General features: G+C 39.5%; 4 protein-coding genes and 1 non-coding gene across 5 annotated transcripts; 1 reads left to right on the plus strand and 4 right to left on the minus strand.

The window, feature by feature from the left end:
• Positions 1-31,388: 31,388 nt before the first annotated feature.
• LOC142519655 (uncharacterized) lies at positions 31,389-31,937 on the minus strand. Its single transcript, XM_075622691.1, has one exon. It carries the CDS (start codon positions 31,935-31,937, stop codon positions 31,389-31,391), a length of 549 nt encoding a protein of 182 aa, XP_075478806.1.
• Positions 31,938-32,440: 503 nt separating this feature from the next.
• Positions 32,441-33,853, minus strand: LOC142519657 (uncharacterized). The gene has a single exon (XM_075622692.1). The coding sequence runs from the start codon at positions 33,851-33,853 to the stop codon at positions 32,441-32,443; it is 1,413 nt and encodes a 470-aa protein (XP_075478807.1).
• Positions 33,854-36,981: 3,128 nt separating this feature from the next.
• LOC142517724 (vacuolar protein-sorting-associated protein 11 homolog) lies at positions 36,982-41,835 on the minus strand. Its single transcript, XM_075620119.1, has 5 exons — positions 41,418-41,835; positions 40,818-40,991; positions 40,406-40,732; positions 38,517-40,295; positions 36,982-37,602 (listed from the first exon to the last, which is right to left on the minus strand). The coding sequence occupies exons 1-5, from the start codon at positions 41,628-41,630 to the stop codon at positions 37,213-37,215; spliced, it is 2,883 nt and encodes a 960-aa protein (XP_075476234.1). The 5' UTR covers positions 41,631-41,835; the 3' UTR covers positions 36,982-37,212.
• Positions 41,836-44,162: 2,327 nt separating this feature from the next.
• Positions 44,163-47,524, minus strand: LOC142519658 (uncharacterized). The gene is made up of 2 exons (XM_075622693.1): positions 47,093-47,524; positions 44,163-44,243 (listed from the first exon to the last, which is right to left on the minus strand). Exons 1-2 carry the CDS (start codon positions 47,522-47,524, stop codon positions 44,163-44,165), a joined length of 513 nt encoding a protein of 170 aa, XP_075478808.1.
• Positions 47,525-53,893: 6,369 nt separating this feature from the next.
• On the plus strand, positions 53,894-53,999 carry LOC142519943 (small nucleolar RNA R71). The gene has a single exon (XR_012813828.1). It is a non-coding gene; the product is annotated as a small nucleolar RNA R71 (small nucleolar RNA).
• The last annotated feature ends 18,090 nt before the right edge of the window (positions 54,000-72,089 follow it).

Consider the following 72,089-nt stretch of genomic DNA (forward strand, 5'->3'; position numbering starts at 1 on the left):
CCTCTAAACACTTGCACTCTTTCATCAACACCCACCACACAAAAATCTTGAGGGAAAATCACTGTGGAGTTGAAGGGAATTTAGCAAGGTTCTCCATACGTTGACGTTCTTCGCATCTCAACTCGTTTTCTTGCGTATTAAACGCAAAGTCAAGCCTTAATCTCCTTTTTCTCATCTATCATATCATATTATATGTTTGATGCAAGTTTTCATTAAAAATTATGAACCCTTGTATTATTTTCGTTTTTGTGCCATGCTATGCTCAGAACCCGTGATTTCATGATGTAAAACTTTTGTTAAGGATGCATAAAGGGGCTTCCATGGTAGGAGAACTTAAAGGAATGTTTTTCCAAATGATTTAGGGTCCTTAGCTGCAAGGGTGAGGCTGGACGTGGTGCAGCAAGGAGGACCGATCAGCTAGGGAGCTTGTAGGGCTAGGGCGTGCAATTTTTCATGGGATAAAGGAAGGGAGCTAGTGCGGTATGCTTTCCAGGACAGGGTAGGGGTTCGTGAGGGTCCTAGCCTCGAGTCATGGTGGTTCAATAAAGGCTGGGGAGGCTATGAGATGAAGCGCGCACAGCTAGGACACCACCTAGCCGCGGCCGTGAGATACATGAGAAAACCATGCACGTCCTCGTGCATGGCTCGTGAGGGTTGGACTAGGAAGGTCTTAAGGGCTTGGTCTCGGTCCTAGGAGGGTCGGTCAGGCACTGGTCCACTCGCTTAGGGGCTAGGGCGAAGGGATGGATAGGTTAGGAAGCTAGGGTTTTTGAAAAAGTGGGGACAAAATTCAGTAGCTGGTTTAGGCTGGTCCAATGGCTTAATGGGCCTGATTTGGGTCATATATGGTTTATTAGGTGTCAATAAGCTTTGGTTCAAATTTGCTAAGCTTTGGTTAAGTTTCGAGTCAACACGAGTCAAAATCGGGATGTGCCTCTAAGTTTAAAAACGAATGGAGAAATTAGTCTAGGAGCTTAGAGGATAAATTGGAAGTTAGGGTTAGGGGCAAAACGATCATTTTACACCTGAAAAATGTTAGACGTCCTGGAAGTGACCTGAATGTTGTAATAAATGTTATAATGATTATTTCAAATGTTTATGAAATTTTATGATGAAACATTAATGCTAAATGATATGTTGCATGCTTGGTTTATAAGAAAAATGATTTATATGTGCATGAATTTTTATAAGTGATGGAAATATGAAAAGTTGAAGGAGGTGAATTGATTTTCAGTATGCTATACCCCTCCTATAGTTCAAGAGCTTTAGGCCGGATACTAGCTTGTGACTAATACAACGATATGTAAGGTCAATGCTCAGTTGATGGGTGAGAGGATCGCTGATGTCCCCGTCGTCCCGGTACCGTGGTAATACATAGATGAATCCATCGACTTTCAGCTAATAAGAAAGTCACAATTAAGGATTTGAATTCAATAAAAATGGAAAAATATACGTATTTGAAGAAAGGAAACATGATATGATATGATGAAAGAAAACTTTTTAAGTTTATGCTCACGAAAAGCTATTTTCTTAAAAGTATTTTCACTGTTGCATGTTGATGTATATGTATTACTTGCTATCATGATTAAGGATTGTTGAGTCATTAGACACACTAGGTGTGATCGATACAGGTGAGCATGATATTGATGGAGGTCATGATGGTTGAACTTGCTGGACTGAAGGTGCACATAACCCGATGACCATCGCTAGTTTCCGCAAATAAAACTATGTTTATGATTACTTAAAGATTTTTATGCCTTATATGCTTTTGAGAGGTTTTGAGAGGATTAAAGAGTTTATGATTTATTTTGGTAAATAGTAAGTTTAGGTTTGGTTGACGTTTTACGATTTCATGTTTTGAATGCTTACTTTTGGTATTTTCAAATAATAGGTTGGTTGGTATTTTAATTGCAAAAATATTTATTTATATATGCATAGTAATTTCGGCCGATTGCTAGGCAAAAAAAATTTCTAGTACATTTTAAAGTAAAACGAGTGGTAGAGGTTTCAGTTGGTATCAGAGCAACGTTCCTGCAAAAGATTGTGCCACCGCCAGTTCCGAAGAGCTCAGTCGTCAAGCCTCAAGTCTGTAAGTTTAATTGCTTTAAATAATATTTATGATGGTACCTGCATGTTTATATGATTTATACGTTTATGTTACATGTTTAAAAGCTTTATGAGGTTAAATGTTATTCATGCTTAAATTTGTCGAAAAGGATATAGTATATGATGTATGATTAGAAACTTAAATTTAAACGCATGTTGGTTACATTAGAAATTGGAAAACGTTCAGATATAGTGCCTTCTAGACGCGCACCTAGTACAAATATTCAAGTCGAGAATATTGATGATTGTCAAGGGAATGCACCCCCACCTCCTTATAGGGATGCTGTTACATGTGCTCTAAAGGGCATGTCATGTTTCTTTGAGTAATAGTTTCAGCAGGCTCCGAGGCCGCAGCTCGACGTTTATGATCAGTTCCGGAGGCTAGGTCCGAAGGAATTTTCTAGCACCGTCGACCCATTTGCTGCTGAGGGTTGGATTTGATCACTTGAGGTGCACTTTCGTTATCTAAATATGGGAGACGCTGACCGAGTTAGGAGTTCTACTTATATGCTTCGAGGTGATGCTTCTCTTTGGTGGGAAAGAGCTAAACATGGTGTCAATCTTGCTACACTCACGTGGGAGCAATTCAAGAACATTTTCTATGAGAATTATTTTATTGTCAACAGTCCGAGGACGCCTGAATAGTGAGTTCATGAGTCTCCGACAAGGGCACGACTGTGGATGAGTTTGTGAGTAAGTTTGATATGGGTTGTCACATCGTACCCCTTATTGCTAGGGATGCTACTGAGAAATTAAGGCACTTCATAGATGGCCTTTGACCTACCATATCCCGGGATGTGATGATGATGCAATCGGCGGAATATGCAGCTGCCACCACTTGTGCATTCCAAGCTGAGCAAGCCCTGAAAAATATTGACTATGAGATGCAGCACTAGAGGCAGCAACACCAGCAAAACTCACAACCCAATAAGAGGCGATTCACGAGACCTCCTTGAGCTCAAGGGCAACAAAAGCCCCAAGGATAAGGGAAGAAGTCGGGACAGCAAAAGCCACCACAGTCTGGAGCGCCAAAATCTTAGGAGAGGCCACTATGCAAAGGATGCAATCGCTTACACTATGGCAAGTGCATGTGGGGAACATATAGGTGCTTCATATGCAAGGAGGAAGGACATAAAGCTGCTGATTGCCCGAAGAAGAAAGGATTGACTGTGGGTAGAGCTTATGTGATGCACGCTGAGGAAGCTAAGGAAGAGCCATACACGACTCTAATCACCGGTAACCTAGTTGTTTAACATTTTTATATTATTTTTATTGCATGAAATGTTAAAATGGTTAGTGGATTTGATTGGGATAATGAAGAACTTAGAGGAAAATAGATGAATACTTTACCTTAGTTGGATTTAAGGGATGACATTGAAATTATAGAAATTGGGCATAAAATATAAGCCTTAATAATGTAAATGAATGGATTGACCAAAATAAGAATTTAAAGCTTGGAAATGGAAAAATCAAAAATTTTGGGGTATATATGGTATATTTAGAAAATTATAGGGTCCAAATTGCAAAAAAAGTGTAGGGGCTAACGTGTAAAATAAAAAATTTAAGGGGCTAAATTGCAGTTGGCCGAGATTTTAACGAGCAATCAGAATTTTTGAAGAGTCCAAGACTGAAATTAAGATAACCAAAAATCCTAGATTGAAATATGGAATTTTTGAAAAATTAGGGACTAAATTCAAATCCTAGGTAAATAGGGGTTGTTTTCGAAATTTCTGGATTCCTAAGTGTTAAAACAATGATTTTCGAAAGTTTAGGGCCCAAATTGATGGAATTCAAAATTTATGGGGTTAGGATGCTGATTTCCAAATTATAGGGACTAAATTGTAGAATTCGAAAACTTTTAGGCATGAAAATGTTAATTTTGAAAATTTAAGGAGTTAAAATGCAATTTTTTCGAGAAAAATTAGAGTCCAAGCATGTGATTTTTGAATTTTTTTGGAAAATAATGATAGAAATTCTTTAAATTACAACACAAATAGATTTGATGATGTATTCGTCGCAGGAAGGATATTCATTCTAGATGTAGCAACCTACGCATTGCTAGATTCAGGAGCTACACACTCATTCATATCCGAGACATTCGTCAAGCGACTAAAAATTACCCGATGATATGTGATGGATCGAGTTTTGACACCTGCAAGCGTGTTTCAAACACAATATTCTCAATGAGCTGCAATAGCTCGTGTTATAAGAATGTAAACACCGATGAATTAGATCGAGTTTTGTTTTAAAACAAGCAGAAAGTACTCGAAATAATCCTTCGTTAAGAAAGCTAACTAGTTTGAAAGCCTTTTGACTTGTGTAAAAACCGAATAACTGAAATAAGGGGGATTGGTTCTTGCATATATCAGTTCAGTTGTGGTGAGAACTGAACTGATAACATCTTCGAACTGATAAAATCAGTTTGAAAACAATAGTTAAACAGTTAAGTGCGCAATATATGTTTATGGATGTTCGGAGACTTCAACTGCTCCTACGTCATCCCTTCTACCACCTCGGGTAGGATCCACTAGAAGACTTTGATTTATACAATGCCTTGTACAAACCCACTCAACTTAGAACTTACACTACTGCCTAACTTTCCGACAGCCATTCTGAAACGTTTTGGCTTTAAGCTCTAAAGCAACGTCCACTATTGTCCTTTGATTGGACAAAACTTTTCCTCAATGCGCACAGCTGGATTCCATTTGAATAAGCTTGTCGTGTTCTCCAAACTGATTGATTCCTAACTGATGTTATGAACTGGTCAATTGAGCGTATCTTGAACTGGTTTGGTGAAATCAGTTGGCTCGTCAGCTGAACTGATTTCACTGCTTCAGTTGAACTGGTCAGCCGGGCTTTTTATCGGTTGAGCTCTTCATCAGCTGGCTGGGCTTCTGAAAGTCTTCTGCTGAACCACCTATCAGCTGGACACTCAGTTGAACTGGTCTTTGATATCAGTTGAACTGATTCAGTTTGGGCAATCAGTTGGCGCTTTCAGCTTTGCATCTCGATAGCTTCAGTTTTGGCTCGATGACTGATCAGTTCGAATCCTGATCAGTTTCAGATTCTGTGCACTTAGGTAAATTCATTAGAAACAAAATAACAAGTTTTTTTAACATCAAAATCAAGATTGCGAACATGAAATGTTCGAATAATCTCCCTCTTTTTGATGATGACAAAACTTGAGCAATTAACGTGAACTATAAATTTTAAAATTTAATATTGATTTTCCCCCTTTGTGAGAATAAAAACGTCTAAAAACATTTAAGAGAATCAAAAAAATTAGTTCGAGGGATAACATATTTAAAAATAGTTTTTAAAGAAAAGCTCCCCCTCAAGAACTGAGTTAAAAACTCCCCCTTAAAAATATAATCATTTACGCGATTTAAACAGAATTTTTAGCAACATTTAACATCCAAGCAGTTTAGGCAACACATTAACTGAAAATATCAGTTCAGTTACATTCAAACCAAGTAGATAATCATGATGTTTATGTAATCATGTAAGGTCCAAAATTAAGACGACGTAATCCAACTGCATGCGAATCTAGGAAATTATGAAAAATTGAGTAATTAATTGATTTTAGTTGCTAATTAATTATGTGACGTACTTGTTTATATGCTAAATGAGATTTATTTGTCATCATGCATAAAAAAATGTATTTTTAGGAATATTCAAGTGACGATCGAGGAACGGGGACCGAGGACTGAAGAAAACGTAAAATATTTTTATTAAATAATTATTTATAATTATGGTCGATGCTTTTTAGTATTTTTGAATATAAAGGGTTTTGAAGTGATTTTATACGCCGGGACGAAAATTTTATCGGTGTTGGTTTTTCAACTAAAATACGAACTTTTTGGCAACCCGGCTAATAAATTCACATATTTAATTAATCAAAACTTTGGTTAATATTATTAAATCCTAATTTAAATAATGGGCTTGAATTTTGGGGCTTATTAGGCCTAAAGCCTACTTAGTGGTTAGATTAGTATTTAAAGTGCAAAAAAATCACAAAACCCTACACTTTTTTCATTAAAGGATCGGCCACACACTTTTTAAAATCTGAAAACACTCCCCAACCCACCCTACACACACACGGCACTCATCATATCACTTTGAAGGGGAAATTCGAAAGGTTCAAGTGAAAGCTAGCCAAGGTGTCCCTCCGTTCTTCGTCGTCAACGGTTTTTCGTGCGGTTAAAACGCAAAGGCACGCCATACATCTCCTTTTCTCATCCATCATATCATAATATTGCTTAAATATTGTATGCATAAAGAACATGATTTATTTTTTTATATTTTCGGAATATTACATGCACATGGAGGAAAACTTAAGATTTTGATGCAAACTCATGTTTTTATCATGTAAAGGGGCTGCCATGGTCTTAGGTATGAACTAGTAGGGTTTATGCATGATTTAAGGTCCTAAAACACTCACTATACTCTCGGCAAGCACCAAAGAAACAAGAGCAAAAGCAGATTTCTGTCAAGGGGTTTAGGGGATCGGGTTCCATGGTTAAGGAGTTGGCTTGGCCTTGGCTTTGACCAGGGTTCGGCCAAGGGATGTCACGGGTCAGGGGGAGAGTCCTAGCCAAGCTAGGACTCATGGTCAGGGCTGGGGAAGAGTCCTAGCCACGCTAGGACTCTACCCGAGAGCACAGCCTCAGCTGTTGCTGCCTTCGCGCGGCTGCAGGGGCTCGATGCATGGGCACGGGCTGGGCAAGGGTGGTTCACTAGGGTCCTAAGGTGGTGCACAACACGTTGGTTCAGGGGCTGGGGCGTCGGCTTAGGGTCTAGGCACCAAAACATAGAGTCCAAGCTCATTGAAACTCTCGGCCAGCTTATGGGCAGTAGAGGGGACCTTCGTTTTTGGTTTTGGGGAGGGTTTCTTGTTGAAGTTAGAGTCCAGTAGGCTAAATTATTGTGTTGGGCAAGTTTTGGCTCGACATGGTTTGGGGGTAACTCGTGAAAATCAGAAGTTGGCTCGGGGTCGAAGTTTAGGTGTCAAAATAGGGTTTTAAGTAAAGAAAAATTGGAAAACGGCTCATGGGGGTCGAGTCGGGGTCCATAAGGGCTAAAATATTATAAAAAGACTAAATTTAGAATTTTATATTAAAGTTTGGGATTTTTCGGGATTAAAACACTGTTTAAACAATTAAGAAAAGATAATTGAAAAAGGTCTAACATTTAAGCCAAATAAAATTATGAAAAAAAAATTCACGTAAGCTTAAATAATTATTTGGGACATGTTAGAGTCATGAAATCAAGGAAAAAGTCGAAAACGTAAAATGTCGAGTCCAGGGGTAAAACAGTCTTTTTACACCGGGAAATTAGTAAAGGTCATAATAGTGCCCTAAATACTGTTTTCATGATATTATGATTATTTTTAAATGTATATGAATTGTTCATGATTAAATGATGATTTTTGAATGTCTAAATGATTTTTATGATTTAAGAAGACATTTAAAATACATGTTGCATGCTTGGTTTAAAAAACGTAATGATATTCATGATTTTTCTAAACTGATGTGAATGAAAAATGTTGAAGGATGTGAAATAATTGTGACTAATTCGTTAATGTTGGCGACGTCGTGAGGGTTATGGTCCCAGTGGGAGCCCGACGATCGTGTTTCCAACATTGTGAATATGTGGTAACGGTTTTGTGGTAACGGAAGAATGGGAATATCGTGAGGGGAAAAGGCCCCAGAGGGAGCCCATTTATGGGAAAAGGCCCCAGAGGGAGCCCCGACGATCGTATTTCTATTCGAATCATGATAGGCCAGGGCCCAGTTGACCGGTGAGAGTGTTGCTGGTGTCCCCCGCCGCCCAGTACTGTGGTTTTATGTAGATGGATCCATCGACCCTCATGAGCATGATCAGGAAAGTCACAATTAACGATCTGAATTCAACAAAAGAAAAGAGAAAAAGAAAAGGAAAATGTTCATGATCATGTTAAAGGTTTTATGTCATGTCATGTTGAGAAAAAAGGAAAAAGTTAAGGTTTATGATTGCATGTCATGAAAAAGTATTTTACGAAAATGTTTATGTTTAAAGTTTTATGCATCATGAAAATGTTTACGAAAATATTTATGTTTATTTATCTTCATGAAAACGATATTTTAAGTACAAATATTTTTCACCGTTAGATGTTGACTGTATTACGTATTACTCGTTATAAAGATTATGGTGTGTTGAGTCTTTAGACTTACTAGGTGTGATGGATGCAGGTGGTAATGAGGGAGGACTTGATGAGTGATTTGACTGGACTGAAGGCGCACATAACCCGAGGACCAGCGCTACATTTTCCGCATTATGCTTTATGATTTATGTTAAAGATTTTTAAGTTTATTTATTTATGCATTTGAGAGATTTTTGAGAGGTTTAGTATGTGCTATTCTTTTCAGATTATTGCTTTTTAGGTTTGGTAAAATATGCGACGATTTCATTTTATGACTAGTGCACTTGATTTTAAAAATGCTAGTGGGTGATGTTTTTATATGCAAAATATTTTATAAAAATATTTTCATGTGAGAAAGGTACATGGCCGAAAATTGAGTGTTAAAAAAAAAAATTTTCTAGTACTTTTAAAGCAATAAAAACGGCAGGACGTTTCAGTTGGTATAAGAGCAAAGGTCCTGTAAAGGGTTGTGCCACCATCAGCGCCGGGAAGATCGGTCGTCAAGCCTCAAGTTGTAAGTTTTACTTACTTTATGTGATTCTATATGATTAAACCCGCATGACGTTATGGATATTATGTTTATGATACATTTTTAATAGCTTTTTGAGTAGTATTTCCTTGCATGCTTAAAATGCTAATTAAGTCAGGATGTGTTACATGATTAGAGAACTTAGATTTAAATGCATGTTGGTTACGTTAGAATTTGGAAAACATTCAGATAAAATGCCTCCTAGATGCGTATCCGTTATCGAGAATCAGGCAGAGAACAGTGTTAATCGCCGAGGGAATAGTCAAAGAAATGCACCACCACCACCACCTCCTCCACCTGGGGATCCTGCTACTCGTGCATTAGAGGGCATGGCTCGCCTCTTCGAGCAGCAGTTACAGCAGCAGCAGTTACAGCAGCAGCAATTACAGTTGCAGTTACAGCAGATGCAGCAGCAGCCACCTAGGCCACCGCAGGATATTTATGAGCAGTTCCGGAGGCTAGGGCCGAAGGAATTTTCTGGCACCACCGATCCATTTGCTGCTGAGAGTTGGATCCGATCACTCGAGGTACATTTTCGCTATCTGAACATGGGCGACGCCGACCGTGTGAGGTGCACTACTTATCTGCTTAGGGACGACGCTTCTTTATGGTGGGAAGGAGCCGAGCATGGTGTTGACTTTGCTACACTCACTTGGGCACAGTTCAAGACGAAATTCTATGAGAAATACTTTACTGCTGACGTCAGAAGCCGGATAAAGAGGGAATTTATGACTCTCCGTCAGGGAGACATACTTGTTGCTGATTTTGTGAAGAAGTTCGATAGGGGTTGCCACTTTGTACCCTTTATTGCTGGAGACGCGGAAGAAAAACTTAGGCATTTCAAGGATGGCCTACGACCTACAATTCGGGATAAAGTTATGATGATGCGTCCGGAGAATTATGCTATGGCAGTTACTTATGCATATCAGGTTGAGCAGTCCTTAAAGGACATTGACTTTGAGATTCAGCGCAAGAGGCAGCACTATCAGAATAACAATCAACCCAACAAGAAGCCAAATACGGGTCCTCCTAGACCTCAAGGGCCTCAAAAGCCCCAAGGTCAAGTCAAGAAGCCAGCGCCACCAAAGCCACAGAATCCGGGAGCACCAAAGCCTGCTGAGAGGCAACCATGCAAGGAGTGCAACTGTCTACATCTTGGCAAATGCGAGTTGGGATCATATAAATGTTTCTACTGAAAGGAGGCCGGTCACAAAGCTATTGATTTCCCAAAGAGGAAAGCAGCTACTACGGCCCGAGCTTATGTTATGAATGCCGAGGAAGCTGAGGAAGAGGCAGACACTACACTCATCACGGGTAACCTAGTCATTTAACATTTTTATATTGCTTATTTCTGCATGAAATGTTAAATTGGTTATTAGAATTGAATTGTGATTAAGTTTCAACCTAAAATAAATTAGGTTGCATGTTCTATTTAGTTGGACTTAAGCGATGATTTTAGAAACCATAGAAAAATGATTCGAATTTTTGTGCCTTATTTTATGTGAAGGATGTTATGATTCAGAATAAAAAGTCTAAGGGCCAAAATTAAAGAAAACCTTAAAAGGGGGTTTCGAAATTATTGGGGGGCCAATATGCAATTTTCGAAAATTTAAGGGACTTAAGTGCAATAATTCGAAAATTATGGGTCAATAATGCAAACTTAAAAGATTGAGGGACTAAAGCGAAACTTCTCCAAGAAATGTTTAAGTTCAACACGAAATCTTCATTCAACTTTGGGAATTAATGATAGTAAATCCTTAAGTGTCAACATCAAAAGAGTTAAAAGACATTTTCATCGCAGGGAGGATCATCATTCTAGGCGTAGCTACCTATGCTTTGCTAGATTCAGGAGCTACACATTCATTCATATCAGAAACCTTCATCAAAAGACTGAATATTACTCCTCAAGATATGGGTTTGGGTTTCAAAGTTTCGATTCCATCCGGGGATCAGATGCTCACGTCTAAGATTGTTAAGAATCTGGAGCTTCGTTTATTCAGAGATGTTGTTCGGGCAGATCTTATTGTGCTTCCTATGCCCAAATTCGATATTATACTTGGGATGGACTGGCTATCAGCGAATGGAGCTTCGATTGATTTCCGTCAGCGATCAGTATCTATCAGGTCACCCAGTGGTAAATCTTTTGTTTTCGAGGCGGCAAGAAACCAGCAAATGCCGCACATTATCTCTTGTTTATATGCGAGGAAGATTATTAAGCATGGATGTCAGGCGTATTTAGCATGTGTCACTACTACACATGAATCCATCAGCCAGAAGTTAGAAGATGTTGATATTGTGAGGGATTTTCCTAGCGTCTTTCCCGAAGACGTTTCTGGCATTCCGCCCGATCGTGAGGTGGAGTTCTCTATTGACCTTATGCCGGGCACTGTTCCTATATCTAAAGCACCTTATCGTCTAGCACCCGCTGAAATGAAAGAATTGAAAGATCAAATTCAAGAATTGCTAGAAAAAGGTTTTATTCGCCCTAGTTACTCTCCATGTGGCGCACCGGTTTTGTTTGTGAAAAAGAAAGATGGTAGTATGCGTCTTTGCATCGATTATCGAGAGCTCAATAGGGTCACTATCAAAAATAAGTATCCACAGCCAAGAATTGAGGATTTATTTGACCAGTTGCAAGGAGCTTCGATATTTTTTAAAATTGATCTGCGATCTGGATACCATCAATTGAAAGTCAAGGAGTCTGACGTGCACAAGACAACATTTCGCACAAGATATGGGCACTATGAGCTTATGGTCATGCCATTCGGGTTGACCAATGCGCCAGCGATCTTCATGGATCTCATGAATCGCGTATTTCAGCCGTATCTGGATCAGTTTATTATTGTCTTCATTGATGACATATTGATCTATTCCAAGAGCAGAGAGGAGCATAGTCGCCATTTGAGGACAGCACTGCAAGTTTTACAAGACAGAAAGCTTTATGCAAAATTCAGCAAGTGCGAGTTTTGTCTTGACAGAGTGGCGTTCTTAGGCCACATCATTTCTAGTGATGGTGTGGAAGTTGATCCGAGTAAAGTTGAGGCAGTAAAAGAGTGGCCAGTACCGAAGAGTGTCACCGAGATTCGCAGTTTCTTGGGACTAGCTGGCTATTATCGCAAATTCATCAAGGGGTTCTCATCTATTGCAGTGCCTTTGACATCTTTGACGAAGAAAAATGCTAAGTTTATTTGGGGATCCGAGTGTCAAGACAGTTTTGACAAGTTGAAGCAAGCCTTGATATCCGCACCAGTGTTATCTATGCCATCGGGGCAAGGGGAGTATGTTCTTTATACCGACGCTTCTAAGCTTGGTTTGGGTGCAGTTCTGATGCAAAACGACCGAGTTATCGCCTATGCATCAAGACAGCTGAAAATAATGAAAAAAACAACCCTAGTCATGATCTTGAGCTTGCAGCAGTAGTCTTTGCACTAAAAATTTGGAGACACTACCTTTATGGGGAGAAGTGCAAGATATTCACCGATCATAAAAGTTTGAAATACTTCTTCACCCAAAAGGAGTTGAATATGAGACAGCGCAGATGGCTTGAATTGGTAAAGGACTATGATTGTGACATTAGCTACCATCCGGGGAAAGCTAATGTAGTGGCAGACGCATTGAGTAGAAAAGCAGCAGTTATCACTCATTTATCAATCCAAAGACCGTTGCAGTCCGAGATACAGCGGTTTGAGCTTGCCGTGTATGCTAGGGGCGAAGCCCCTAATCTTGCCACATTATCAGTGCAGTCGACTTTGAGAGACAGAATTCGGGATGGACAGTCTACTGATGAGCAGTTGCAAAAGTGGAGAGCAAGAGATGAAGCCAAGGGCCGGAATTTATATTCAGTGGTGGATGGTATAGTCCGTTATCGAGACCGTCTATCGGTTCCTAGTGACGATTCTTTGAGAGATCTTATTATGAAGGAAGCCCACGACACACTATATTCCATTCATCCGGGCAGTACGAAGATGTATAGAGATTTGCAGCTGTTGTATTGGTGTCCAGGCATGAAGAGAGACATCTTGAGACATGTATCCGAGTGTTTGACTTGTCAGCAAGTCAAAGCAGAGCATCAGAGACCACGGGAAAATTAAAACCACTCCCTATCCCCGAGTGGAAATGGGAAAATATCACCATGGACTTTGTTGTGGGATTGCCAAAGACAGTTAAAGGATTCAATGCCATTTGGGTGATAGTGGATCGTCTTACGAAATCAGCGCATTTTCTATCTATTAAGACGACATTCACCATGGTTCAGTATGCCGACTTGTATATTCGGGAGATAGTTCGGCTGCATGGGATTCCTGTATCCATCGTTTCTCACAGGGATCCGAGGTTCAGGTCGTCTTTTTGGAAAAGTCTGCATGCAGCAATGGGGACCAAGTTATTGTTCAGTACAGTGTTCCACCCTCAAACCGATGGTCAGTCAGAAAGGGTTATTCAGATTTTGGAAGATCTACTGCGAGCATGCGTCATTGATTTCCAAGGCAGTTGGGAACCAAAACTACCTCTAGTGAAGTTCACTTACAATAACAGCTATCAATCATCAATAGGAATGGCTCCTTTTGAGGCCCTCTATAGAAGAAAATGTAGATCTCCTATTCATTGGGATGAGGTTGGGGAAAGAACAGACATTGGTCCAGATGTGATTGAAGAAACAGCTGAGCTTGTAGTCAAGATTCGTGATAGAATGAAGACTGCGCAAAGCCGACAAATGAGTTATGCGAATAAAAGGCGAAGGGACTTGGAGTTTGCAGTAGGCGACCACGTGTTTGTGAAGATAGCACCCATGAAGGGTGTTATGCGTTTTGGCAAGAAGGGCAAGCTTAGTCCTAGATTTATTGGCCCGTTCGAGATTTTGGAGAGGATTGGGACACTAGCTTATAGAGTGGCATTGCCACCAGCGCTTGTAGGAGTTCACAATGTGTTCCACATTTCGATGCTGCGGAAGTACATGTCGAATCTGTCACATGTGCTTAATTATGAACCTCTTCAACTAACTCCAAATATGTCGTATGAAGAAAGACCTGTCCAGATTCTGGCTAGACAAGAAAGACGATTGCGTAACAAAGTCATTCCAATGATCAAGGTCAAGTGGCTGAATTACTCGGAAGAGGAAGCTACTTGGGAAACCGAGAGAGACTTGAAGAGTCGCTATCCGGATCTATTCGGTAAGTTCTAATTTCGAGGACGAAATTTTATTTAAGGGGGGGAGGAATTGTAAGGTCCAAAATTAAGACGACGTAATCCAACTGCATGCGAATCTAGGAAATTATGAAAAATTGAGTAATTAATTGATTTTAGTTGCTAATTAATTATGTGACATACTTGTTTATATGCTAAATGAGATTTATTTGTCATCATGCATAAAAAAATGTATTTTTAGGAATATTCAAGTGACGATCGAGGAACGGGGACCGAGGACTGAAGAAAACGTAAAATATTTTTATTAAATAATTATTTTTAAATATGGTCGATGCTTTTTAGTATTTTTGAATATAAAGGGTTTTGAAGTGATTTTATACGCCGGGACGAAAATTTTATCGGTGTTGGTTTTTCAACTAAAATACGAACTTTTTGGCAACCCGGCTAATAAATTCATATATTTAATTAATCAAAACGGCTCACGGGGGGGTCGAGTCGGGGTCCATAAGGGCTAAAATATTATAAAAAGACTAAATTTAAAATTTAAGAATTTTATATTAAAGTTTGGTATTTTTCGGGATTAAAACACTGTTTAAACAATTAAGAAAAGATAATTGAAAAAGTCTAACATTTAAGCCAAATAAAATTATGAAAAAAAAATTCACGTAAGCTTAAATAATTATTTGGGACATGTTAGAGTCATGAAATCAAGGAAAAAGTCAAAAACGTAAAATGTCGAGTCCAGGGGTAAAACGGTCTTTTTACACCGGGAAATTAGTAAAGGTCATAATAGTGCCCTAAATACTGTTTTCATGATATTATGATTATTTTTAAATGTATATGAATTGTTCATGATTAAATGATGATTTTTGAATGTCTAAATGATTTTTATGATTTAAGAAGACATTTAAAATACATGTTGCATGCTTGATTTAAAAAACGTAATGATATTCATGATTTTTCTAAACTGATGTGAATGAAAAATGTTGAAGGATGTGAAATAATTGTGACTAATTCGTTAATGTTGGCGACGTCGTGAGGGTTATGGTCCCAGTGGGAGCCCGACGATCGTGTTTCCAACATTGCGAATATGTGGTAACGGATATGTGGTAACGGTTTTGTGGTAACGGAAGAATGGGAATATCGTGAGGGGAAAAGGCCCCAGAGGGAGCCCATTTATGGGAAAAGGCCCCAGAGGGAGTCCCGACGATCGTATTTCTATTCGAATCATGATAGGCCAGGGCCCAGTTGACCGGTGAGAGTGTTGCTGGTGTCCTCCGCCGCCCAGTACTGTGGTTTTATGTAGATGGATCCATCGACCCTCATGAGCATGATCAGGAAAGTCACAATTAACGATCTGAATTCAACAAAAGAAAATAGAAAAAGAAAAGGAAAATGTTCATGATCATGTTAAAGGTTTTATGTCATGTCATGTTGAGGAAAAAGGAAAAAGTTAAGGTTTATGATTGCATGTCATGAAAAAGTATTTTACGAAAATGTTTATGTTTAAAAATTTATGCATCATGAAAATGTTTACGAAAATATTTATGTTTATTCATCTTCATGAAAACGATATTTTAAGTACAAATATTTTTCACCGTTAGATGTTGACTGTATTACGTATTACTCGTTATAAAGATTATGGTGTGTTGAGTCTTTAGACTTACTAGGTGTGATGGATGCAGGTGGTAATGAGGGAGGACTTGATGAGTGATTTGACTGTACTGAAGGCGCACATAACCCGAGGACCAGCGCTATATTTTCCGCATTATGCTTTATGATTTATGTTAAAGATTTTTAAGTTTATTTATTTATGCATTTGAGAGATTTTTGAGAGGTTTAGTATGAGAGGTCTTTAAAGCAATAAAAACGGCAGGACGTTTCAAATCAAATCAGCGTCCCTTGTATTATAAATTGAGCACACCAACTTGTTTAAGGGAAATTTCTACAACAATAGCAGATTTTAAACAAATAAAATATCAGTTTTTTTATACATAATAGAACTGAATATACCAATAACTGGTTGCCTTGAATGTTTTGAAATGTTGCAACGATCTTGAGTCTCTTTTTGCTAGAAGAGCAGCTAATTTGCCTTGTACTTGATCTCTGTGCTGGCTAACTGGTCGAGCAGACTCAAACTGGACTCAACTGATGCTGAACCGCATTGATTATCTATTTTTTTCTAATATGACAATGAAGCGGCGGTATACTACAGATGATTAAGATCCTAATCATCCAACATTTCAGCTTAGCTGGATTTCGTCTATTGATCAGCTGAACTGGTAGGCTGGCAACTGAAATCTTGTCCACCGCTCAGTTTAGCTGTTCTGCTGTCAGTTTAAACTCAAAACCCTGCAAGCTGCTAAAACAACAAGATTACGGAGTCTAGAGAAGTGGTTACAATGTTAGTTGCAGATCCAGCAATCTTCTCTCTTCCCACGGTAAACTCACATAAAAAATTTTAAGAGGATTTTGAAATCCATTTCAAATAACATTTTGAAATATCAGCTTTCAAATGTCCTTCTTAGAACAGCTAGCTCTGATACCAATTGATGAATCGGTTTTGACACCTGCAAAGGTGCATTCAAACACAATATTCTCAATGAGCTGCAATAGCTCATGTTCTAAGAATGTAAACACCGATGAATTAGATCAAGTTTGGTTTTAGCCAAGTATAAATACTCGAATAATCCTTTTTTAAGAAAGCTAACTAGTTTGAAAGCCTTTTAATTTGTGTAAACTGACTAACTGATATAACGGGATCAGTTCTTGCGTATATCAGTTAAGTTATGGTGAGAACTGAACTCATAACAGCTCAAACTGATCAAATCAATTTGAAAACAATAGTAAAACATTAAATATACAATATATGTTTATGGATGTTCGGAGACTTCAACTGCTCCTTCGTCACCCCTTCTACCACCTCGAGTAGAATCTATTAGAAGACTTTGATTTATACAATGTCTTGTACAAACTCACTCAGCTTAAGACATACACTACTGCTTAACTGAACTCCTAGCCTAAACTGAAGACAACACCTTCCAGCCAACACTTGTTTAACCTCTATGTGTCAATGACTACATACACAAGTTTATTGTCTTTGTGCAAGACTCACTCAGCTATTCAATAAGCTCTACTCTCTGTATATGTGAGTGATTGTGTGTGTGCATGTGTGAGAACTGATCTATGAATACAATACTTAAGTGTTCTACACACTGAGAGAATTGTGCTTCTAATCTAAGCTGATAACACTTTGAAGTGTTCCCTCAAATCTGGGCCGATTGCTTCTTGTAAGCTGATGTGCATTATGCATGCCCTTTTTATTTTGATTATCACACTTTTATATTTTTCCACACACACTTTTATATTGATGATCTTGGTCTGGTACTTATAGAGGACAATGAGACCGTACATCAAGATTCATAAAATATGTTTGTTGCAATTTGAATCCGTTCCTCGAAATATGTTTGTACTTTCCGACAGCCATCCAGGAACGTTTTGGCTTTAAGCTCTGCTGCAACGTCCATTATTGTCCTTTGATTGGACAAAATTTTTTCCTCAATGCACACAGCTGGATTCTATTTGAATAAGCTTGTCGTTTTCTGCAAACTGATTGATTCCTAACTGATGTTCTGAACTGCTCAGTTGAACTGATCTTGAACTGGTTGGGTGATATTAGTTGGCTTGTCAGCTGAACTAATTTCACCGCTTCAGTTGAACTGGTCAGCTGGGCTCTTCATCAGTTCAGCATTTCATCAGCTGGCCAGGCTTCTGAAGGTCTTCTGCTTAACCACCTATCAGCTGGACACTCAGTTGTAACTGGTCTTTGCTATATCAGTTGAACTGATTTAGTTTGGGCAATCAGTTGAAACTTCCAGTTTTGTGTCTTTGGCTCGATAAATGATCAGTTCGAATCCTGATCAGTTTCAGCTTCTGCGCACTTAGGTTCATTAGAAACAAAATAACAATTTTTGTTAACATCAAAATCAAGATTTAAAACATGAAATGTTCCAACAATATGGGATTGGGCTTCAAAGTTTCTATTCCTTTTGGTGAGCAAATGATCACTTTGAGCAGTATGAAGAATCATGAGCTTCTTTTGCAAAAAGATGTGGTTCGGGCAGATCTCATCGTACTCCTAGCGTCTGGATTTGACATCATTCTTGGCATGGATTGGCTATCATTGAATGGAGCTTCGATAGATTTTCGGTAGAGGTCAGTGTCTATTCGACCGTCAAGCGGGAAATTTTTTGTTTTTGAGGCAGCGGGGAACAAGCAATGGTCGCACATTATCTCTTGTATGTGTGCGAGAAAACTTATGAAGCGAGGCTGCCAAGGTTTATAGCGTGTGTTACGTCATCACCCATTCCCGACAGTCAGAAGCTAGAGGATGTTGACGTCGTCAGAGACATTCATAGTTTTTTTTCTGAGGACGTTTCTGGCATTCCACCATGACCGAGAGGTAGAGTTTTCTATCGAGTTGATGTCTGGCACTGTGCCAATTTCTAAGACACCTTATCGTCTAACACCCGTCGAAATGAAAGAGTTGAAGGATCAAATTCAAGAATTGCTGGACAAGTGTTTTATTTGCCCTAGTTGTTCTTCATGGGGCGCACCAGTGTTATTTGTGAAGAAAAAAGATGGTAGTATGCGACTTTATATCGACTATCGAGATCTGAATAGATTCACCATCAAGAATAAGTATCCATTGCCTAGAATCGAAGACTTATTTGATCAATTGCAAGGAGTATCGATTTTCTCGAAGATAGATCTTCAGTTCGGGATACCATCGGCTGAAAGTGAAAGAGTCTGATGTTCACAAGACGGCTTTTAGGACTCGATACGGGCACTATGAGTTTATGTTCATGCCATTTGGGTTGACCAATGGGCCAATGATGTTCATGGATCTCATTAATCGCGTATTTCAGCCATATCTGGATCAATTCATCATAGTCTTCATTGATTGCATTCTAATTTATTCGAAGAGCCGAGAGGAGCATAGTCAGCACTTGAGAACGACGCTACTATTATTGCAAGAATGAAAGTTATTCTCCATGTTAAGAAAGTACGAGTTTTGGCTCGAGAGAGTGATATTCTTAGGCCACATCATTTCTAGAGATGAGATTGATGTTGATCCGAGCAAAGTCAAGGAAATTAAAGAATTGATAGTACCGAAAAGTGTAACCGAGATCCGTAGCTTCTTGGGTCTAGCTGGCTACTACCGAAGTTCATTCAATGTTTCTCTACTATCACGGTACCCTTGACCGCTTTGACAAAGAGAATGCAAAATTTATTTGGAGATCCGAGTGCCAAGAGAATTTTGAGAAGCTGAACATGACCGAGTTATAGCTTATGTGTCTAGATGCAAAATTTATACAGACGCTTTGAAGCTTGGTTTGGGCGCAGTCTTGATGCAAAATGACCGAGTTATAGCTTATGTGTCTAGAGAGTTGAATGTTCATGAGAAGAATTACCCGACTCATGAGCTAGAACTTGCAACAGTTGTTTTTGCATTGATGATTTGGAGACATTACTTATATGAGGAGAAGTACAAGATTTTCACCGACCATAAAAATTTGAAGTACTTCATCACCCAAAAAGAGTTGAACATGAGGCAACGAAGGTGGCTAGAGTTGGTAAAAGGCACGACTGTGACATTAGCAACCATCCGGGCAAAGCTAATGTAGTAGCGGACACATTGAGTAAAAAGACAGTAGTTATTACACAATTATCACTTCAGAGACCATAGCAGTCTGAGATTCAGCGGTTCGAGCTGGCCCCTAATCTTGCTACCATGACAGTTCAGTTGACGTTGAGGGATAGAATCCGAGAGGGGCGGTTTTCTGATAAGCAATTTCAAAAGCGGGGACTAAGAGATGAAGCGAAGGGTCGGAAGCACTACAAGAAAAAAGGCAAAAGACAACGGTTAAAAACCGTTGTCGTAGGTCAAATAAACCCGTTGTTAAAGCCCCTGTGGTTAAAGGGTGCGCTCAAAGACAACGGTGAAAAACCGTTGTCGTAGACGTCAAAGACGATGGTGAAAAACCGTTGTCATAGGTCTTGTAAAACCGTTGTTAAAGGCCATGTGGTTAAATGATGCGCTCAAAGACAACGGTCAACAACCGTTGTTGTAGACGTCTAAAGACGACGGTGAAAAATCGTTGTCGTAGCATTAAAAAATCGTTGTTAAACTAAATTTTGCGACAGTTTTTCTAAAATAAACTGTCGCTAATAGCGACAGTTTTCATAAGACCGTCGCTATTAGCGACTGTTTTTCATATGGTTTCCTTCGCAACCTAGCGATGGTTACACGTTTTCTGTCGCTAATTAGCGACGGTGTTTAACATGCTTTCCGTCGCTACGTAGCGACGGTTATTCGTATGATTTTCGTCGCTATTTTTTTCCGTAAAATTAAAAAAAATTAACTGTTATAATTTAATAAACCTAACAAAAAAAACTTACAATCTTACAAAATTAATAATATTTATAATCTTGCACTTAGAATTGAAAATAGTTTTTTTTTTTTAAACAAGAATTGAAAATAGTTGAAGAGAGAAGAATTTTTTGTGGGAAGAAATAACTAAGGATCCGGATATTTATAGGCAATTTGCTATTAGCGAAGGTTTTTCTGTAAACCGTCGTTAATAGCTACGGATATAATAAAGCCGTCGCTATAAGCGACGGTTTTATAAATAACCGTCGCAAAATTTAAATTAGCAACGGTTGTTTCATCGCTAATTTAAAATTGTGAAGGTTTTTTTAAAATGTCACAAATTTAACAATGCAACGGTTTTACGGACCGTCGCTAATTTAAATTTGCGACAGTGATTTAGAAAACCATCGCTAAATATAGCGACAGTTTTTTAAAACCGTCACTGATTTTAAATGAGCGACGGTTTTTCGTAAGTTAGCGACGGTTTATGAAAAACTATCGCTAAATATTAACCATTTTTTTAAAAAAAATTAGAAACTACGACAATGTTTTTTCAAAAACTATTGTCATTAACCAAATAAAACACTAAAAAACGACAACGTTTTAAAAAACTGTTGTCGTAGTTAAAAAACCATCCGAAAGACAACGGCTTACACAAACCGTTGTCGTTAACAACGGTTGTTAAAACCGTTGTTGTAGCCCAAAAAAAAAGCTCTTAGACAACGGTTTTCAAAAACCGTTGTTGTACTCCAAAAAAAACGCTCATAGACAACGGTTTTTAAAAATCGTTGTCGTAGACACATCAAAGACAACGGTTTTTTAAAAACCGTTGTCTATCAGCGGGTTTTTTAGGCTACGACAACGGTTTTTTTAAAACCGTTGTCGTATGAGTGTTGTTAATTTGTATTTTTCTTATGGTGAAGCTGTATTCCAAGGAGGATGGCATAGTTCATTATCGAGATCCACTTTGAGTTCTTAGCGGCGATTCTTTGAGAGAAGTCGTTATGAAAGAAGCTCATAATACTTTGTACTCCATTCATCATGGGAGCACGAAGATGTACAAGGATCTGCAGTTATTGTATTGGTGGTCAGACATCAAGCGAGACATCTTACGTTTTGTGTCTGAGTGTTTGACATACCAACAAGTTAAAGCCGAGCATCAGAGGCCAGCCAGAAAGGTTAAGTCACTTCCTATTCCCGAATGGAAATGAGAAAATATTACCATAGATTTTTTTGTGGGATTGCCAAAGACTATTATGGGATTCAATGTCATTTGGGTGATAGTTGATCGTCTTATGAAATCAGCGCATTTTTTGCCTATCAAGACGAAATTCACCATGACACAGTATGAAGAGCTATATATTCGAAAGATAGTCCGACTGCATGGGATTCTAGTGTCTATTGTTTCTGACCGAGATCCGAGGTTCACATCATCTTTTTGGAAGAGTCTACATGCAGCAAGTGAGGACAAAGTTGTTATTCAGTACAGCATTCCATCCTCAAACCGATGGCTAGTTAGAAAGGGTGATTCAAATTTTGGAGGATTTACTCCGAGCTTGTGTAATCGATTTCCAAGGAAGTTGGGAACCGAAGCTACCTCTAGTGGAGTTCACTTGTAATAATAGCTACCCATTGACTTATAGGAATGGCTCCTTACGAGGCACTATATGGAAGCAAGTGTAGATCAGCTATACATTGGGAGGAGGTTGGTGAAAGAAGGGAATTTGGTCCGGACTTGATCAAGCAAACAACGGATCTAATAGTAAAAATCCGAGATAAGATGAAGACTGCACAAATCTGACAAAAGAGCTACTCCGATAAGTGACGAAGAGAACTAGAGTTTGCAGTGGGTGGCCACGTATTTGTGAAAGTATCACCTATGAAGAGTGTTATGAGATTTTGACAAGAAAGACAAACTTAGTCCGAGGTTCATAGCTCATTTCGAGATTTTGGAGAAGATTGGAACGTTAGCCTATAGAGTGACGTTGCCACCGATGCTAACTGGAGTACACAATGTGTTACACATATAGATGCTGCGAAAGTGCATTTCGAACCATTCACATGTACTAAATTATGAGCCTCTGTAGTTAACTCCGAATATGTCATACGAGGAAAGACCTATACAAATTTTGGGTAGGCAAGAAAGAAGACTCCGAAACAAAGTTATTCAAATGGTCAAAGTCAAGTGGCTAAATCACTCGGATGAAGATGCTACTTGGGAAACTGCAAGGGACATGAGGAGTCGCTACCCGAAGTTATTTGGTAAGTTTTAATTTCGATGATGAAATTCCATTTAAGGGATGGATGAATTGTAAGGTCCAAAATGCGATAACGTAATACAACTGCATGCAAATTTAGGAAATATAAAAAATTACTAATTAAATATTTTTAATGGCATGAATTAATTATGGTGTGCATGATTACATGTTTAAAATAGGATTTTCTGTTAGAATACATAAAATTGTGTTTTAAAGGTTATTCGAGACGCTATTGAGGAAAGACGACTGGGGACCATACGAGGGAAAATATTTTTATAAAATAATTATTTTAATTTTTTAATACATGGTATATTTTAAGGGATATTTTTGAAAATGAGGTATTATAAGATATTTTTACACGCTGAGTCTTATTTTTAGCCGGTATCTGATTTTCGACGAAACTATGAACTTTTCGAGAACTCGACTAATATTTGCACAAATTTTCCTCAACAAAGTATTTTAAATAATAACTAGTGGGCCTACTATACTATGATATTGGGCCTAAACCTTGATATATTATTTTATTTCAAAAACTAGGCCCTAAAAGCCTAACCTAAATTCATAAAACTCACACCCCAACCCTCTAAACACTAGGACCCTTTCATCAGCACTCACCACACACTCCACACAAAAATCTCGAGGGAAAACCACGTGGAGTTTAAGGGAATTCAGCAAGGTCCTCCTTACGTCGACGTTCTTCGCATCTCAACTCGCTTTCGTGCGTAATAAGTGCAAAGGCACGCCTTAATCTCATTTTTCTCATCTATCACATCGTATTATATGTTTGATGCAAGTTTTCTTGAAAAAAATATGAACCCTTGTATTATTTTCGTTTTTATGCCATGATATGCTTAGAACTCATGATTTCATGATGTAAAACTTTTGCTAAGGATGTATAAAGGGGCTGCCACAGTAGAGGAACTTAAAGTATTGTTGTTCCACATGATTAAAGGTCCTCAGATGCAAGGGTGAGGCCGGACGTGGTGCAGCAAGGAGGACCAATCGGCTAGGGGCTTGTAGGGCTAGGGCGTGCAGTTTTTTTCATGGGATAAGGGAAGGGGGTTGTGCGGAATGCTTTCCAAGCCAGGGTAGGGGCTTGTGAGGGTCCTAGCCTCGAGTCATGGTTGTCCACTCAAGGCTACGGAGGCTAGGAGAGTAAGGGCGCACTGCTAGGCACCGACCTAGCCACGACCGTTAGATATATGAGATAACCATGCACGTCCTCGTGCCTGGCTCGTGAGGGCGGGACTAGGAAGTTCTTAAAGGGCTTGGTCTTGGTCCTAGGAGGGTCGCTCAGTGTAGGACCGAGTTCTTATCGCTTTACCAAAAGCTATAGCTAGTGGTAATGGTGCAACTCAATCTTTTTAAATCGCACAACAGATCAAGCACCACGGTTCGATCGCTCCACCAAGCAGGGATAATTATTGCACCCAACAATCTTCCTCCCAATAATTTCACTTCCTTGCAATAAATGAGAATCGAACCCGTGACCTTGGCTCCGATACCAATTGTAGGACCGAGTGCTTACCGCTTTACCAAAAGCTATAACTAGTTGTAATGGTGCAACTCAAATCTTTTTAAATCGTACAACAGCTCAAGCACCACGGTTCGATCGTTCCACCAAGTAGGGACAATTATTACACCCAACACTCGGGCACTGGTCCACTTGCTTAGGGGAAAGGGTGAAGGGATGGATAGTTTAGGAAGCTAGGGTTTTCGAAAATGTGGGGACAAAATTCAGTAGCTGATTTAGGCTGGTCCAGTTGCTTAATGGGCCTGATTTGGGTCGTATATGATTTAGTTAGGTTTCAAAAAGCTTTGGTTCATGTTTGGTAAGTTTTAGTTAAGTTTCGAGTCAATACGAGTCAAAATCGGGATGTGCGTCTAAGTTTAAAAAAGAACTGGAAAATTAGTCGAGAAGCTTAAGTTTATGTTTAATAAATAATATGGGTGTATTTTATGGTGATATGTTAAGTTTGGAATGATTTGGGTCGTAGTTTTAAGGCCTAAGGATAAATTAAGAAAGTTAAGGTTTTAGGGGCAAAACGGTCATTTTACACCTGAAAAATGTTAGACGTCCTGACAGTGCTTTGAATGCTGTAATAAATGTTAAAATGTTTATTTCAAATGTTTATGAAATTTTACGATGAAATGTTAATGCTAAAAGATATGTTGCATGCTTGGTTTAAAAGAAAAATGATTTATATGTGCATGAATTTTTATAAGTGGTGGAAATATGAAAAGTTGAAGGAAGTGAATTAATTGTCACTAATACGATGATATGATGATATGCGAGGTCAAGACTTAGTAGAGCCCAAAATAAGCAGAAAATGAGGAAAGTGGTCAGAAGCGCGAATATGAAAATTTTAATGTTAGAAATTTATTAACTGACAAATTCTTGTATTTAACGTTTATATAATTCTTGGAGGCCATAAATACAAAAACTTGAAGATCAAATACAAGCTTTGGAAAGGTATTCAAAGCACTGACAGCATACATGAAGAATTAGCTAGAATGAGAGCAAACCCAAGTGTGATAATATATTTGAGTCATACATACATGGTAAATGATTAGAAGCCTCACACAAAATACTCATACATATACATGAGAGTTGAGCTTCAAAGTTTAGATGAACGAGTCTTCATACAAAGACATTAACAGTTGTGTTTGTAGTCTTAGCATAAGAGATGTTAAACATTTTATGTTGATTGTGATAATGCGGCTTACATACGAGTATGCTAGAAGTTTCAATTAGGTAAGAGATTTGTCCTAAGTTGAAGTGGGTTTATATAAGAGTTGTATAAATCTATGTCTTCTAGTTATACTTTCTTAGGTGGAAGAAGGGGTGACGTAGAAGTTGTTATTCACTAAACATCCATAAACTAATTTGTGCATCTTTATTTTATTGCACTTATTGGCTACTGTTTTTAATATTCATTATTGAAGCATTTATTGTTCTTCGAATATCAAAATATTGCATACCAAGTGTTTGCTAAAATGTTTCAACCAAGAATTTTATACATTCAAATTGTATATCTTTTAAATATTTTTCAAAATGTTTAATTGGTTTTACGAGAAATTATTTTGAATGTTTTCCGCTTGGTTTGAAAACTAAACTCGATTTAATTTCTTGGTATTCAATATTTCAAGAACCGAGCTATTCTAGCTCAATGTTTGTTGTCCACAATCGATCATATCAATTGATATCAGTGGTGGTTGTTCTTAAAAGAAGATTTGAAACTAATTTTTATATTAAAATTTGAAATTTTTGATATTTTTCTAACATATATATGCATAGTTGAATTTTCGAGCAGCTTGTAGCGATCGTAGAGAAAAATGACATAACCTTTTGCTTGAGTTTCTAAATGACAATCCACTTTTTTGCAAACTAAACTCATAGAGAATTGCAGTGATATAAAATTTGCAGTATGATTATACGCGAGATAAATCAGCTTATTGATTAAAATCAAACCATATGTGACGTCACAGAAAATAGGTTATGGAGAAATTTGGTTAACCATCCATTTCCTTTTATCAATTTTAAACCTTCAAATTTATAGCAGGAGATTGGTTTTGAATATTGTTGGTGAGATAAACTTTGTTTTCAATTTATTTTAAAAATCTATCTTTTTTATTCACACAAAAGAGAGAGAAATATATTAGATGCTTTCATTGTTTATCAAAATTTTGTGACCAACAAAGATGGATATTGTTGGGATTTGAAATGCTAATAATCTTGATTTGGATAATAACAAAACTTGTTATGTATTTCTAACATATTTACTCAAGTGTGTAATTGTTTGTTTAATTTGGAAGTGAGAGGTTGTTGAAACAAAATTTCAGCACACCTTAGTTTCTAGCAAGCAGAAGTTTTTCGATAATATCTCATAGTTCGGTGATTCAAATGTCCAGCCACAAAAATGGACAATCAAGAAAATCAAAATGCTACAAATAATATTCAGAAGTCGAGGTCTGAATCAAAGTCTAAGAGGACCAAATTTGCATTGAATTTACTTGTTATGTACTCAATTCCAGTAGAGCCGAATCTCTGGCGCAGCTCAGTGTTTCGAGCATATCTCTCTTGACCAAGATCTAAATCGAGCTATTCATGATTCTATGGAAAGATAAGAAAAATATTTACAAGTCTCATGTTCAACACATTGCCCAAATATCAACGAATCAAGAGTTATAAGCAAAACACATGAGTACTGAAATCAATATTGTTGAAATCATTAGTGGTGACAAACAGAAGACCCTGAAATGCAGCAGAGCTAAAACCAATAGAGATTCTACTTAAAACCATTAGTTGTTTAGCTACTGCAATCAGTAGACAGCCAGTAGGTGCTGCATCCAGTAGAGCCCAAAATCTGCAGAAGATGAGAAAAGTGGCTAGAAGCGTGAATATGACTGTTTCAATGTCTCAAACAATACATAAACTTTACTAATTGTTATATTCTTGTATCTAACATTTATATTATTCTTGGATGCCATAAATACAACAAATTGAATATCAAATACAACATTTGGAAGGGGATTTAAAGCATGGGCAACATAAATAAAAAAATTAGCTAGAATGAGAGCAAACTCAAGTGTGATGATATATTTAAGATATACATACATGGTAAATGATTAAATCCTCACACATATACATTAGAGTTGAACTTCAGTATTTAGGTGAGTGAGTCTTCACACAAAGATATTAAAAATTGTGTTTGTAGTTTTGACATAAAAGAAGTTAAACATTATGCGAATTGTGAGATTGCAGCTGACAAGCAAGTGTGCTAGGAGTTTCAATTAGACAAGATATAAGTCCTAAGTTGAAGTAGGTTTGTATAAAAGTTGTATAAATCAATGTCTTCTAATGATACTTTCCTAATTGGAAGAAGAAGTGACGTAAAAGTTGTTATTATCTGAACATCCATAAATAAATTTGCGCATCTTTATTTATTACATTTTTTTATTGCAACTGTTTTTAATATTCATTGTTCGAGCAGTTTTGGTGTTCTTCAAACACAAAAATATTGCATACAAAATGTTTGATAAAATATTTCAACAAGATTTTTTTTACACATTCACTTGCATATATTTTAAATGTTTTTCAAAATATTTAATCGTTTTTTATGGTAGATTATTTTGAATAGTCTTCTGCTTGGTTTGAAAATCAAACCCGATCTAATTTTTCGATGTTCAATATATCAAAAACCGAACTATTGTAGTTCAATATTTGTCCCCCAATCGATTCTATTATAGTCGTTTTCAGAACCTTTATATAATAAAATATATAGTAAACTAAAAATTAGTACGACCAAGTACAAAAACTCTCATAAGATCCTTTTAACTTTTACCCGTCAATTTTGCGAGACGATCTCATTGACGACTCGACCCATGACAAAGTGTTATATTTTTAGTAAACAATAGTTGACATGGCACATCCAAACAAATATTTGATATTCGAACCTAAGGTTCCTCAAGCCTGAAGAAACAACTAGGGTATTGTTAGTGAGCTTGTTAGAAGGGAAAAAACCAAATCATTGATAGCATTTCAGAATAATTAGACCCAAAATGTTCTTCAATGCTTACGACGGGGTAGGAAAATTATAGCTTCACTTGGAAATTTTTATAAATATAATACCAACTTTTTTCACATTTCAAATAAAGATCAAAATGATCTGTCTCACGAATATAGATAATTGAGATCGACCATCTCACAAGAGATCTATTCATAAATAAGATCCTGATTTGTTTCAGTAATTTATTAATAACCACTGAGTTTAAACATATTTATATTTTATATATAAAGTGAGTATATTTATGAACACAAAAACTCTATAAAATCGTCTCACGATTCAATTTTGTAAGTGATGTGATCCGGGTGAAATGAGTGAGCCGGGCCGGGTGCTCCACCGAATCTACTATCAAAATGTTAGGAAAAATAAGAGCTGGACGTCTAGACCAAAAGCTTGCTTCCCGGGATAAATATGAAAACCTGCAACCAAGAAAGTAACCACGTGAATGGGCGCCGGAGGAGTGTCCGGTGTGACCACTTCGATGCTTAAGTCAGTGAATAACTCGAGCAAAGAACCAATGTAACCAAGTGATAGTTGTGAGATTGGTGTGAAAGGGGAGTAAATGAGCTATAAATGTGAGCATTCAATATCTGAATAGAGAGTAAATGCAAAGAGTGAACCTGGTATTTATATAGGAGATGCAATGATGACCTCGTTCTTTGTATTTGAGCATTAATTATGGTAGGACGGCTGATTATACCCTATTGTTCTGACATATCAAATCTCATACTAGTCACATCCAGCCCACTTGATTTTGTCAACCACTTGCACTGGTGTCAGAGATAGGTCGGCCGCACACACCCTACTTTGTCGGCGTAATTAAATGTGACACATTTATCGGAGTGGCCCGGGTGAAGTGCCTCTCGAGCATTTTCATGAGAGACCGGGCATCCCATATCCCGGGTAGTTTAAGTCTGGGTGTTCCAATGGCCCGGCCTTCCCGGCCTTTTAAACTGGCGTCTCTGCTTATTCTGACGTCACACTCCTAATGTCCTGGGCAGATTGAGATCCAGATTTCTACTCATTGTCGTCTTATTGATCCGGGAATAATTTGTACTCCTAACCCGAGCACTTTCCATGGACAGGCCTCCATGGCCCGGGACGTCCCGGGCATTATCCATGACCCGGGACATCCCAGGGTATCATCACTCCCTCCTTAAATAGTCGGGCTAGAGTCATACTCGCTGTTTCGATTAATCTTGTGTGCCTGGTCAGGAAAAATATTTGTCATTTAGTCTCCCCGAGATGGTAAGGATGATGTCATCCTATCAGTGCTGACGTAAACCCTAGCATTAAAGTCTGCCAGAAACTATTCGTATTCCGAGAAGATAAATCATTATGACGCCTCGAGTTCTGTGCCTGTCTTTTCAAATATCCTGCCCAATCATACCGCCCAATTTCCTAGGCTAATCTAATTCGTCGGATTCATTTTTGATTAACGGCGCAGATTAACCCCCCCTATATATAGTAGTTGACCGATTTTTTGAAAAATCACTCACAAATTCAACTTGTGGCCAAACTCTTGCAAATTTTTTCCTCAAACTCTCCGACGTGCACATCCTAGCTCCGGTGGTCCTCTGCATTTACCAGCCACTTCACATCTTTTTCTCGCTGTAAGTTCCTCCTCCCTTGCTGGTTTTACTTCCCTTTCCCGATAATGTCAAATTCTACTACTTCTACCTCCGGTCAAAACGTCAGGGGGCGGTCGGAGGGTAACTCCCCGACCCCTTCTGAAACTTCCAAGCACATACCCATAGCCATACCTATTCATGCTTTTCGACCACTTTTAAAATCAAAACCTACAGGTTCTTCTTCCCGACTTGCTAGTTCCAGGGGCAAAGGTAAGGTAACAGGGCCACTGTGGTTTTCTACAGTGACTTCTACTCTCCGCCCGGGGAACCTAGAAGAAATCCGGTCTTTAGGCTCCTTCCCCTCAACTTATAAAATCAAAATCCCCGGGCCCAACGATCACCCGGACACTCCACCCCCTGGTTTTCAAACTTTTTTCTTGGAACAACTCAAGAGTGGTCTTCGATTTCCCATCCACCATTTTTTTGAAGGGATTGCCCAGTTCTTTGGGCTCCCTGATTAATCATCTTCAACCTAATGCCTTTAGGATCATGGCTGCGACTTTTATTTTATTTCGTATGAAAAACATCCCGATTAACTTCTCCATTTTTCACTTCTATTACTCTTGTCGATTTAATGATGTGGTCTTTTCTTTTATGGCTCGGATGCATTACCGATTCCTAACCGACATTCCTTCATCACTGAAGGGGTGGAACAAATTTTTCTTTATGCACATCCCGACCCCCTTGACCTGTGCGTCAGGCTTCTTGCATTCGAATCCAGATCAACCGGAACTTTCCCGGGACTTTAAACTTCTCCCCACCTTTACTTATGCTTGGGACGCCTTAGAAGTCCAGTCCTTCTTATCTTCAGTGTTGATCGGGGGGGGGGGGGGGGGGGTGGCGGGGGAACCTGGTTCATTATAGGATAGGGCCCCGGCCTGAAGATCCTGTGGACTAGGCCATAGATGCATTTGGTCAAGCTGAGTCGCAGACCGGTAAATTACTTTCCCCTCTGTATTTTTATTCTGTACTTCATTTCCCTAACTCTCGACTCTTGATGCAGTAGAAGAAGACATGATTAAGGCCAGTCTTCTCGAGGCGGCCAATAAGAGGAAGGCCGAGCAAAAGCGGGCTCGGGTAGAAAAGAGGGCTAGGGAAGCTCAAGAAGAAGAAGAGCGCCGAGCCCGGGCAGAGGCAGAGGCCCGGGCCATCCAAGAAGAGGAAGAACAGCGGGCTCGGACTGAGCTGGAGGCCAGGGAGGAAACCCTTTTTCAGACAAATGAAGAGGACTCGGCTTCTTTCAATCATCGTAAAAGAAAAGCGATGATGGAGCCGGTTACAAAACATCATTCAAAAGGACAAACCTAGGTGCTTGTTTTCTGATTTTCCACGCTTGGGTTTTATCTTTCGGGAGCTTGGTATGGACCCTATACTTAATTAGAGGAGTCATCCACGAGTTTTTCCGAGTCGGTAGTACTTCTTCATCAACAGAAAGTACTAGCCGGGTGAAACACATGACTTCCCGAGTTCTTGTGTCCGATATAGAGGCAGCCAATTTGGCTAAGGTATCAGCCTCCTCATTCTCTTCTCTAGGAATCTGTTCAATGCTCCAGTCTGTTAAAGATGCTGCCCGGGCCGTGATGAGACCGAGATATTTGAGCATTTTTTTCATTCTTGGCCTCATACGTCCCTTTTATTTTCTGGGTGACCAGTTGAGAATCAGAATAAATAATGACCCGGGAAGCATCGACTTCCCGGGCAGCTTGCAACTCTGCCAGAACAGTTTCATACTCAACTTCGTTGTTGGTGACCCTGGAATCGATTCTTAGTGCCAACTTGATTTTTTCTCCTGGCGGAGCAATTAAAACCACCCCAACTCCACACCCCGACAAATTTGATGCCCCATCAACAAAAATTCTCCATACCTCTTCTTCTCCCGGTTGAATCATCTCTATTAAGAAGTCTGTTAATGCTTGGGCTTTAATAGCAACCCGAGGTTTGTATTCAATGTCACATTCCCCGAGCTCTATAGTCCACTTAACCATTCTTCCCGAGAATTCACCGTGTGTCATGATCCTCCCGAGTGGAGAATTGGTGAGAACCACGATGGGATGTGAGAGAAAATAAGGTCTTAGCTTCCGGGCAGTCATTACTAGGGCCAGGGCTATTTTTTCTACTTCGTTGTACTTCAATTCTGCCCCGCGAAGGGCATGACTGACGTAATATACTGGCTTCTGGTTGGCCCCCTCTTCCCTGACAAGCACGGAACTAACGGCATGCTCAGTAGCGGATAAATAAATCCACAGTTTTTCCCTGGGCTCTGATTTTACCAAGACAGGTAACTCGGCCAAATGCTTCTTCAAATCTTGGAAAGCTAACTCACATTTTCATCCCAGCCGAATTTTTGTGCTTTTCTCAAAACTTGAAAGAAGGGGTAGCTTCTATGTGCAGATCGGGAAATGAAACGAGACAGAGCCGCAATCCTCCCGGTTAATTTTTGTACATCCCAGACAGATTGAGGGGAAGGCATGTCCATTATTGCTTTGATCTTCTCTGGATTTACTTCAGTTCCCCGATCAGTCACCAAGAAACCCAAAAACTTCCCACTTCTTACCCCAAATACACATTTAGCCGGGTTTAGCTTTATCCCATACTATTGCAAGGTGGTGAAGGTCTCGGCCAGATCATCAATGAAGCAAGAGACTTCCCGGGTCTTGATCAGGATATCATCCACATACACTTCAACGTTCCTGCCTATCTGCTTTTGAAAAACGTGATTCATCAAACTTTGATACGTAGCCCTAGCATTCTTCAATCGAAATGGCATAACTACGTAATAGAAAGTGCCCCCGGAAGTGATAAAACTGGCTTTATCTTGATCTTCAAGAGCCAAGGGGATTTGGTGGTACCCCTGATAAGCGTCCAGAAAGCATAATAACTCGCACCCGGAGGTTGAATCCACCAGTTGATCAATCCAGGGAAGTGGATAACAGTCTTTAGGGCAGGCTTTATTCAGGTCCCGGAAATCTACACACATCCTCCATTTTCCAGTAGCTTTAGGAACAAGGACCACATTTGAGAGCCACGTAGGGAATTGAACCTCCCGAATCTGGTCGGCCCGCAATAGCTCTCCCACATGCTCTTCAATAACTTTATCTTTATCCGGGCCAAAATGCCTCTTCTTTTGTTTCACTGGCCGGGATCCTGGGAGGTTATTTAATTTGTGCTCAGCCACCTTCGGCGAGATCCCGGCCAGTTCTTGTTGAGACCAAGCGAAAACACTAAGATTAGCTTTTAAACAATTCAAGAGATTTACCCGAGTGGGCGCGTTGATGTCTCGGGCCACCCGAATGTGCTTCCCGGGCTCAATCTCCACTGCCTCTTGCTCTTCCTCCGCAACGAAATGTACTTCCCTTTCTCTGGCCACCTCATCTTGCACTCTCCTTCTTCCCCTTCTCCTCCCTTCTCGCTTTCTTCTGATCCACTCAGACAGTCTCCCCATAACATTTCTGGGAAGAGGGCTGGTCTCTCCCTTGACTTCCCCGACCTGTCCTCGTACTGAAAATTTAATTTTTTGATGATAAGTGGAGGTCACGGCTCTCATCTCATTCATAGCCGGCCTCCCAAGGATGATGTTGTACGAGGACGGGACATCCACCACTGTAAAGATTGTCATGACTGTTTTTCTCAAGTCCTCAGTTCCCAGGGTCAGTGGCAAGGTTATTTCTCCTTCAGGGTATACTGCATGACCCGCAAAGCCAAATAGGGCAAGCTCAACCGCCTCAAATTGATACTCTTGTAAATCCATCTGAACCAATGCTTCCTTGAAGATGACATTGACAGAGCTGCCATTGTCAACGAATACCCTCAACACGTCGTAATTAGCCACTCGGGCTTGAATCACGAGAGCATCATTATGGGGTAAACTAACTCTCCTGAGGTCTTCTGGGCCAAAGCTTATAACTGGCTCATTCCTTCCCCTCCCATCAACTTCTAAGCACTCCCTCATGCTTCTTGTTTTTCGAGCCCGGTTGAAATAACCATCTGTAGACCCTCTCGAAATCATTTTTATTACTTCTCGGCTCGGAGAAGGGTCCTTCCTCTCGGTTTGTCTGCTTCTCTCTTACCGGGAACTTCTCTCCTCCCTCTTACTTCCACTCTGGATATCTGCTAGCTTGCGAGAAGTATTAGGCCCGGGACGTCGAGACAACCAAGGTGGTTGTCTAGACCTATCTCGGGGAGGGGGTGAAATTCTGGCACAGGACGCTTACCTGACTCCTTCCTCAGTGTTCGGCATTCATTGGTATTGTGAAACATTCTTTGTGAATCGTGCAGAACCCTATCTTTTCTGATCTTGATGGTGGTGTTGCTGGATTTGGACGAGGAATAATATCCGAGCTACATTCTTGGACTTCCCGATCCCGAGAAATTCTTAAAGGGACGTGGGAGAAATGCTGGGACCACTCTTCTTCTGAGCTCTCTCCTCGGGTCTGACAACCCGGTCTCCTCTGGCTCTTTTCAGAGCTTCCTCTTTTGGTTCTGCGCCTCTTCCATGTTGATGTATTTCTCTTCCGGGACAAGAGATCTTCGAAGTTCCCGGGCAATTTCTTGGTCAGGGATCGAAAGAAATCTCCCTCCCACAATCCTTGCATAAAGGCTGTAAGTTTTGTTTCTGGAGCACATGTGGGGACCTCCAAAGCTACTCGATTAAATCGTTTGATGTAGGCTCTTAGAGTTTCATCCTGACCCTGCCTAACTTCAAACTAGACTGAAGGAAGTCTTCTTGTATTTCTTGCTGCTACTAAACTGATGCAAGAAAATTTTTCGAAAGTCTTCAAAAGAATGAATGCTCTGAGGTGCCAGCCCTTCGAACCATCTCTGGGCCGAGTCGACCAGGGTGGTCAGGAATACTTTACATTTGATTTGATATCCGTAGAAATGTTACATAGCCATGTTTTCAAATCGAGCCAGATGTTCTTCGGGGTAATCTTTGATTTTGGCTTATTTGAAGTGCCCGGGAAGTGGTTCCCGGACAATAATATCGGAGAATGGGCAACCCTTGACAATTTGAGCACTGCTTTTAGAACCAACTTGTCCTTCCAACCCTCTCACCTTCTTCCTCAACTCTTCTAGCTCCTCTGCCACAGTAGGACATTTAGAACCCGCACTTGACTCCCTCTCCTCTTCCCTTCCCTCTTCCTCCCGCGGCTGCTCACGTTCCTGCTCGGGGTGGCTGGAAGGATGAGTAATTGTCTTCTTAGCCATGGCTGTCTTGACAGCATTAGTTACAATTTTGGTCAACTCCTCGGGTGTCAAATGGATAGTAGGCTGGGGACCATTGGGCGGCTGACCACCCACATCTGAGAGACGAGCGTTGTTCTCTTCCTGGATCCGGGAAGTGTCTTGGTTTGTCCTCCTAGTAGGAGCCATATCAACGCCTTATAGCTCAGAATTTCCCACAAACGGCGCCAATGATGTGATCCGGGTGAAATGAGTGAGCCGGGTTGGGTGCTCCACCGAATCTACTATCAAAATGTTAAGAAAAATAAGAGCTGGACGTCTGGACCAAAAGCTTGCTTCCCGGGATAAATATGAAAACCTGCAACCAAGAAAGTAACCACGTGAATGGGCGCCGAAGGGGTGTCCGGCGTGACCACTTCGATGCTTAAGTCAGTGAATAACTCAAGCAAAGAACCAATGTAACCAAAGTGATGGTTGTGAGATTGGTGTGAAAGGGGAGAAAATGAGCTATAAATGAGAGCATTCAATATCTGAATAGAGAGTAAATGCAAAGAGTGAACCTCGTATTTATATAGGAGATGCAATGATGACCTCGTTCTTTGTGTTTGAGCATTAATTACAGTAGGGCGGCTGATTATACCCTATTGTTCTGACATGTCAAATCTCATACTAGTCACATCCAGCCCACTTGATTTTGTCAACCACTTGCACTGGTGTCAGAGATAGGTCGTCCGCACACACCCTACTTTGTCGGCGTAATTAAATGTGGCACATTTATCGGAGTGGCCCGGGTGAAGTTCCTCTCGGGCATTTTCATGAGAGACCGGGCATCCCATATCCCGGGTAGTTTAAGTCTGGGTGTTCCAATGGCCCGGCCTTCCCGGCCTTTTAAACTGGCGTCTCTGCTTATTCTGACGTCACACTCCTAATGTCCCGGGCAGATTGAGATCCAGATTTCTACTCATTGTCGTCTTATTGATCCCTGAATAATTTGTACTCCTGACCCGGGCACTTTCCATGGACAGGCTCCATGACCCGGGACATATCAGGGTATCATCAATAAGATTAACCTCCTACTCAACCCTACTCTTGAAAAAAATTACTTTTTATTCCAAAAATATTAATGTATCAGTTCAACACATCACACATTCAGTTTATATATATAATGAAAAATAATTTTTTTATAGATCAAGTCCAGTAAAAATTTGTTTCAATAAATTAACCGTGAAACGATCTCTTAAGAATTTTTGTACATTTTTAATTTAGAGGCAGACTTGTGCAGTCGAATCCTTTTATTTCAAGGAAATTGGAGGCCGAGTCCAACCGGATCAGAGAATTTATCGCATCTGTCCATCTAATCTAACATGTTTTATTAAAGTTACATCTGTGTGGCTTCATGAGTTGGCCTACCAATGAACATTAAACTATACTCTCTAGTTTTTGTACTCATCAACTCACTTCACTTCAATCTTTATTCTACACTTTTTTTTCCCGTTAACTGGTTATGTTTTTTTATGTTAATCTGGATCTACAAGTTTTGTACCAATCTATTAATAATTTGATTCTCCAATACAACTTACTCGTGCCGTTTTACCCCAAAAAACTCACAAATCACTTTATACACTTTGATCAAATCAAATGAATTATCTCAAAACTTTAGTCAAGTGCGGAAAATCAACATGGGCAGAAAATTATGCAAAAGCCACTAATAAAATTATTATTTTATTTTATAGTGAAATAATAATAAAAATATACTGTTTTGCCCATCAGAAAATTTTATTCAATCCTTCACCCACCTGATTTTGAGACTCCTGGATTTGTTGAGACTCCTGGATTTGTGTTATTTAGGAATGTGACTTTTTACATCATTTAATATTCCAACTAGTTCAAACATTAATTCTACTTGTTCAGGACAACTAATAGACCAAATAGAAACATTTGGAATACAACACATGGGATTCATGGTGCTTACTCATGTCATCATCAACAAGCCCTTCAACACATAACCGAAAAATCAATCCATGACCAGTTAACTTAAGCAATTACAACATCAAAGCAATTCTACCAAAAATAAATAACAAAAACTATTGATCAACAGCACACAATAAAGCTCCTTCAAAAAAAAAAATAGGAGAAGATTATCACACACTAAAGCACGAGAAATGTAATAATTTTAGGCCACTTTCAGAAGTTACCATTTGAATAACTTTTCGTCGTTTGAAGAGCATCGGAAGGTTCAGTGCTAGTTTTGCTGATGATCCCTTTCCCGAAATATTCTGCAATCACCGAAAAACCATCCTTTGAAGTTCTGACTTGCTGAAAGAAACAATCTTGGTTTTTCGAGTTCTGCTCCAAGCTCCTCTTCATGTCTAAAACGGCTCGGTATTCAGGAGCGCACTCGGGGCATTCTATTTCATTGTCACCTAAGCAACGCTGGTGGAATGAGTGCATGCACATGAAATGGACTGCAGGAAGGTCTAGGGTGAAAGTGCAGGCTGTGCACTTGCTAAGCTGGAAGATTCTTGCATTTGTTCTGAGATCATGGACTTCTTTTCTCATTGCCGATGTTTCCTCCTGCACATTCGATAAAGATTGAGCACATATCTTCTTCCAAGTTCTAATGTATAACAAATTTTACACTTCCTCACAAGAAAAATAACATAAATAACAGCTGCGGAGTGTACGGGAGCACAGACAAGTGAACAGAGAACAATTATATCAGTTACCATAATCTGACTTAAAGGTTAACAAAATATAGATCATCATGGTTTTGAAGTTTAAGGACTAAAGTGGTTCCATTTGTTACTGAAAAGTACGAGACAATGTTTCCTGTTTGAGAGTGTGAAGATTGAGGGCCTATTATTGTACCAAAATTGTGGCTAGTGGTACCATTACAGACTTACACTTCAAATCTTTTAAATTGTAAAGCAACTCAAATGCTATAGTTGGACGGTTGTTGCCACATACATAGCCATATGAAACAGCAGAATCAATTGATCTACCCAACAAAAAAAAAGTTCAAAATATGCTAAATAAGGGATTTGATTAGTATTCTAGAAATTATTCAACCCAACAAGGACCAACACTGGAAAATGAACTGAAAAAGAAAATCTTCCTTGGCCCAGAGTGGATGATTTCTACCATAGCAAAATAGTCATTTATACTGCTTTGGCTACATTTAGGTTAAGAAAGGAAACGCAAGTTAACGTGGTAAAAATAAGCTCTAGTCCTTTTCTAATTATTGGGTACCTCTCATCTTGAATCAGTCTACACCTCATGGAACTCTACTTAAAATTGGTGACATCTGGGATTCAAAATCTATGGGAGATCTAATCCATATAACTTCAGAAAAACCAAGGACTCACAATATATATCCTTCAATCGTGCATTTATTCTTTATTAATGAATTTCACTCGTTACGAATATCTAATCTTATTATATCACTGAATTTCTTTCTGGTAAAGAAAAGACAATATCATGTAGACAACCTGATACTTTTCAATAGCTGTCCGATTCTCATCAATCAGCTTTGACTCCTGTTCCAGCTTTCGAGCTACATAATCTTTAATTACAGAAAGAGTGAGGCTGGGGTTTCTGGACAAGGTTTGGATAACTATAATTGGAGGCAAGATGTCATCCCTTTCGATATATGTCAAGACTTCTTTAACTTCTTTGGAGCAATCTTCACCAAGTTCGCCAAAATACTTCAATAGATCTGCCCAAAGAGATGGGTCACCACCCTTATCCAAATTTCCTAGTCTCTTGCAACATGCAATTAAACCCTCGTGATCATGCGCTTGCATATAGCACGAAATCACTTCTTTATATAATTTCAACTTCTCGTAAATATATAGGAGCCCTTCTTTAAAAGAGTTCATTTCACAGAGAATAATTGCGAGATCAACATCATACAGCGGTTGCTCCTGTTCAGATGGCCAAGCACTTTTAAGCAAGAGTAGCCCCTTTTGATGCCTCTCGTGGAGATCTTTATCCTCGTCTACATTGTTCTGAATCAAATTTATCCTTCCATTTGATGCAACGTTTGAAATTGCAGGTGCATGTGACACTCTACCCGTTCTATGATCACTGTTCTCACTTATTGCAGTTTGTGAAAGAGATGGAAATTCCAAGACTCGAGTTAAGTATAACTCCAACAGGGTATTATGGATTTCCACTTGAGCAGGTGAATCCTTCACTTTGTCGGTATATTTTTCAAGAAATTCCATAAGAGATTGTGGGTGATGCACAAAAATGTTGAGAAAATCAACAGGAGATGGCAGCATGGATAAAAAGGTAACATTTGAGAAACCCCTCTTGGTCAGTTCCCCCTCTTCGGTGCAAAGTCTCATCAGTATTTCATTTGTTTCCCTTGGCTTGTGCTCTATCAGAATTTTTCCATACTCTTTAACAGTGACCCCAGCTTGACTCGGTTCAAGGCTATTTATATATTGCAGAGCTTCATCATACCTACCTAGGTCCTCAAGTAAAATTTTAAGATACCATTCGTGTCTTTCAGCCTTCTTGGCTACATACATTGCATGCTCATGGTAATTGGCTGCGCGACAGACCCGTATAGCAGTTTCCACGTCAAATTTATGTTCCCCTGCACCATCCTCACTTTTAATGAATATATTCAACTTCTCGACATCTTTAAGTTTTGTGTAACAGTTTAGCAAGAGAGTAGTATGATCTTTGGAAGCAAGGCCTTTTTCATGCAACTTTTCCAAGTAACTAGTCAGGTTGTAGATCCTCTGAGCATCCAAAAACTTCTGTATGACAAACGAAGGTTCGAGATGGCCAATGGTAAGGATATACTGAGCCATCGCTTCATCATACTCTTGTTTTCCATATAAATGATCACCATATTTCCTCAGAACTTCAGCAGTTGCCACAGCATCAGCTTGCTGGCTCTGGACAAGATTAATAGCTACAGTGTAAAGATTTTTCTTGAAAAGCATATCCAGCTTGCTCTCCATATCCTTTTCAACAACAAAAAGAGCTGATTTGTCTGCCATTATGAGTACTATACTACCCCATTCACACAGCATGTGAGAAACGTCTTGAACTACTATGCTGTGAGCTATTAAGTGGTTCTTCAGATCATAGACGTTGAAAGTATTCTTACCAGTTCTATGATCTGTAATAACACACAAAAGGTAACCACGAAACCAACCAAGTAGCTTTTTTTCACCCTCAAAAGCCCAACAAGGGCCTCGACCATCAACTTCATAAAAATAGACAGCTTCATGCCTGCCGATGATTAATTCCTGATTCCAACAAAACATAACAATTTTTATTCTACTACAACCGTAAGCATTCTTCGACGAAACATGAATTAAAAAAATATGCACTAGACAATGAGATTAATTTTACCTACCGAGCGATCACTTAATGCTACACCGATTGTTGAAGATCCAATGTGATCAAGAGTTTGCCTGTTGGGTGGTTGATTTTGCAAATTAAACAAACTCACTGAACTTGGAGTGACAGCAAATAGCTGAAAGGCCTGACCATCCACTCGGAATCCCAATCCCGTAATAGAAAACTGTTTTTTGTCAAAATGACTGCTATCTACCTCAAGCTTGGAGCGTTTAATGCGTTCACGAGCAAAGTCACCCTGGATGCAATAAATACCACCATTGTCCAATCCAAGGGCAATGAATATGATAGGTGGAGTTTCCTCAAAAACCAAAAAAGATGTGATCTGTAAAATAGCAAATAATGGCATTTAAGTTGTTAGTCCCTCAAAGAACTCGTGACTAGCAATGAGCATTTTGATATAACTGTACCTGTGCTGCAGGAAATTGGTTGGTAAATATCCGCAGAATTTGGACACAATCTGGACTCGGTGAACTGGGCCCCTCTTCTACCCTTTTATCGAGGTCAAATACTTTTAGGCATGTAACTGATTGTTGTGGTGGTATTTGTTCCTCCTCTCCAACTGTCACTAAGATGTTCCTTTGCTGATTCACGCAAAGTGAGAAAATTTAGATTCCCAGTGAAATCGATTAAATGAATTAAAACTTAAGAAGCATAAACAAAGAAAGGACATGTGATAAGCTTAAGGATTCAAGCTTTGGTCTTCTGTGTCAATCCGCAAGATAAAGAGAAAGACCACACTCTTACTTGCATTCCATACACATCCGAAACATTAACTAAAAAGGCCAAAAATATGAACTTGGACCAAGTAGACCGAATTTCGCATATGAAGTTTCCTGATAACGCGTTCCTCATTATTCTCGCTAGCCCAGAGTCAACTCGAAAATCCAAGATGACTAACTTCTCATCAGTTTTGAGACCAAAAAACTCAACAACGATAAATTGGCCGCAATCAGATGAACAAATGAATATCAATAAATATATATATTTAAAAAAAAAAACCCAAATACCTTAAGTTGCTGGAGGAAGAGAACAGAGGATGAGTGAGCTTGAAAGGAGTATTGAAGCTGGAAGCCGCGATCGAGCAGCGAAACGGTGCCGTTCTCGGAACCCAATACAATTTTACCTCTGCCGCTGGAGCAGCACCGAATTCCTCCCTCAACTTCGTCCGGAATCCGGCTTTTCTTCTCCTCGAAGAATTCGAATTTCCTCCACTGATACATTATTCTCCTCAATTTTACCGTGTCAAATCAATCAATAAGCATACAAATATCGATATACACGTGCTGTAAGGATCTATGGATATGATTTATAAGGCAGCGACGACGGCAACGGCAGCGGCGATAGCAGACGGATGTTGGTGGCGTCGGTGAGAAGAGAAGGTCTACAAAGCATCCGGTTTAAAAATTTAATAAATTGAATCATCGTTTTTTAAGTATAAACTTGTATTTAACTCGTGTGGTGAACCGGATATTATTAAAAATTAATGAAAAATAATAGATATTTAAATTGAAAAAATTATATAATTATAAAAAATAAAAATAAAAACTAATTTTTTCGTTAATTTTAAAAAAAATTTTAAATACAACGCATGTTGATTAATTTTTTGGCTAATACAACGAACATTACATCTTGGAAGGATTCAACTCATATTATTTCAAAATTCAATTTGGTAGTAGATAACTTTAGTAAGATAAATAGAATAAAATTGATTTCTAATATAATATGCAATATTGCATTATTAATAATTTAAAATTCAAATAAGACATCCCAAGGGACAAAAATTATACATTGGATGCTTTTGACAGAATTATATCATACATTAACTCTTTCAAATTATGGAAATCTCGAATTGTATGCGTTGGGTGTTAAATATTCCTGATTATTGATGGTAATATACATGTTTATTGAGAGTAATTTAATGTCCATTTGAAACTCTTTTAAATCTATCTCTTTTAATTTTCTTGTGCTCTCTTATTTGAATTTTATAATATACATATGGTTTTTGAAAAAAACTACAATGCATTAATTCTTTCAAATTAAGGTAATTTCAAAATAATATGCATTTGGGATAAAAAATTTATGATTATTAAATGGTAATTTAATGTCTATTGGAAAACATTGTTGTAGTAATAACTTTTAACACTCAACCAATTTTATTATTAGAAAAATTAAATAAAATAATTAAATATTGTATTTCTTTTTTGTATGTAATTTGGACAGGAAATTATTTAAAATAACAAAATGTATTTTTGAATGATTTAGCTCATGACTGATACTGAACATTTTATACTGTTTTTTATTAAATAGATTGATATAATCAATGCAAAAATTTTAATATATTTTACGTTTTCAATAGAGTTTAGTTTCAATTTGAGTAAAATAATAAAAAACATATAATACATAAATTACATTTGAATTAATATAAAAATTAATTAAATTCAAAATTGAATTAAATGAATTGATATAATCAATGCAAACAATAATTGAAGTAATCATTTATTGCAGTACACATATGTCAATATTTATGATACATCTGTTTTTTTTTAGAAATGATATTTGTATTTAAAAGTTATTTCTACAGTTTGTAATAAAAATTAAATATATCATACTATCACAATAACACAAAGCATATCACAAATTAAATTGATTGATATAATCAATGCAAAAATTTTAATGTGGTTTATGTTTTCAATAGAGTTTAGTTTCAATTTAAATAAAAAATAATAAAAGATATATAATACATAAATTATATTTGAATTAATATATGAATGAAATTCAAATTTGAACTAAATGAATTGATATAATCAATGCAAACAATAAATGAAATTATCATTTATTGCAGTACATATATTTCAATATTCATGAAATATCTTTCTTTTTTTAGCATTGTCATTTTGGCGGAAACTTATTATTTTGGGCAAAAACTCTGCTTTTATATATATATATATATATATATATATATATATATAAATAAATGTAAAGATTTAAAGAAAATATCTATTCCACTTTCAACTTAGTATTTAATTTTAAGAAATAAAATTTTAGTGTGAACTCTCTAATTTTGATGAAATAATTAAAAATATTCTTAATATTATAACAGGACTATGGCCGAAATTAATATATACTGGACTTATTTCAATAATTTGGAATAAATATGTAACGTTCCGAAAATTTGAAAGTCAACATAAATCACATGCATGCAAGTTATTAAATTCTTTATATTTTATTAAATTGTTTTAAATCATTAAATACATGTTTATTTCATGAATTTGTTTTTTAATTTATAATTTATTTAAAGTTTCATATATTAGGATTTTAAGTTGTATTTCACGCTCGAACGAAGAACGGAGACTGGGAATATTCAGGAAAATTTTTTTTATTGAATAATTATTTAATATAAGATGTTTTAAGTGTATTTTTCAAGAATTGGGCTTTGTTGTGTATTTTTACCCGCCGAGGCATATTTTTAATCTGTACGTAAATTTTATAGAATCGGGAGACTTTTCGAGGGCTCGGACAACATTTTCAAAAAATTATCTAAACAAAATATTTTCCGAGAGTGTGTTTAGGCTTGATGAGCCTATTTTTAAGCTTGGTGGGCTCAAGACTCTTTTTAAACTTTTTAAAATTAATTAGGGGCTCATTTGTGTGGTGTTTTCTATTTAAGTATGCCTTAAGCCTACCCTTAACCTTAACCTAAAGTGAGCAGCCCTCCACCCCCTTAGTGTAGCAGCTTTTTCACGAGAGAAAACCTACAGCAGCTTCAAGCTTTCGAAATTCTTCAAGCAAGCCTCATTCCCCGCTCTTCCGGTGTCTCCCCGACGCACAATCTCCTAGTTTTCGAGCATAATTCATCAAGACATGTCACATACTTTTATTTCTGCATGTTACACGCTATATGTATGTTGTTATGTGTTCATTTGTATGAGGATTTCTCGATCCAACGCATGTCATGGAGATTCTTCGATTTTGGGTTAAATTCGTGCATCTTTTTTGTCCACCATTCACGTTTCTTGTATGGTTGCAAGGGGCTGCTATTCTTGGTGCGTTTTAAGGGCTGTGTAGGGTTTTATGATCGTTTCATGTAGCTGGTGTCGAGTCATGGTGGAGATAAGTAGCGAGCCGTGCGATTCCTGGTTGAGGTGAGATCGTTTTTGGTGTAGTCGGGTGTTTGACTGTGGCCGGTGGCGTGAAGAACCATTCCAAGACGTGGAACAGACCCTGGTGGGTCCGAGCCATGCCATAGGGTGGTTGCACGTTGCTGATCTTGGCTTAAGATTAGCTTGAGGTCACGTTGTTGAGGGAGTGCCGCGGGTGAGAGTTTAGGGTGTTTCTTCGGCTGCTGGTGGGCTGCCGCTTATTGGAGGTTGGGAGCTGAGGTTAGAGTGGTCCCTCAGGGTCCTAAGGTGAGCTAGGTAGTGATGGTTCAAGGTTGGTCCGAGCCGGTAGAGCCTAGGGTCGAAAATTCTTAATTTTGATGGTTTATGGTTTTCGATGTGTTAAGGTGAGCAAATTTCAGCAGCAGGTGGCTTGCTATTCGAAGGGTTTAAGGGGATGGTCTAGGTGTTTTAAGGGCCCTTAAGATGTGTATAGGATGTAGTAAAAAGCTTGGGAAATTTTGGCTAAGTTTCGGGTTGATTCGGGTTTAAACCGGGACCCCGGTCCAAGTTTTAAAACGAAACGATTAAGTTTTTAAAAGGCTCGAGTTTGCGGATAAGAAACAATTTTAAAAAGGTTTTGGGATGATTTAAGGAGTTTGTTAAGCTTCGAATCAAAATTTAGAGGTCCAGGGATAAAATTGTCATTTTGGGTTTCAAGGGCAAAATGGTCATTTTGCACCTGAGTCGAGATTTTTGTCTTGGCAGCGCCCTTAGCACATTTTATCATGTTTTTAAATGTTTATGCATCATGATCACGATTTTTATGAATTTATGAAATATATGTTGCATGCTTGATTTTAAGGAAAATTTACGCATGTGCATGATTTTGATAAGTGATGAAAATGATGATGTTTTGAAGGATGAGAATTAGTTGTGGCTATCGAAGTATACGTAAATGCTTAAAATGTATATGTAAATGCTGATGATGAGGCCTATGCACAGTGGATGGGTAATAATGTCGCTGATGTCCGACAGCCGCCGAGTACCGTAGTTCTATGTATGATGGATCCATCGTAAATGATGAATGATGTAGGACAGTCACAACTAATGAAATGAATTCACCAAAGGAAATGATGTATAATGATGAATGATGATAATGATGAGTCGTTTGGACATGTAATGATTTCATATGACACGACTGCATTTACGCTTTTTAAGTGCATGAAAGGTATGTTGATTATAGTATATTTTCACTGCTGTGTGCTATGTATATGTACTTTTTATTCCTGGTACACAGGTGTGTTAAGTCTTTAGACTCAATAGGCGTGTGTTATGCAGTTGAGCATGTTATTGAGGGGACTGGAGTTGCCGAACTCTAAGTCGGCAAAACTGGATGTGCGTGCACGACCCGAGGACAACATTTCTTCCGCACATGATGTTTTTTTTATGAGTTTTGAGAGGACATTAGCATTTTATACATTGGTTTTGTTACGTTTCTGGTTGTAGGATTTTTACTCGTTATATTACGCTTTTTCTGTTGGTCGAGTTTGGCCATCTTGTCTACATTGTTTTAAGTTGTTAAACATATATGATTATTTTTAAATGGTATGTTTTCAATAGGGTATTTGAGTGCATATTTCGAAAAGGTGAGCTTTTACGGAAAAAGATATTTCCACATTTTAAATTAGTAGATGTTACAGTTGATATCAGAGCAAAGGTCATATATAGGGTTGTGCCATCGCCAGCTTCTGCAGCTCAGTCTTCAAGTCTCATGTTTGTAAGTTTGTATGATTTCAAATGTTTTGAAAGTTTTAATGGTATCACCTTATGTTTACATGATATATATTTTACAGTACATGTTTAGCTGTTTTAATGTTTTGGAGATTAAATGTTTTAAAAACAAGATTGGATTGCATGTTGGTTACGTTAGAATTAAAAATGTCTATGAAATTCGGCTATTGGGCATTAGGAAAGGTTGAAAATAATTTGACTAGATTGATTTGTGGATTTTTGTACAGATATTCTATTTTTTTGGGTCATAAGTTAATCATGAAGATTCTGAATGCTTTTGGGACATGTAGATTTTCTAAAAAATACTGACGATTCGTGTATATTATTTGAGTTAATTTCTTGATAATTACATATAAGGAATAATGATTCGAAGACTAGCTTGGCCTTTAGAAGGATGAAATAGAAACTTTGGGATTTTAAGTTTCGATGTAAAGGTAAGTGATAAAGTTTGTTTGACGGCAACTTCACACAATCGCGTAATATCTATGTTTGGATCATGCATGTTTTTATTATAAATACCTGCAAAAAACCCATATTTTTCCGTCGAACGATATATTTTCTCGACCAACTCTTGAGTACTGCTCAATGATTGTCAAAACGAAAGAGAGAGGACGAACATCGGGATCATCGACCACGAGGAAAAAGGGGATAAAGAACCCATTTAATTAATTTCTTTGGAGTTCTCGATATAACATGCAATGATAACAAAATTAAATTACATAATTTGAGGGATGAAGGTTGGTGTGTGTAGATATATATGATGATATCCGGTCTCCTCTCTCTCTTCTTACTGCCTCTCTCTTCCGATTCTGTGCTTCCTCCATGTTAATATACTTCTCTGCCCGGGACAACAAATCCTCAAAGTCTCCAGGCACCTTCTTTGTTAATGAACGAAAAAACTCACCCTCCCTCAATCCATGGGTGAATGCAGTTGTCTTGGTCTCGGTGACACAAGTGGGAACATCCAGAGCAACTCTGTTAAACCTTCTGATACGATCCCTTAGGCTCTCCTCCGGGCTCTGTTTAACTTTGAAAAGACTAAATGCAGTCTTTTTGTACTTTTTGCTGCTACTGAAATGGTGTAAAAATATCTTTTGAAAATCATCAAAATAATGGAGACACTGAGGGGCCAGTCCCTCAAACCACCTTTGCGCCGAGTCAACCAGAGTCTTTAAGAACACTTTGCACTTGATTCTGTCAATATAGCAGTGCAACATGGCCATATTCTCGAACCTGGCCAGGTGTTCTTTGGGGCCTGCGTTGTCATCATAATCTTTAACCTTGGTAGACTTGATGAGAAGCATCTCTCCGGGCTACGGCTTTTTCCACTTCCTCGTATATAATCCGAGCCAACTCCTCCGGGAATAAAGTAATGACAGTGGGAGGCTCGAAAGTAAAACCGTCCCATATAGGGCCAAACTGCGGGAAAGCCTTCCGCCGTACTGTCATTTTCTGTATCCAGCTAGCGTCATCAAGGGCCTTGGTCGGTGGCAACCACTCATCGTCATCTTGAAAAACGACCCCAGCGCCCGCACATAGCTCAGTGATAATGTGGGGGAAGAATAATGCCACATTCGGATTATGAATGCTCAGCTGGATCTACGAATGAATGATCCTGCCCACATTGAGTGGCATGTGAGTGATCAGTGCGTAAAGCAGCAGCCCCCTCTCTCTCTGGACTTCTCTAGTGTGCCCGACTGGCATCAAACGTGTGGCCACGAATGCATATCACATCGCAGCCGGGACGAGCAAATATTTCTCTGCAAAACAAGTGTGCGAGCCAGGTGTCTTCCACGGAGACCCCGGATAGCAGATTCTTTGCATCATCAAGTCTAAATTGGGTTTTGCTGCCCATGCCACATAAACCGAGTCATCCACAGCTGGTGTCTCAAGCACCCTATTAATTTCTACCGAACAAAAATCTACCAGTTTTCCTCTCACAAATGCTTTACTATCGCTCCTCCCAGCCGCATTAGCATATAATTCTCTCACCACTGGCACCACCGCGGCTTGCGGTTGGCTACAAAATTTTCCCCAACTTCTATTCTCAATTTGATTTATAATAGATATGTATTGCACAAGCTGGAAACCATGTTTGCGAAGCGGAGCTCTATGTATTTTCGCATGTTCATAGCGTTCCCTAGCGGTATCATTCACAAATAATTGAGAATTACGCGATGAAGACGAAGAGGCATGACTCACCCGAGCTTTCTTAGGCGCCATCGTGGATTAAGTGGGAAAGCAAGGATCCCGGAGTAGGAGGGGTGTTGACGGAAGTCGGGGCGGCGGGAAAAGAGCGGCGGCGGCCGGAGAATGTCAGGGGTGGCCAGAAAAATGCTTCTTGATGCTTGGTGAAGATGGAGACCCACGATTTGTACTTGAAATTGGTATCAAACAAGCTGTGTGAGCGAGATTTTAGTGAGAAGGCGCGGAAATTCGAAGAGGGCGGCTAGGTTTCAAGTGGGGAGAAGAAAAAAAAAGTTGCAGATTTTTAAATTTGCGCGATCCGCCCGTCCGCCCGGGCGAGCTTCTTTTATCAAAAATTTATGAAATGCCGTGAGGTTTCTGCCCGGACAGACATTTACATCCGCCCGGGCGCGCCCTTTTCTAAATTTTTTTTAAAGCCGAGAGTTATCCGGCCGAGCGGAAACTTAGGTCCGCCCGGATGTAAATGTCTGTTCGGGCAGAAACCTCACGGCATTTCATAAATTTTTGATAAAAGAAGCTCGCCCGGGCGGACATAAATTTGTGCCCGGGCGGAAGCTTCATGGCTTTAAAAACTTTTTTTTTATAATAAAAATAAAACACTAAGAACATAAATAAAGATCGAACTAAATGCAAGATAAAGGAAAGAGAGGTAGTTCTCAATTTATACTCGAGAGCTTGACTGTCGATCAGTTTCAGTTCGGGTTGTCTTGGAACTGGGTGATTCCATGTTGTGGCTCGACTGTGCCACCCATGTAGTGTTTCAGTCGCTGGGCATTGACTGTAAATGTCCCATCCTTTCCATCTTTCAATTCTACAGCTCCCGATGGGTAAACTTTAGAAATCACGAATGGACCAGACCATCGCGACTTCAATTTTCCGAGAAACAGTCGCAACCGGGAGTTGTAGAGTAGCACATTTTCGCCTTCTGTGAATTCTCTTGTGATGATCCGCCTATCATGAGCCCTCTTTGTCTTTTCTTTGTAAGACAGTGTGAGATCATATGCCAGATTCCAGAATTCTTCCAACTGATCCACTTGCAACAGACGTCGTTCACCTGCATTAGTAAAGTTAAAGTTTAGTGTTTTTGTTGCCCAGTATGCTCGATGCTCTAACTCTATATGTAAATGACATAATTTACCAAACAGTAGTCTATATGATGTAGTGCCTATAGGTGTTTTGAACGCAGTCCTATATGCCCAAAGAGCATCATCTAACCTCACAGACCAATCTTTCCGACTGACACCTACTACCTTTTCCAAAATCCGCTTGATCTCTCGGTTCGACACTTCTACTTGACCACTCGTTTGGAGGTGATAGGGAGTAGATATCTTATGTGTGACACCATATTTGCTCAAAAGTTTTTCAAAGAGTTTGTTGCAAAAATGTGTGCCACCATCACTAATGATTGCTCGTGGTGTCCCAAACCTGTTAAAAATATTTTTCTTTAAAAATTTCAGGACCACTTGGGCATCATTAGTGGCATATGCTTCTGCCTCTACCCACTTAGACACATAGTCGACCGCCACCAAAATATATTTTTTTGTGAATGAGCTGGGAAACGGTCCCATGAAGTCTGTTTCCCACACATCAAAAACCTCACACTCAATGATATTATTCAAAGGAATTTCATGACGGTTAGAGATGTTACCTGTCCCTTGGCATTTATCACATGCTAGCACATAAGAACGAGCATCTTTAAAGAGGGTTGGCCAATAAAAGCCACATTCAAGTACCTTAGATGCCATCTTTGTTGGTCCGAAATGACCACCTACCTCACGGTCATGGCAGTGGTTGAGAATTTGACCAAACTCTTCCTCTGCAACACACCTTCTGATCATAGAATCTGCACATATTTTGAACAAGAAGGGTTCCTCCCAAAAATAATATTTCACGTCCAAAAAGAATTTCTTTCTTTGGTGAAATGTTAAATTTGGGGGGGGGGGGGTGAGTCTGTAACAAGAAAGTTAGCAAAATTTGCATACCAAGGACAATGTCTCACCTCAAACAGTTGCTCATCAGGAAACCAATCATCGACAGCATGATCTACACAGTCATTACTTATAAGCTCCAGTCTAGACAAGTGATCTGCTACTACATTCTCAACACTCTTCTTATCTTTTATTTCTAAATCAAATTCTTTCAACAATAAAATCCACCTAAGTAGGCATGGTTTTGCATCTTTTTTAGCAAGTAAATATATTAATGCAGAGTGATCTGTTTAGACAATGACTTTGGACAAAACAAGATATACATGAAATTTGTCAAGCGCAAATACTACTGCAAGTAATTTCTTTTCAGTTGTTGCATAATTCAATTGAGTCTCATCAAGGGTCTTACTTGCGTAGTAAATTGTATGAAATACTTTGTTTTGCCTTTGGCCGAGGACGGCACCAACCGCAGTATCACTGGCATCGCACATGACCTCAAAGGGTAGATCCCAATCTGGTGCCACCAAGACAGGAGCCGTCACCAAGCGCTCCTTCAAATCCTTGTATGCCTGTAAACAGTCAAAATTGAAATCTAAAGGCACATATTTCATAATTAAGGAAGATAGAGGTTTGGCAATTTTCGAAAAATCTTTGATAAACCGCCTATAAAAACCGACGTGGCCTAGAAAACTTCTAACTCCCTTTATTGAGGCTGGTGGTGGTAGGTTCTTTATGACTTCTATTTTAGCTTTGTCCATCTCAATCCCTTGTTCCGAAACCTTGTGCCCTAAGACAATTCCCTCTTGTACCATGAAGTGGAACTTCTCCCATTAAGTACCAAGTTCGTCTCCTCGCACCTCCTCAACACGGTTCTCAGATTCTGCAGACACTCATCAAACGTTGCACCAAAGGTAGAAAAGTCATCCATAAATATTTCAAGAAAAGTTTCAATCATATCATGGAATATAGCAGTCATGCAACGTTGAAACGTAGCAGGGGCATTACAAAGACCAAAAGGCATACGATGGAAAGCAAAAGTTCCATAAGGACAAGTGAAAGTGGTTTTCTCTTTGTCCTCAGGTGCAATAGTGATTTGATTATACCCCGAATACCCATCTAGAAAACAGTAAAACTCATGCCCCGCTAGTGTCTCCAACATCTGATCAATAAAGGGCAGGGGAAAGTGGTCCTTACGGGTGGCATCATTCAACTTCCTATAGTCAATACACACACGCCATCCCGTAACTGTCCTAGTGGGTATTAATTCATTTTTTTCATTAGTGATGACTGTAATCCCACTTTTTTCGACACGCATTGAACAGGACTTACCCATGCACTATCAGATATAGGATAGATAATACCTGCATCAAGGAGTTTGATAGTTTCTGCTTTTACTACCTCTTGCATCTTTGGATTCAATCTTCTCTGAGGTTGCACAAGATGCGAGTATTTGTCTTCCATCAAGATCTTGTGCATGCAGACTGATGGGTTGATCCCTTTGATGTCCGCCACCTTCCACGCAAAAGCACTCTTGTGCGTTTTCAAAACGTCCAACAGTTTGTCCTCCATTACATATGTCAAAGCAGCAGAAATAATGACAGGTAAAGTTTTATTCTCACCTAGGTATACGTACTTTAGGTGTGGAGGCAATGGTTTGAGCTCAAGCGTCGGTGGATCCTCCAGGCTTGACTTCTGAGGGATCGAATCTCTTCGATCTCCCAAATCCTCTAGTCTCATCCTTATTGGCCTCTTCCATGGCTGGTTGGCATTGAGGTATGCCACTATTTCGGCTTTCACTTCGTCCAATTCATCTTCTCTCAGTTCAGTAGTGAGAGTGGCTTCCGAAGGATCTCTAATATCACCCTGCACATAGTTAGACACAAGAGCATCAAAAGCATCAATTCTATAACAACTATCAGAGTGCAGTGTATGCTTGAGCGCATTAAAACATTGAAAGTGATCTCCTCTTCTCCCATTCTCAATCTCAACTTCCCTTCTTGCACATCAATTAGGGCCTTGCCAGTTGCAAGGAATGGTCTCCCCAAAATCAAAGGCATCTCCACATCCTCCTCCATGTCAAGTACCACAAAATCTGCAGGAAATATGAATTTGTCCACCTTTACCAAGACGTCCTCTATGACCCTTTGCGAGTATTTGACATATCTGTCTGCTAGTTGCAAGGACATCCTTGTTGGCTTAGGTTATCCTAATCCGAGCTTCCTAAATACAAATAAGGGCATAAGATTAATACTTGCACCAAGATCACACAAAGCCTTGTGGAAAACAACATCACCAATCATACAAGGAATAGAAAAACTCCCTGGGTCTTTTAGTTTCGGTGGGATTTTGTTTTGCACCAAAGCAGAGCAATTTTCAGTTAAGTTCACCGTCATGTGGTCCTCCAACTTCCTCTTATTAGCTAATATGTCTTTCAAAAATTTAGCATAACTGGGCATTTGCATCAAAGCATCGGCAAAAAGAATATTGATATGCAATTTTTTGAATACCTCAAGAAACTTACCGAATTGTGCATCAAGTTTTTCCTTTTTTAATGCTGCAGGAAAAGGTGGAGGGATAACAATTTTAGTTTGTGCAGTGGGTGCTGGTGTTGAGTTGAAAGACTTACCTTTTGATGACTCAGTCTGTTCATCTTGTGCTTGAGTTTTTTCTGTTCCTCTAGCCTCTAAGATCTTTCCACTCTTCAACTCGATGGCCTTCACTTGCTCTTTTGGATTGGTCTCTGTGTTACTTGGCAAGGTGCCCGGCTCTGTATTTGGCTATCATCTTTGCCAACTGTCCAATTGATTCTCTAGCCCCTTTATTGACGCATCTTGATTTTGGAGTCTGTTTTCAGTGGACGAGATAAACTTAGACATCATATGCTCTAAGTTGGACTTTTCTTCTCTAGGAGGGTCAGATCTGTACATAGGTTGTTTCCCATATTTTTGTCCTCCTTGTGGTCGATTCTGACTGTTTTGACCACCCCATGAGAAGTTGGGATGTTGCCTCCATCCAGGATTGTATGTGTTTGAGTACGGATCATTCCTTGGACGGTTTTGGACTCCCACTTGATTCACAGGTGCCCCTTCTGGCACATAAGAAGGACCACTGTCTTGACAGTCCTTAACATAGTGTTCTCCTCCGTATTTTTCACAAAATATCTATTGCAGACGCATAGTCGTACCACCCATTTTCAAACCATCCAGTTTCCTGTTCAAGACATCAAGTTGTGCAGTAATAGCGGAAAGGTCAGTTACCTGGGGAACTCCTGCACTCCTTCGCTGGTTGTTCCTTTCAGATTGAGGATGATAGCTGCTAGCAGCCATCTCCTCCAATAACTCATATCCTTCCTCAGCAGTTTTTCTCAAGAGGTTTCCACACGCAGCAGCATCTATCATAGTACGATTAGGAGTAAGCAAGCCATAGTAAAAGGTTTGAACAACTAACCCAAGTGGCAATTCGTGATGAGGGCATCTTCGTAATAGATCCTTGAAATTCTCCAATGCCTCATATAAAGATTCCTGCTCGAACTGAGCAAAAGGGGTGATGTCTGCCCGCAGCTTCATGGTCTTAGATGGAGGAAAGTATTTGATGAGAAACGCCTTTTCCATATCCTCCCATGTGGTGATCGAACCTACAGGCAAACAATTCAACCATGCTTTAGCTTTATCACGTAAGGAGAAAAGAAATAAACGCAACCTAACAGCATCATCAGAAACTCCATTAAATTTAAAAGTATCGCAAATTTCAAGAAAATCTACGATATGCGTGTTTGGATCATCTACTGCAGATCCTCCAAACTGGACTGTATTCTGAATCATCTGGATTATGGCTGGTTTGATTTCCTCACAATGCTGGGGCGTGAACCATCCAAGGAAGGCTGGGCATACTCTAGCATCGGTATGCGGCGTGGCATCTCAACATGTCTATTATCATGGTTTTCCTCCTCATGCTCGTGCTCGTGCCTCTCCATCAGTTCCTTCAGTCTCTGCTACTGTCTTCTCCTGCGGAAAGTTCTTTCAATTTCTGGGTCAAACTGCTCAAACTCCACGTCAAGTGACTTTGGCATGCACTGGAAGAGATATCTGTAATAGAATATGGAGTGTTAACTTAATCAAATGAAACAATGCTAAAGAAATTAACTAAAAAATAAAATTGTGAATTAACAGTCCCCGGCAACGGCGCCAAAAACTTGATCGAGCAAAACTTGCACTGTAGAATCCTTAATAAAAATATGATTTTGTATGCTCAAAATTAATCGCAAGTGCACGATGTCAAGTAATAGTATAATGTACGTGAGTACGAGTATCGTTCCACTGAAGACTGTATTTGACAATTATTATTTTCAGTTATTAAATCTTTAGCAACGAAAATTGATTGGTTGTTTTAGTACTACCATGCTCAAATAAATACGCAAATAAAAATGATTCAAGAATTGGATAATAAAATATAATATCTAAAATGGTTGATTTAAAATTCAATGAAAAATGGATTTGTTTGGAATTTCAGTTCACCTACCCCTCGTTAATTAATTAATTCGTTCGATCGTGATTGTATGCTTCCGACAGGATTTCCTATTCAATTGAACACACTCTCTCGAGCTATGCCAAACTAATTCTACTCTATGAAGTAATTAAATGTCTTTAATTATTTATCAAGAGTGAATCGCAAATCGATCTATGAAATCCCCTAGTTTTCGCCCTACCGAACTATGACTATCGGCGCGTATCAAATTTCATATATCTATGTAAATTGTAGATCCACAGATTATACTACTCGTTCCTATCACAAGTTATTCTCTCGAACTCACTCGCAATATAAAAACGTCGTTAAAGTTAGCTACGCTCTAACAAAACGATAAAACAATAGTAAAATCAAGAATAAATCACAAATCGAAATATGAATTAACTAAATCAGAGTTCGGGGTAGGATCCCCTTAAATCCCAACAAATATTTTAAGTTTAGCTACTCGAATTCATAATAGACATAAACACAACAATGTTTAAAAGATAAAAACTAAGTTAGAAATACTAGATTTGACGAAAATTGCGAGGAACGACGCCCGGAAATCTTTGAATCTTCACTCCAAGCGCAAAATTCTCTCCAAAGCTTGTGGCGGATCTCCAATAAAGTCTGAATAATCTGATTTCGTCCTCCAACCCCTACCATATTGCCCATATCCAGAAACTAAGGAAAGGAATCGTCCAAAATTTTTTTCAAAAATACAGGCGCGCCTGGGCAGACATAAGTTTCCGCCCGGGCGGATGTCTTTCGCAGATTTTTATTTTCACTTCCTCTCTGACGCGCCCGGGCGGATATAAGTTTCCTCCCGAGCAGATGACTCTCGAAAAAAACTTCTTTCTCACATCTTGGAGGCACCCGGGCGGATGATTTTCGAATTTCTCCCTTTCGTTTTCAGTTTCTTCACAAATCTCCTGCATTTTCACCAACTAAACACATGAGCAACAAGAAAACATAAATTATGCTAAAATAACACAAAATGCATGAAATCTAAATGATAAATGCAACACAACGGGACACAACATGATAAGAAAAACAAGTAAAATCCACCTATATCAGCCCGGTAGGTGGAGGACTACCACCTTGTCCCGAAGTAAGTGCACCATCTCCAGGTTCCCGTGAATGTCCTGATTAGTTTTTCTTGTAGGAGCCATGTCAATGTCTTAGACTCAATTTATCACAGACGGTTCCAATGATGATATCCGGGTGAATCGAGTATGAGATACGTGGGCAATCCACCAGATCATGAGGATAATTTTATGGTTAGAAAATTTGAGCAAGGATAACGGCTTCAACTGTAACCTGCAAACAAGTAAAGGAACTCGTGAATGGACGCCGGAGGAGAGTCCGACGTATCCACCTGATGCTTAAGTCAGCAGGTTGAAGATAAGGGCAATATATGTGAATGCTCGAAGATACAAAATTACAGGATCCGTAAATGAGAAATGTACCTGCCATTTATAAGAGGAGATCTCATCATTACCTTGTTTTCAATGCCCACCTGCTAAGTATGACAAGTCGGCTGCCCATACTTTTGCTTCTGATGACCTATAAAATACGCCAAACCCATATTCTGACAGATTAGATAGCCCATACCGACACTCATGTGTGGTGCGTTTCTCGAGGTAGCCCAGGTAGAAGTTATCGGGAGCTTGCACGAGAGCACAGGTGCTCGATTGCTCGGGAAGAAAATATCCCGGGCGTCCCCATGCCCCGCTGCTGAAGAAGGTACTCTGCATATTGACTCTGATTTGGGCTATCCATTTAGTATTCCAGGTCCGGATCATTCATGACCCGAACTCTTATGGGGCTATCACCTCCCGCTCATCTCCTCCTCCTACACAAGAACTTCCCCAACGAGAACCGCCTCAGCCTGGCCAGTTGACCCGAGCCAGCATCTTCTCGGAGGGGGCCACTCCAACAAGTGTTCATGTGGGGACCCGAACATAATCCATCTTCTTAATCATTATTAGGATCATTTAATTAATCTGGGTCTAATTTTTTTTTTAATACAAATGCGGAAACGTAAAGAAATCAATCTGATATAAATATCAACATAAAGTACAAATCATGTACAACATATGTTTATCGCAACTAGAGTTCAGCCACTACATCAAGTACTGAAAGTCAAGCTACTCTAAGTCCGGATCTCCACGCTAATCTTGAATCTCTCATTCTCTTCGTGACCCTGATCCTGTCCCACCTGTTGTCATGCACAAATACAAACAAGACAACAGCCGGATAACTCCGGTGAGAAATACATCCCAGTGTAAACCATGTAAACATGCAGCCATATAAATGCATATATAAAAGCATGAAACACATATCCATATCATGTATCAAATTAGAAGACGTGTATCGATATAAAGCTGTAAATAAAACTCTGGACTCGTCATCTCAGACTCGACTCAGCTCTAATCTAGGGATCTCGGTTCCTGGATATTGGTACGATATACCGAATTTCAGCGATAGGAATGAATCAACTCCTAAGCGACATCGATATAAACCAAAATCCAGTGTCTTGGCGAATCAGCCGAAGACTTGGCACATCAGCCAATGACTAGGAACGTCAGCCCTTGACTCGACACATGCTCTGCTATGAATCAATAGACTAAGCATATCAATCTCATGAATTGCCAATATCAATGCAATAACAATTCAGTATGTGATTTTGGGAAGCTCAAGTTGAATCAAACTCGAGTTGTGCAATTCTAGATCAACATTGATTTATACATTTCTTTCTGTCGACTTGCTGAAGTCACAGTCTCTAATTCAAAGCCTGTCAATACTCAATCTGGCAATGACAATATCAAGAAGTACAATATCAATATACTGCTCAAATCAATACCGAATCTGATCAATCTGAATCTAACTCAAAATCACGGTATAACGGAACAATCTGAATATACCGAGCAATACAAATCAATACATATCAATTCTTGCAACTCACAATCGATAACTACACCAATCTGATATCACATCTCAATCAAATCAACTCTAAAAATAATAACAATCCCATACGGTATCTGTTCTTCAATCCGATTTCGATTATACGATGTCTAGCATGTCGAGAACACATATATGAATCATATCCGATTCTGACAGCATCATAATTTCAAATCATATCAAAACTTAAGAAAACTTACGTCTAGTTGTAGCCTGCGTCGATAGAAACACAGTACTGAATTCGGATTGAAAATCAGACGGACGGATCGAAATATAAAGGCGTAAGGATTTTTCACACAATTCTGCTGACCCTTTTCTCGTTTTCCTCTTTTCCTTTCTGAATTCTAAAGGAATCACGTTTCTTATATATATCAATGCATGATAAGGGCAAGTGGCTTCATTTTTGCCCAACACGTCTCGCGCATATGCGCGACCTCAACCGGCGCATATGCGCGAGACCTACTGGTCTCGGCAATGATCTTCTCGGCAGCTCGCGCATATGCGCGCCCCATCTCCGCGCATATGCGCGAGGTTCTCTAGAATTGGCCCTTGGCTTCTTGCACAGCTCGCGCATATGCGAGCACACCCTCCGCGCATATACGCGAGGTCTTCTGTCCATTTCGCGCATGTGCGCTCATTATGTCGCGCTATGTGCGCGAAAGGTACTGCCCTCGCACATCCAATTTCACAAGCAACCTCAAATCAAGTCAGGGAGCGATCCTTTATAATCATATCAATTCATCAATCAATAATCGCAGATTAACATGATCTAAAATCTCGGGCATTACATTTCTCCCCCCCTAAAGTCCGATTTCGTCCCCCAAATCACAGGTAATCAAATCAGATATCCAATCAGATACAATAAGGAGTGGAGAATAGAAGCTAAATAAGAATACTCACATCAGTGAAATAACTCGGGATATCTCTGTCTCATATCTGACTCGGTTTCCCATGTAGCTTCTTCGATGCCATGACGACTCCACTGAACTTTCATAAGCGGAATAGTCTTCGTTCTGAGTTGCTTTTCCTTTCGATCGAGAATCTGAATCGGTTTCTCAAAGTAACTCAGTGTCTCGTCTAGTTTGGCCTCGTCTGGATGAATAATATGTGAAACATCATAAAGATATTTCCTCAATAACGATACATGAAAGACATCATGTATCCCAGATAAAGAAGGCGGTAATGCGAGTCGATAGGCACGATAAATCTTCTAGAGAATCTCATAAGGCCTAATATATCGTGGAGACAACTTTTCTTTCTTTCCAAATCTGACAACTCCTCTGAAAGGTGAAATCTTCAAGAACACTCGGTCTCATGCCTCAAATACCAATGGTCTACGTCAAACATTGGCATATTTGGCATGTCTGTCTTGAGCTGCCTTCATTCTTTTCTGTATCAGCTTCACTTTCTCAGTCATATCTCCGATCATGTCAGGTCCAATCTCAGGAACCTCAGAGATATCATCCCAATACAGAGGGGATCTGCACTTCTTTCCGTACAACGCTTCAAATGATGCCATTTCAATACTCGTCTGATAGCTGTTGTTGTAAGAGAATTCACAAAGTGGCAATGCATCTTGCCAAGTAGTGCTAAAATCAAGCACTACAGCTCTCAGCATATCTTCCAGTATCTGGATAGTCCGCTCTGACTGTCCGTCGGTCTGTGGATGATATGCGGTACTCAGATGTAACTTTGTACCTAGAGCCTGCTGTAAACTCTGCCAGAAGTGCGAAGTAAACCGAGGATCACGATCTGATACAATCGACTTCGGCACTCCATCCAATCTGACCACTTCTCTGACATAAATATCGGCCATCTGGTCATGTCTGTACGTCATCTTGTATAGAATAAAACATGCTGATTTGGTCAATCTGTCAATCACAACCCAAATCGCATCACAACCTCTGGAGGATTTCGGTAACTGCGTCACAAAATCCATGGAAATGTGATCTCATTTCCATTCCGAAATAGATAAACTGTGCAGTAGACCTCCTGGTTTCTTTCTTTCTGCTTTCACCTGTTGGCAATTCAAACACTTGGATACAATTTCAGTAACATCAGATTTCATCTGTTTCCACCAATACTGTGTCTTCAAATCATTATACATTTTTCTGCCACCAGGATGAATGCTAAAACGACTGCTGTGCGCTTCTGCTAGTATCCGCTGTCTCAAATCTGAAACATTCGGCACCACAATACGATTATTCACATACAAAACACCGTCACAAACCTGATATTCTGATTGATGTCCAGCTCTGACAATAGCAATCGAATTCTGCACATTCTGATCAACTTTCTGTGCCTCTTTGATTCTCACTATCAGTTCTGGTTCAGCTCGAATAGTACATAATCTCAGAGGCTGACGATCTATTTCAAAAGCTAATCCAGACAAACAGCAATCTTCGATCAAATTTGAAACACCAATCGTCGATAAGGACAAAGAACATACCTTACGACTCAGTGCATCAGCTGCTGCATTGAACTTTCCAGGATAGTATTTGATTTCACAATCAAAATCTTTCAGCAAATCTAGCCACCTTCTTTGTCGCATATTCAGCTCTGATTGTAAAAACAGATATTTCAGACTCTTGTGGTCAGAATAGATCTCAAACTTCTCACCGTAAAGGTAATGTCGCCATATCTTCAAAGCAAATACAATGGCAGACAATTCAAGATCATGAATTGGGTAACGAGCCTCATGTGGCTTCAGTTGTCTCGAGGCATAAGCAATAACATGCCCTCGCTGCATCAAAACACAACCCAATCCTCGGTGAGATGCATCACAATAAACCACAAACTCACCAGTACCTGATGGAATAGTCAATATCGGTGCACTGGTCAGTCTTTTCTTCAGCTCAAGAAAACTGGACTCACAGTCTTCAGACCATGCAAACAGAGCATTCTTCTGAGTCAACTGAGTAATAGGCTTGGCAATACTCGAGAAATCTTTAATAAATCGACGATAATAACCTGCTAAACCTATAAAACTGCGAATCTCGGGTACTGAAGTCGGTCTAGGCCAACTGATCACGGCCTCAACCTTACTAGGATCAACAGAAATCCCATCTCCGGATATAATGTGACCCAGAAATACAACCTATCTCAACCAGAATTCACATTTCGACAATTTCGCATACAGTTTCTCAGCCCTCAGAGTTCTCAACACAATCCTCAAATGCTCGGCATGATCAATCATATTCTTTGAATAAATCAAAATGTTTTCAATGAATATAATAACAAAATCATCAAGATATCTCTGGAATATACGGTTCATCATACCCATAAATACAACTGGAGCATTAGTCAAACCGAACGGCATGACAATAAGCTCATAATGTCCATACCTGGTTCTGAACGCTGTCTTCGAGATATCAGAATCTCTGACTCTCAGCTGATGATATCCAGATCTCATATCGATCTTGGAATATACAGAAGAACCCTGCAACTGATCAAATAAATCATCAATACGAGGCAAAGGGCATTTGTTCTTTACCGTAGCCTTGTTCAGTTGTCGGTAATCAATACACAGTCTCATAGAACCGTCTTTCTTCCTCAAAAATAGTACTGGAGCACCCCAAGGCGAAACACTCGGTCTAATGTATCCCTTGGCCAGTAAATCTTCCAACTGATCTTTCAATTCTTTCAATTCAATCGGTGCAATTCTGTACGGAGCCCTCGAAATCGGAACTGTACCTGGCATCAACTCAATGCTGAAGTCTATCTCTCGAATCGGAGGCAAACCCGGAATCTCATCTGGGAAGATATCAGCAAACTCGCCTACCACTGGCAAATCAGCCAAGGATGGACTCGATTTCAGTAAATCAACTGAATAGACAAGGAATCCCTCCGCTTCTTTCTGTAACAATCGAGTCATAGAAAATACAGATATCAAAGGAATTCTAGATCGAGAAAACTTACCGTAAAATTTCCACTCATCAGCCATATCTAGTCTGAATCTCACAATCTTGTGGAAACAATCAACAGTAGCTCTGTACTTGGTCAACATATCGATACCGATAATACAGTCAAAATCAAACAACCCAAGCACAATGCATTTTAACTCAATCTCATGCCCGTCATACTGTAGCATACAATGTTTCGCAGAATTCATTGAAATCAAACCTGTCCCCAAAGGAGAAGAGACAGACACGACAGCAGATAACGACTCAACAGTCAATGCATGACTCAATGCAAATCTCTCATAAATAAATGTATGGGAAGCACCGGTATCAATTAATACATAAGCAAGGTAACCACATAAAGAACAGTTACCTGCAACGGCATCATCTGGTGCTTCCTGGGTCTGCACCTCTGTAAAAGAAAATACTCTGGCCTGCTGTCTCGGAGGCTGGCTCACTGTCTGGCTTCCTCCTGGCCTCGGCTGTGATTGAGGAGTCGTCGGTGGTGGCTGAAAGGAATGTACACCTGATGATCATCTATCAGTCTGTGCCACTGATCCAGCTGACTCTGCTCCCTGGGATCTCTGGGAACCTCTCTGTGGACACACCCTAGCAAAGTGTCCCGATTGTCTGCAGATATGGCAACTACCAAATACTCCTTGGCATTGCTCTGTCGGATGTCTCCCTCCGCAAGTTCTGCAATACACCCCAGTATAGCTCTGGCTCTGTCGGGAACCACCAGAGCTAGAGGAACTGCTCCCTGACTTCTTGAACTGCTTTCCTCGAGCCTTCAAGAAATCTTTCTTTCCACCACTGCTGCTGCCACCCTCAAATCTGGGAGGAGGTTGTTGTGGCCTCGGTGCTGGAGGAACAAACGAAGCTCCTTTCTGTCTCATCAGACCAGCTTCAGCTCCTTTGGCTCGATTCAGGGCATCAGCAAAATTATTCGGTCGCCCAATGTTCACCAATGTAAAAATCTCGGGGTTCAAACATTGATGAACTGATCAGCAATAGCTTCCTCATTCTCGGCCACATGTGGAGCAAATCGCAACAAGGTAGAGAACTTGGTCACATATTCCTCAATGTTCAACTGACCCTGCCTCAGATTGGCAAACTCTGCCCCTTGTCTTTCTTGTACGACACTGGGAAAAATCTCTGATAAAACTCAGCTTTAAAGACCTTTCAGGTAATAGTCGTACCTCGATGCTCCAATGCTCTCTTTGTCGTGATCCACCAGTTCTTGGCAACATCATGTAACTGGTGTCCAACCAATCGGACTCGGCGCTCATCTGTATAATCTAAAGAATCAAACAGCATCTCTATGTCATCTAACCAGCTCTCACAATCAACAGAAGTCTCTGTTCCTTTCAGGGTTGGCGGTTTAGATGACTGAAACCTTTTCAACAGTGTTTCCATCGGTGTTGCTGTCACATCCATCGGATTTGCAGATGTACTACCTTGTTCAGGTACTCTTCGAAGAGGCATATCTGATTACCAAAAGGGTTAGTAACCCAATACAACAAACCTGTTTAAGTCCACCTCTGATCATCTTACTGCTGATCAAAAATCGGTTCTGATTCATTCTCAAAATACATGCTACCAAATAAAATCAGATCAACAGGTAAACATGCATTTTAAAGCAGTAAATCATGCTAGCAATCAAAACCAAAGAAAGAAAACTCATTCTACCCCGCTCACTAGCTTCTATCTTAGTCTAAGGTACCTACTGCTCTGATACCACCTGCTGTGGGGACCCGAACCTAATCCATCTTCTTAATCATTATTAGGATCATTTAATTAATCTCGGTCTAAATTTTTTTTAATACAAATGCGGAAACGTAAAGAAATCAATCTGATATAAATATCAACATAAAGTACAAATCATGTACAACATATGTTTATCGCAACTAGAGTTCAGCCACTACATCAAGTACTGAAAGTCAAGCTACTCTAAGTCCGGATCTCCACGCTAATCTTGAATCTCTCATTCTCTTTGTGACCCTGATCATGTCCCACCTGTTGTCATGCACACATACAAACAAGACAACAGCCGGATAACTCCGGTGAGAAATACATCCCAGTATAAACCATGTAAACATGCAGTCATATAAATGCATAAATAAAAGCATGAAACACATATCCATATCATGTATCAAATTAGAAGACGTGTCTCGATATAAAGCTGTAAATAAAACTCTGGACTCGTCATCTCAGACTCGACTCATCTCTAATCTAGGGATCCCAGTTCCTGGATATTGGTACGATATACCGAATTTCAGCGATAGGAATGAATCAACTCCTAAGCGACATCGATATAAACCAAACATCCAGTGTCTTGGCGAATCAGCCGAAGACTTGGCACATCAGCCAATGACTAGGAACGTCAGCCCTTGACACGACACATGCTCTGCTATGAATCAATAGAATAAGCATATCAATCTCATGAATTGCCAATATCAATGCAATAACAATTCAGTATGTGATTTTGGGAAACTCAAGTTGAATCAAACTCGAGTTGTGCAATCCTGGATCAACATTGATTTATACCTTTCTTTCTGTCGACTTGCTGAAGTCACAGTCTCTAATTCAAAGCCTGTCAATACTCAATCTGAAAATGACAATATCAAGAAGTACAATATCAATATACTGCTCAAATCAATACCGAATCTGATCAATCTGAATCTAACTCAAAATCACGGTATAACGGAACAATCTGAATATACCGAACAATACAAATCAATACATATCAATTCTTGCAACTCACAATCGATAACCACACCAATCTGATATCACATCTCAATCAAATCAACTCTAAAAATAATAACAATCCCATACGGTATCTGTTCTTCAATCCGATTTCGATTATACGATGTCTAGCATGTCGAGAACACATATATGAATCATATCCGATTCTGACAGCATCATAATTTCAAATCATATCAAAACTTAAGAAAACTTACGTCTAGTTGTAGCCTGCGTCGATAGAAACACAGTACTGAATTCGGATTGAAAATCAGACGGACGGATCGAAATATAAAGGCGTAAGGATTTTTCACACAATTCTGCTGACCCTTTTCTCGTTTTCCTCTTTTCCTTTCTGAATTCTGAAGGAATCACGTTGCTTATATATATCAATGCATGATAAGGGGCAAGTGGCTTCATTTTTGCCCAACACGTCTCGCGCATATGCGCGAGACCTACTGGTCTCGGCAATGATCTTCTCGGCAGCTCGCGCATATGCACGCCCCATCTCCGCGCATATGCGCGAGGTTCTCTGGAATTGGCCCTTGGCTTCTTGCACAGCTCGCGCATAATGCGCGCACACCCTCCGCGCATATGCGCGAGGTCTTCTGTCCATTTCGCGCAAGTGCGCACATTATGTCGCGCATGTGCGCGAAAGGTACTGCCCTCGCACATCCAATTTCACAAGCAACCTGAAATCAAGTCGGGGAGCGATCCTTTATAATCATATCAATTCATCAATCAATAATCGCAGATTAACATGATCTAAAATCTCGGGCATTACAGTTCACTTCCTTAATCAGATGCTGATTCCTACAGAGGAGGCCTTCCTGAAGAGCTCCGGGCCGACCGTGCAAATTTTTTGATGGCTCAAACCGGCTTCTGTCCGTAAGTATTTCCTCACTTCTCTATCCTCCCCTCTCATTTTTTAACTCCTTTTGTACAAAGTGTTCAAATACTGGTGGCAGCAGTAGCTTCTGTGAAGAAACATCAAGCTCAGGTTGCTCGAGAGCTTCATGAGCAAATGCAGGGAGAGCTTACCCGGGCTAAGGTCGCCCATGAAGGAGAAATAGCCGACCTTGGTGCCTCTTTGGACAAGGCCTAGAGACGACATCAATGAGGGCCTTATCCGGGAGGAAACTCTGCAAGGTACTATACCTGCCTTGGAGTTGAGGAATCGTTCTCTATCCGAGCAAGTAGAAGTGCAACAATATCGGGCGGAGAAAGCGGAAAGCACCCTGGCCTTCTTCCTGGTTGCTTCCAAGAAGTATGAGCTATGGGCTCGTTGCAGCTTTTCGCTTCCTTTGCAGGAGTGGAACGTGATCTTCAGCGTCGTCCTAGGAGTCAGCCCGAGATGCCTCCCTATCTTGTTGAGAACTTTCCCGGGCAGATTCAGCCTGCCGGACCGCCTCCTCCTCGGCCTCCTTTTTCTTTTTCTCAGCAGCCACTCTCCAGGCTGCAAGTTTTGCTTCTTTAGCCGCCTTCTCAGTAGCCCACTTCCTGGAAAAGGCTTCTTGCATTTCAGTGTTATCCGCACAACAACAGAAAGGTTAGTATGGTTATGTTTTAAAAAAAACTGAAAAGAAATAAAAGAGAGTGCGTTAAGAGGATTTACTCGGTTGAGCGCCAGATCCAGCAACCTCGTCAATCACCCGGTCAAGTGGGTCTTCAACCCGGGCACTCAACTCATAGGCAACCAGATTCTCATCCTATATAAGGGTAGAAGAGGAAAATTTCTGGCCCACCACCAATTCCTGGCTTCAGGTGTACGGCTCCTCAATTTTGTAATCCTTGGGAAGGGCAGGTTATGGGGGGAGAGAAGGTAGAAACCCGATCAAGCAAGGAAGGAGACCCAGGAGTTGAATAAAAAAGAATCAGCCTTTCCACCCTTCTGAGAAGAAGGGATATCATCAAGGAACCGGGCATTTAGTCGGGCAAACAGGGAGAATATATTATCCCCTAGTCTGCACACGAAAAAATAATGAAGTATGAGAGGGTTGATGAGAAGATTGTGCATTTTGAAGAGGATATAAGCCGAGGCCATACTCCGGAAGGAATTAGGGTGGAGCTGGTTAATAGGTACACCAAAGAATCTGGCGACCTCTATGTAAAACGGAGGGATGGGAAACAAAAGACCATTTTTGACCTGGTCCCGGAAAAAAAGTGAGGATCCAGGGAGAGGTTGGTTGGCCCTGTCAGAAGGACTGGGGATTAAAATAGGAAAAGAAGGGGGATGGAGCCCAGTACTCGGAGTTCCTCGTCAGCCCCCGAGCGCAGAGCGCTGCTCATTGAGGCGAACCAAGGAACTCCCAGGGTCTCAGATTAGGTTGGGGAAGAGGCTCGGGCTTTGCCTTTGCCCTTGGTACCTTTGCTCTTTTTCAGAGCTCGGGAAGGGCCAGATAAGGAAGGTTTGGGTTTTCTGGGTTTTTGTTTTTTAGAAGATTGGGCAGAAAGGCGAGGTGAAGGAGAAGGAGGAGGTGAATTGGAGCGCATCGCGGTGGACTCGTAGCTAGGCGAGCCTCGCGCATTCGCTTTGGAGGTGGAGTTTTACATACTTTGAAGGAAAAAATAAATAAAACTTACGAGTTTGAGAAGGTGGAGTTGGTGACTGAGCGGAAATTGCTGTTGACTGAAGTTCGCCTGATCGGAGATTAGCGCCGTGCGTCGGAGAGCTAGAGAGAGAACGATTGAAATTTCATAAAATAGCAAATGAAAGGGGTGTGTTGTTATATATATATGGATAGAATTAATCTTCATCGTTGATGATAGGATCGATTAACTGGTGAAAGAGTGTTTAGAAGGGGGGTTGAATAGTTTACTCACGATTTTCACAATTTTTTGAATGTTGAGTCAGTTTAGTGACAAACAGAAACTTGAAATCTTGTCAGTCGATATCAATCAGTTAACAATAAAGTGCGGAAATAAATTGAGTGATAGATAGAATAAAAACTGAAGTAAGAACACAAGAGATTTTGTGGATGTTCGGAGATTTCAATCACTCCTACGTCACCCCTTCTATCACAAGGATATGATAACTACTAAAAGACTTTGATCGATACACACACTTGTACAGACCCACATCAGTTTGGACTTAATAACGCCAAAAATGAAACTCTTAGTTTACAATATGTTTCACAGTACTCAACTGGACTTAGCACAACTGATCTTTTTTAAGATCGAAAATACAACAAAATAATTTTGTGCTATTAAGCTCGAAAAGTAGCCTATAATGCTACGAATAAATATGATAAGTTTGATCTTCTAATTTTTGAATATGAGCGAGAATTTCAGCAGAGTAACAACAAGATTGATAGAATAGTGAATTGTTGCTTTCCAACTGCTCTTCTCTGCTATTTATAGGCTTCTTTTCAACTGGTAATAATCAATGTAATTTGAATATTTATATCCGTTGTTTGCCACGTCAATATCTTTCTGACATTCGTACAGTGCAATGTTTCTGAAATGCGGTGTTCCCACTATTAGTTGCAGTCTGCTTTGTACTGTTGTCGGTTGAATGTCCTTTTCGTTAAATGATGACGTGTGCAACTGATAAATCGAATAATATTCCCTATTAAGTTATGTGACTGATTGATTACGCATTTAATTGTTGTCTTTCAATGAATAGAATTTTGAAACGTGGACCCACATGATCCATTTATATTCTATACACGTTTTCATCACATGTACACTCGCTTTTATTCAAATTCTCTTGGACTGACACGTGTCCAAAATTTGAACCGTCACATACATATATACTATACACCGCTCCTATTCAGTTTTTCTTTACGCTTATTCAGATTTACAGAGCAAATCCAAACTCAAAGAATTCTTTCTCGCAGAAAATCATTTCATCAAATGGCAACTCAAGTTCCAGCTCACTTTCTGAATGCTATGGCAATCAATTTTGCCTCAGTTATGTCTGTTCCTGATGAAGCTGTGAAGAATATCTTTAACAAACTGGAAGCAGCAGGACTCAAATGTAGGAAACCACACTCTTTCGTCTATGCCAGATCTCATATGGTGTTTTCAAATGATTCTTATTAATCATTTATCTGTTCTGAGTGTAACATGCAGTGTTTACTTCTTCTGCCAAAACCTTTGAGAAATATGAGAATCAGCAATCATTGTTCTAGCAGCTTCTTTAAGGGTTCAATTTCTTCTCTCAGCTACACCATTTTGCTGAGGAGTTCTTGCTGCTGAGAGCTCATGCTTGATCCCTGTATTTTTCAAAAATGTTGAAAGATTTTGATTGATGAATTCAGTCCCTCTATCAGACCTTATTCGATCAATCCCACCTGATTTTTCATTTAATAATCTTTTGAAAAGCTTAATCATTTGTGCATCAGTTTGGTCTTTGGATTTGAGAAGGATAACCCAAGTAAATCTTGAAAAATCATCCACAACTACTATGGTGTATTTCATTCTCCCTAAACTCATGACTGGTATTGGACCAAAAAGATCTATATGTAACAGTTCTAAGAATCGGGAGGATGATTTACAACCTCTTTTTTTGAATGAAGATCTTATTTGCTTACCAAACTGACATGTTAAACAAGTTTTATCCTTTGTGAAATCTATGTTGGGCAAACAAGTTACAAGATCATGATTACTCAGATAGACAATAGATTTAAAGTTTAAGTGGTTCAACCTCTTATGTCACAACCAGTTTTTAGAAGATTTGGAAGCAATGAAACAGACTGGTGCATGAGGTTGATCTGTCCAACTGACTTTATAAGTATTTCCACAACGATTGCCAGTTATGGTGACTTCATTTTTTGAGTCTCTAACTGAACAAGTGTGTTTGTCAAACTGAGCTGAGAAATTATTGTCGCATAACTGACTGATGCTAATCATGTTATACTTCAAATTCTCAACAAGTAAAACATCTTTGACAGTAAAGTTACCATTGATAAGCTTACCCTTACCCACAGTTTTTACCTCTGGAGTTGTCTCCAAAACTGATGTTTGGTCCAGTTTATTTGATCATTTGAGATAGCAGACTTGCATCCCCTATCATATGCCGTGAGCATCCACTGTCTAGATACCAGGTGGATTTCTTGTTTGTACCTTTCACCTGCAATCACACACAGTATATGATCGTGGTACTCATATTCATTTGGGTCATAAAATGATTAATCCTTTAGGAACCCAGACTTGGACCAGTCTAACTGACTTTCAAGTTGCTGTGTTCCAAATGGCTTTTCTCGAATTTTTGTTATTAAGTGTGTGGTGTGAGGAAGAAACAATATGATTTGTACCCTTTTTCAACTGACTGTTCTTTTGATACCGTTTCTGAACTGGCTTACAGTTGAAGTAATTGTAACAACCATTCCTTGAGTGCTGATTTTTGTAACTGAGCCGTTTAGGTGACCAATTTCTTGAATCAGTTGAACTCTCATAGCTATATCCAATTCCATACCGTTTGGATCTGTTCTTACTTTCAGTCGATTGAACAGTTGGTTTACTTGGTTCTGAGAATTCATTTACCATAGTTGGTTTTACAAAGGTAATGTACTTTCCTTTGTTTTCATTCAACGTTGGTTTTGTATCACTTACAGAATTTTCAACATGACTGTTAAAGCCTAAACCAGTTTTATCATCAACTGATTTTTGTGAATTCTGTATTTCAGTCAATATAACTGAAGACTTGTTCCAAGCTTGAATTAGTTCAGTATGTTTTGAAATTTCAGTTTTTAACTGATATATCGAAGCTTGGTTCTCAATCATTTCAGCTTTTTGCTCTGCAATCTCCCTTTTTAGACTCAACACTTCAACTGACTCATCAGTTTCATTTTTGTCATCATTGGGATCATTTTGCTCAGCTCTCACCTTCTCAAATGATCGAGCAAGTTTGTGATACTCATTTACCATGTCATGCAATGTGGTAATGAGTTCCTCACGAGTGAAATCAATAGAGCTGAAGTCAAATACATGTTCACCTGTTGACTTCAGTTCAGCATCATCTACCATTAAGCACCTGACTTCTTCTTCATCATCACTTGAACTGATTGGGCTTTCAGTTTTGACTCCTCACTTTGACTTACTCTCCTCAGCTAGAAGCACCTCATGTTTCTTTCTGAGAGATTTCTTATCATCCTTGGTTCTTCTATGCTCATAGGGCTTCTTTTCCTTTTCAGTGGATCCTCGACTGTCCTTCTTTGGCTTGGGACAGTCAGCAATGAAATGGCTAGTTTTGCCACAGTTGTAGCAAGCATAAGGTTCTTCTTTGGAGTGATTTTCCTGATAATGTTAAATGTCTGCCATTCTTAATGTTCAAAAAGTACTTGAATTTTTTTTAAACCTAGACATGAAACGGTCGACCTCTCACATGTACTTAAAAATATTTTGCACCATTTTAATATAAAACATCAACCAATTAGTATTTGAAAATCCAAAGGAAATAGTCTAAACATGAAATCGTCAAATGTTTTACTAAACCTAAAAAGCAATAAACGTGAAAAGTATCATTCTCTCAAAAACAACTCAAAAGTGTAAATAAATGGTCTTAAAAATCTTTATTATAATCATAACATAAATCATAAATGCGAAAATGTAAAAGCGCTGGTTCTCGGGTCGTGTGCACCTTCAGTCTAGTCAGGTCACCTATCAAGACCTCCTTCAAACTCACCTGCATCCATCACACCTAGTGAGTCTAAAGACTCAACATACCATAATCTTTATAACAAATAATACGTATAAAATCTCAAGCAACAGTGAAAATACTTTTATGTAAAAATAACATTTTCATGACATGCATAACATAAACCTCAACTTTTTTCTTTACCTCATTCGTAACATGTATCATTTTATCATGATCATAAATATTTTCTTTTTATTGAATTTAGATAGTTAATTGTGACTGTCCTCATCCTCAAAAAGTCGATGGATTCATCTACATGTAATCTTTAATTATTCTTCTTTGAGGCGTTTTAATCCCGAAAACTACCAAACTATAAAATAAAATTCCTAAATTTAAAACTTAGACTTTTAATATTTATTTGGTCCTCGTGAACCATCACTCGACCCCCATGAGCCATTTTTAAGGACAAGACCCAAGACCTACGGTTTTTTAGCCAACACCGAGCCATGTTGGTTTTCACCGAGCCACGCTCGGACCATCACGAGCCAACCCCTTCCCAAACCACATAGGAACCTACTGGACCCAAGCCAACCCATAGGATTCAACCCCAACTCAAAAAAAAACCGTGACCCCCTTCCATGCATGCTGCGACCGAGAGTCCCCAAAGACAAGGACTCCAAGTTGCGCGCCTAGGACCTTACCAATGACCCAGCCCCTGAACCATCCTCTAGTGCATCTCCCTAGGACCTTAAGGACTCGTCGTAGCCCACCCCTGAGCCCCAGACCGAGCCCACCTATCTACACATGCCGCACAAACCTGCGCGCTGCACAAGGACTCTTGGGTAGGAGTCCTAGTTGGGTAAGACTCCTCCCAGCCATCCCAACTCGAGCCCCAACGTGGTTAGGACTCAACCCTCGACTGTACCAGACCCTGGCCGAGCCCTGGCCCCAAATCGCGACCCAT

Source organism: Primulina tabacum, chromosome 11 (assembly GCF_025594145.1).
Source record: "Primulina tabacum isolate GXHZ01 chromosome 11, ASM2559414v2, whole genome shotgun sequence".
Lineage (NCBI taxonomy): Eukaryota > Viridiplantae > Streptophyta > Magnoliopsida > Lamiales > Gesneriaceae > Primulina > Primulina tabacum.

What these genes read in the sequence shown, in the direction of transcription:
- LOC142519655 (XM_075622691.1), bottom strand. Translation starts at nt 31,937, where the DNA reads ATGACTGCCCGGAAGCTAAGACCTTATTTTCTCTCACATCCCATCGTG.
- LOC142519657 (XM_075622692.1), bottom strand. Translation starts at nt 33,853, where the DNA reads ATGATTTCGAGAGGGTCTACAGATGGTTATTTCAACCGGGCTCGAAAA.
- LOC142517724 (XM_075620119.1), bottom strand. Translation starts at nt 41,630, where the DNA reads ATGTATCAGTGGAGGAAATTCGAATTCTTCGAGGAGAAGAAAAGCCGG. An exon ending in TCTTCCTCCAGCAACTTAAG is followed by an intron (nt 40,992 to 41,417) that starts GTATTTGGGTTT and finishes TGCGTGAATCAG; the next exon opens with CAAAGGAACATCTTAGTGAC. An exon ending in ACCAATTTCCTGCAGCACAG is followed by an intron (nt 40,733 to 40,817) that starts GTACAGTTATAT and finishes GCTATTTTACAG; the next exon opens with ATCACATCTTTTTTGGTTTT.
- LOC142519658 (XM_075622693.1), bottom strand. Translation starts at nt 47,524, where the DNA reads ATGGCCATGTTGCACTGCTATATTGACAGAATCAAGTGCAAAGTGTTC. An exon ending in AGAATCGGAAGAGAGAGGCA is followed by an intron (nt 44,244 to 47,092) that starts GTAAGAAGAGAG and finishes CTCGAAAACTAG; the next exon opens with GAGATTGTGCGTCGGGGAGA.